We start from the raw sequence: 72089 nt of genomic DNA, 5'->3' as shown, positions 1-72089 counted from the left end.
TGCTATGCGGAAGTGTATGTGGGCACCGGGACAAAATTTGGTGAGAGTTAGGCGAAAAGCAGAGTGGAGGATGGAAGTGATGTTGCCAGGGGCCGGATGTCCGGGCTCGGGATCCGAAGAACACCGCGTGGAGAGGTCAAATCCGGGGCAAAAACTCGGAGGAATTGTGGATGGAAATTGGGGAAAAGCTAGATCTACCTGCAACACACGAAATCCGCGGATCAAATCCAACAAAACTTCATCACACCAACAAATCACAAAAAAAATTGGGGCTATTTTTGTGGGGCAATTTTCGGGTTAGGATGAAAAACAACAAAATCAAGCTAGAAAACAAGGAGAGGGGGCTCCGAAATCGTGATCAACGTGGCTCATGATACCAAGATGATGTAGGGTGGAACCCTAGATGGCCGATCTTTCACGAAAAGGAGCGGATCCCTACGAAGAACGCGATGAACACGAGGGGAAACACGAGGGAAACACGAGAGAAATCACTCAACCAACAAGAATAGATCACACATGCGCTAGATCGATGAACACAAAGGTGAGATACAAGATCCAAAGTCAACAAAGGACGATACAAAGGGTAACCGGTTCTTCTCCGTGAGGAGGTCTTGATGGGGCCACCCAAGAGGGGGTCTTGAATCCAACGTGGATCGTCTCCGAAGAGGGGCCGCAGTCTCTCTCGAGGAGGAGATCCGTATGGATGAGCAATGCTCTATCTCACATATGAGCTAAACCAATGCTAACCCTAGAAAGATGGAGGAGAAGGAGTATATATAGTCTAGGGGGTCGAAGGGTACACGAGCCTCGGCCCTTACTGTGCGCAGACAGGGGTGGCCGGATGTCCGGGCTGGAGGGCAAAACTTCTGGATGTTCTGTAGCGTGGCGCCGGATGTCCGGGCTTTTGGCCGGATTTCCGGGCTGGGGCCGGATGTCCGGGCTGGACGCCGGATGTCCGGGCCCTGTAGGCTTGGGCGTCTGGGCTGCTGCTGCTGTGGTTGCTCCAGGGGCCGGATGTCCGGGGACTTGGCCGGATGTCCGGGGCCTGGAAGGTGAACTTGCCCGTTTCCGTTGGTTCTCTTCATCCGTGAACTTGGCGGCTTGTCCGTCTTCACGTGCATCCTCTGGAGGCTCCTCTTGACACCTAATCATGCATAGCATATCGGACTTAGGTAGTATCCATGTCTCGAGTGGATCATATGTGATATCACTAAGGAAGGAAGTCACCTCGTTCTCGAGAGCTCTAGCTCGTGCTCGTGTCATAGGTCCTCTTGGCTCTTGATGAGACGATGGTAGGTCCATGGGGATGACCGTAGGATGCTCCGCATCAAAAAGGCTTTGGGCAAAAGTGGATTCAGTGGATAAAAATGATTTATAACACTGGATATTCTTCAGCAATCCTTAATGGAGTTCCTGGCAAATAATTTTTGTGCAAAAAAGGAGTGAGGCAAGGAGATCCCCTCTCCCCTCTGATTTTTGTACTTGCTGCAGATATCTTCCAGTCTATGTTGAATGAAGCTATGCAAGCTGGCATGATTGAGGCTCCCATTGTACATCACTCCTGCACTGATTTCCCTGTTATCAATATGCTGATGACACCATCCTGGTCATTCCTGCAGAAGAGAGACAAATTATGCACATTAAGAATCTGCTGCTGCACTTTGCAGGCTTCACTGGGCTCAGAGTGAACTACTCCAAATCTACTATGATTGCTATCAACATATCTGAGGAGAAAATCAACAGGTTGTCAAACTTGATGGGATGCCAGGTTGGCACTTTGCCTCTCACTTATCTTGGTCTGCCTGTAGAAGATTTTACCCCATGCTCTATAGAACTGAAAAGAGGCTTCACGGATGCTCCACACTCCTATCTTTTGGAGATAAACTGGTTTTGGTTAAATCAGTTTTTGCAAGTATGCCCATCTACTTCATGAGTTCTCTGTCTATTCCAAAAACAGTTCTCATCCACATCAACAAACTTCTCAGACACTGTCTATGGAAGAAATATGGCAGTACAGAGCAGGGGCCTGCATTAATTTCTTGGGATAAGGTGTGTCAGCCAAAAGCACATGGAGGTTTAGGAGTTCTGGAGATTCAAACACATAACCAGGCTCTTTTGATGAAATTCATTCATAAATTCCTCAATAAGGAGAATACACCATGGGTCAAGATTGTCTGGGAGGCATACTACAGCAACAGTCAGCCGGGTGAGAGACTGCTAGGCTCTTTCTGGTGGAAGGATATTCTCAAATTGTTTCCAAAGTTCAAGCAATTCTATCAATGCAAGGCTGGCTTGGGGGATACAGTCCAATTCTGGCATGATCGATGGATGCAAACTGGACTTAAGGACAAATTCCCTGAGTTATTTTCTTTCACCATTCAAGTAAACATCTCCCTTCAGCAGGTGACTGTACAACACTCATTGGAAGAACTGTTCTATAGACCATTGTCTAGCCAGGCATACTGTCAGTTTATTCAATTGCAAAATATTCTTGCTGAGCACCAAATGCAAGATCAACCTGATAAGTGGTCATTGAAAGAAAACACACCCAAGTTCTCAGCCATCCAAACATACAAATCCATCATGGGCCCGTCTAGGACTCATCATCTTTTCAAGCTGTTATGGAAGAGTTCAGACAGGCTTACACACAAAATTTTCTTCTGGTTGCTACTTCATGATAGAGTAAATACCAGAAACCTCCTTAAGAGGAAAAAGATGCCTCTCCAATCCTATAATTGTGCTCTTTGTTCTGACAATACGGAGGAAACCCTGTCTCACAGAGGCATCTCGAGCTTTGATGAATGTTGTATTCCGGCTGAACGCCTTGCTGAGGACATGACTACCTTGGATACGACCAAAAATATTGCATACATGCATATTTGTCAGGTGATTTCTAGTGCAAACTATTCAATAATCTATTTATGTTATCGAGAACAAAAATACTTCACATACTTTTGTGTTTTGTCTAATTGCAGGTGTATGGGACATTTGTACAATCCACATATGAAGATAGGGGAAAAGGAGAAGTTTAGGTTCTGTTCAAAAAGTCCTCTCACGTCACTTTTGGGCCAAGAGAAGATAGAGTCCAAGTCTCTCACGTTCTGGATTCAGATTCGGACTGCACAGACATACCTGACTCAAAACGCTAACAACTTTTTCATACGGACTCCGAATTGGGTGATTCTTTTTTTGTTGGAAAGTAGATTTTGTCCTCTTTCCAACCCAATTGGATTCACCTTTAAATACGTCCGGAGCATTGAGATATGGACGAAACAATCTGACGCTGCAGCAGAATCCGAGTCAAACAACAAGTCCAAAGGTGTTGCATCAGCTCCACTTGGGCCCATGAGCCTTGTACGACCTAGGGTGATGCGGAGCATCCTACGATCATCCCCATGTACACTCGAGCCTACGCCACTGGACCTAAGGTGAACCCGCTCCTAAATGCTTCTCCTTTCCATTCATGTGAGACATGGTTGCTACCTAATGCAAGGGCACTACACATGCCTAGGTACCAAGGAGACCCTCTCGGAGATGCTCGGAATGATGGACAAGTCCCCAAGTACAAGGATGAAGGAGCACGATGAGAGGAACCGGAGAAAGGCTACAGGACCCGGACATCCGGCCCCTCCCGCAAGCCCGGACATCCGGCACCAGCCCGGAAATCCGGCGCCCATCACAGAAGACACCCGAACTGAACCAAGTCAGCCCGGACATCCGGCTCATCGCGAGCCGCCGGACATCCGGCCCAGCTCCCGGAAATCCGATGCCCCATCACAGAAGCTGGACCCTGCCAGCCCGGACATCCGGCATCCCGGGAAGGCCCGGACATCCGGCGTCTCGGGAAGGCCCGGACATCCGGCCCGTCGCCCGGACATGCGGCCCCCTCTGCCTGTGTGCAGCGCATCTGGGCCGAGGCCCATGTACCCCTTCGTCCCTTAGACTATATATACTCCCCCACCTCCTCCTAGTTAGGGTTAGCAAAGGATTAGCTCATTTAGAGATAGAGCTTTGCTCATCCATATCAGATCTACTCCACGAGAGAGACCGCGGCCCCTCTACGGAGACGATCCACCTTGGATTCAAGACCTCCTCACGGAGAAGACCCCCATCAAGACCTCCTCACGGAGAAGAACCGGTTACCGTTTGTATCGTCCGTTGTTGACTTGGATCTTGTATCTTACCTTTGTGTTCATCGATCTAGCGCATGTGTGATATATTCTTGTTGGTTGAGTGATTTCTCTCGTGTTCCCCTCATGTTTCCCTCGTGTTTCCCCTCGTGTTCATCACGTTCTTCGTAGGGATCCGCTCCTTTCGTGAAAGATCGGCCATCTAGGGTTCCGCCCTACATCATCTTGGTATCAGAGCTCAGGTTGATCACGATTTCGGAGCCTCCCCGTTGTGTTTTCTAGCCTATTTTTGTTGATTTTGTCCCAAATTCGAAAATCGCCACCAAAAAATAGCCCCCAATTTTTTTTTTGTGATTTGTTGGTTTGATGATGTTTTGTTGAATTTGATCCGTGGATTTGCTTTGTTACTTGTGGATCTAGCTTTCCCCCACTTTTCCCCGCTTTCCATCCACGAAATCTCCGCAATTTTGCCCCCGAAATCATCAATTTCCGCCCCCAAAATCGAGTTCCTCGAGTTCATCCTCGGATTTGGAGCCCGAACATCCGGCCCGACCCCCGGACATCCGGCCACCCCGGACATCCGGCCTTAGCCCGGACATCCGGCTCCTGGAGCGCATTTTCGCGCAAGGTTCTGGACATCAGGTCCCGGAAATCCGGCCAAACCCCCGGATATCCGGCCCCTGTACATTTCAGCTTTTCCGTTTCACCGTTTTGTGCATAACTTCCACATCCGGAGTCCGATCTTCGCGTTCTTTAGCTCGTTGAGTAGCTATTGACATCCTCTATCCATCTAGATAGGTTACATCACCATTTGACTCCATCAAATTTTCTGAAATTTGGCAAGTTTGCCTAGGCCCTCCACCATAACTTCCGCATAGGCTTACCCACCATACACTTCCAACAACCCAACTTAACCCAATTTTATTTGTGTTGCGAGTTGTGTCTCCTAAGGTGTTTCGGCTACTTAGGGACCGTGTTTCGAACTCCGACACCGTGTATAGTCCATCCACCTTACCCTCGACTTCCGCATTGCGTCTCAAAACCCATCATTGCATTTTCGCAACCCCATTGAGCTTCCGCAAAACCACCACCGCTTACACTACCACCGTTTGACTTTTGTCCTTGAGATTTTGAGTTGTGGTTTTTTCCGTTTCCTAAGGTGTTTCGGCTACTTAGGGACGAGTCTCCATCATCTTGGTATCTACATCAAGAACACCGCCACTCATCATCGCCAAGGACGGTAACCTCGACGACACCATTGTATATTCCCCTTGCAATTGCATTGATAACCCCTAGCCCATTTTGCGTCACTTGCCTATCGAGACTAGCCATTTGAGTATTGCCGGCAACGTTACTTGTGCACATTAGTGATCATCACCTCCCATTGCATACATACCATACCATATTGGTATCATATCATCTCTTGTGTCACAAGTTTGTTCCCGCATACACACTATTGCTATCTTGGTTTGTGCATTTTGCAAAGTGGCCATACATACAAAAAAAGAATAAGCTTTTAAGCAAAAGAGAAGAGCAAAGAAGCTTGTAAGCAAGTGCCATAGCATCATACCACATTGCATATAAGATTGTCATATCCGATCATCTTGGATCATCTTGAGAACACCGGGAACCATACATACATAGCATACTTGGGATAGAAAGTTTATCCATTTTGCATATCATAGGTTGTGCACAAGTGTCGTATCCGCCTATTGAGCAATCGTGCTAGCGTCTCTCTTGAGTTGTGCAACACGAGCGTTTTTCCGTGGACTCCACATTTTGTGCTCATTCCTTGGTTGCACGACCCCATTTATCTATCCGTGTGTGTGTTTCCGTGTGCCATTCTTTGCTATTGGTCTACTTGTTTCACTTGCGAATTTGTGAATCTTTTTCAACATTATTGACTCTTGCTAACATTTTGCATCAAATTTTTGTGCCACTATCCTCACCGAGCTCCACTATAAGCCTTATTTGTGTAGGTGTGAGAAACCGACAAGAATTGGTACCAATTGTGCTATTTCCTTGTTACACATTGAGTGATCATTGATCCATCTTCAACATCGGTCAAGGTACATTTGGTATAAGTTCTTCTCTTTCTCCCACTCATATTTGCTCGAGTCTTGTGATGGATAGGCAAGGCATTTCATCTCCGGTCTTCGACAACAACGACGGCGCGAACAACTACATCACCAAAGCGTCCATCTTCGATCTACAACGACAAATGCAAGGCACACAATCTACCTTGCGAGAGCGCCTCGACAACCTCGCCATCGACATACGACACTCCGAAGCAAAGAAAAGGGACTACATCGACACCAAGTTGGGCGAGCTAAAGGATCAACTACGCGACATGGTGGCTGACTACAAGTCTTCTTCCCCTTCATCATCCTCAAGGCCGCGGCGAGCAAGTCGATCATCTTCGAAGCGCCCACGTGACGCAAGTGCAAGTCGTCCACGTCCACATCTACATGGCGACCACCATCACGCTCGTGATCCACATCGTCATGAAGGGCAAGACACCTCCAAGCATCATGTGCACAACGACGACGAACGACATCTACTACGAGCTCAAGTGCGACAACGACACCATCAACATGAAGATGCTCCACAAGCGCAAACGTACAAGTCCAAGCTTCATGAGCATAAGAGAAGACCGCGAGACGAGCACCACCAAGACAGAGCTACGGCTACAACAACCACTTCGGCATCTTCGCCAAGTGCTATGAAGGCATCTTCGCCTTCGGACGTACGGCATCTTCGCCTACTTCTCATGAGTTCGCCTACATCAACATCTTCAACAACAAGGCGACTACCTACGAGCGAGGGCGACACTTCCATCTTCGGAAGCCCCTCAAGGAAGATGGCCGAGCATGGGAAATTCCCTTCGGTCATGGAGACGAGCTATGAGGTGCCACATCATATGGGCCTCCAACAACAAGACGGCGACAAGAAGGTTGAGCATGGGACTATCCCTTCAACCAAGGCGGCGATAGGAGTTGAGCATGGAGACATTTGCACCAACATCTCTCCGACACCCACATATCATGAGATGACCCAATTGCCATGTGAGGAGAGCCACCCCACCATGAGTGATATGAGTGACTCCACCATATGTGACATTGAGCGCATTTCCTATGAGAGGATGAGTGTGACCACCACTAGCCCCACACTTGAGAGCATGCCACACATCCTATGTGAGGTTGAGAGCCATTTGAGTGACTCCACCAACCATACGAGTGAACGCATCCTTGAGGGAGTGAGTGAGCCACAACACTTAGTGAGTGAGGTAGTTGACACGGCACGTGTGGCCACTATGATTTCTAATGACTTAACCTCTACTCCGAGTGTGTTTTCTTATTTGGTGCTAGATCTCCTACATGACGACATGCCTATCCTCGACGAGTCCATACCTCGAATGGAGACGACGATGGCCATGGTGGACGATGATGCACCCCCCCACATGGTTCCATCAAGATGAAGATGACTACGAGTGGATCTTCGACACCTCACCTACAACACATGAGCGATGCTCCAAAGGTAACATAGGTGATGGTGCTTCTCTTGTCCCACTTGTCGACTATCTCACCAATGATTGCTTGCATGATGTTGATCCACCTATTCCCATGCTTCATGCTAGTGCGACTTCTTCATGTCATGACTTACCCATTTATGATGAATATGATGATGAGCATGTTGAGTTGCCTAGTTGTGATGCTATGCTCCATAGGATATCATGTGAAAATTCTATTGGTCACTTCATGTTTGACAATCCTTTGAACTTGTCATATGCTATGAGTGAGATCTCCCATATTGCATCATTTCAATCTCAACATAGTAACTATGCATGCCCCATTAAAATAAATCCCATTTGCACTTATGGCATAGATGACGAGATGATGGTCATTGGCTTTTGTTTTTCATGTGATGATATTGCTATGCTTCCTTTACATGATTTGCGCAATTCATCTACTATACCATGCCATGATCACATTGTACCAAATATGCTTGTTTTGGATGTTGTCAATATTCTCCATGTGATGTTTCTACAAATGCTCATGAGGAGACCCCCATAGTTTCCTCATACATATTAGGAGATCTTGATGCATTCCATACTTTGCATGATTCCCATAATTGTTTGCACCATATGCATTCCATGAATAACAATGCTCTACATATTTCTCATGATGCATTACACAATTTGAGTCTCCATTATGCCATACATAACAACAAACCTCTCATGATGGATGACATGTTTCTATATCACGCATCTCATTTATTTGAGCATTGGCTATTTTGTGCTAACCAACACATGCACGTATGCATCATGATGGATGATGTGTACATCTACCACGCACACACAATTTTCCCTTTGTCTTTGTTTTGTGTAGGTACTTATGAACACTCGTCAACCTCACAATCCCATGAGTTGACGAAACGAGCTCTTGAGAGCAAAGATGACTTGGGATCCCGTGGATTGTCCTTCCCACCATTCCCTTCGCGCAACGACTACGCGCATCTCTTCTACTTGGCTCTCACACGGCTATGGGCTATTTACCATTTGTCACCTTATGCTCATTTTCCCGTGTTCACTTTGCATGCTATGCTTGCTTCTATGCCTTTGCCATGCAATTGTGACCCTTGCTTGCATTTACCCATGATGCACCATTATGCTACTCCTATGTGTATTGCATGTTTGGTGGAGATCCTTGTTGCTATTGCCATGTTTATCATGTGCCTCATGCTATTGTCAATTCTTGTGTTGGGAGAGTCATGATGTTCCATTGCTATTTACATAGGACTTCTTGCCAATACATTGATGATATATTGCTCATATCTTGCTTTCATGCTTGTGATATGTCTTGTGAATTATTTATGCCCACTATTTGCACACATGACATGCTTGCCATGATTCCTTCTAGTATGTTGCATCTTCGCACTACTAGCTTGCTTGACTTGATCACTATGATTGCTTGCTTTGTTGCATCACCCATGTTCCATTCTTACTCGCTTTCTTGGGTTGATGACATATATATTCATGCCTCTCACTTGATTTGTCTTGATCATTGTCTCTTGTCTCCATTAGTTGCATCTCTCATATCACCTTGTATTGAGTGCCAACTTGCTATGCTTATTGATCGTGGAGACTTGGACATGTTACTTGTGCAGCATGCTTGTTTCATTGAGCCTATTGTATTTGGTTGTTCTCGCATCATACGCCTCCATACCATGAACTACACCGTTGTACTTTCTTATGTTGAGCATGATGCATACACTTGTTGGGTATCTTACCACACGAATGCTAGGTTTTGCATTTACGCTAACCTCATTTGTTTTTCCGAGTGTTTGTCATGTTCTTTCGTTTTGAAGGATTCACAAGGCGGTACGATCATGAAACATTTTGGTTATGAGAAGGCATACATGATGCGCAACTCCATCACCCTTGAGAAACTACTAAAGGTGAACTCCTTCCCTTTGAGCCATTCTCAAATACGCATGTTGGATGGGTCATTCTTTCATTGTTGTTTCCTTCTTGTTTTCTACATGATACATCTCGTGAACGGAGGACCGACATTGGAGATGGACCCTATGGACCTTCAAGTTGAGGAGTGCTCGGACTTAGTGGATGCACCACCGGACCAACACTTCTACCACGACATCGAGCTATGGTACAACACCACCCATGACAAATTTGCATCTTATGCATGGATTGACACACATTATGCTTGTCTTGTTGCACCTATTCCCATGTCATCCATGATATATGAGCTTGTGCATTTTCTTGGCAAATTTGTTGTGATCCTTCTTGATGGCATATTCATACATCATGATCATATTGCCTACCATCAATTGCATGATAACATAATCATATTGAGCATCCATTGCCATATTCATGCTATTGATCAACCGTCTCACTATGACATCATTTTGCACCGTGGTTGCATTGATCATATTCACAACACATTTGTGTGCACAATGAATGCTTTTGCTCCCATGAATGCTTTACATCTCATTCCATATCATCTTGCTAAGCTTCATGTGCTTTGTCATGAACAACCTTGCCTCGCGGACTCATTCTTACATGATGGACACCTTGTGTGCGCTAACCATTGTATTTCCGAGTGTCGCTTGTGTTTGCTCTCTTTGCATGTATACCACTCCGGAGACACCTTGGAGTACTTGGATTGCGCCATGACTTCCACTCCGTCCAATTACAAGTCCGTCCACGACAACCGTTTCCATGGTGATGAGGATTTCGATCCGAGGTCGGATCTTTCCCAAGGGAGGGGAGATGATGCGGAGCATCCTACGATCATCCCCATGTACACTCGAGCCTACGCCATTGGACCTAAGGTGAACCCGCTCCTAAATGCTTCTCCTTTCCATTCATGTGAGACATGGTTGCTACCTAATGCAAGGACACTACACATGCCTAGGTACCAAGGAGACCCTCTCGGAGATGCTCGGAATGATGGACAAGTCCCCAAGTACAAGGATGAAGGAGCACGACGAGAGGAACCGGAGAAAGGCTACAGGACCCGGACATCCGGCCCCTCCCGCAAGCCCGGACATCCGGCACCAGCCCGGAAATCCGGCGCCCATCACAGAAGACACCCGAAGCTGAACCAAGTCAGCCCAGACATCCGGCCCCCAGGCCCGGACATCCGGCCCGTCGCGAGCCGCCGGACATCCGGCCCAGCTCCCAGAAATTCGGCGCCCCATCACAAAGCTGGACCCTGCCAGCCCGGACATCCGGCCCCAGCGCCCGGACATCCGGCGTCTCGGGAAGGCCCGGACATGCGGCCCGTCGCCCGGACATGCGGCCCCCTCTGCCTGTGTGCAGTGCATCTGGGCCGAGGCCCATGTACCCCTTCGTCCCTTAGACTATATATACTCCCCCACCTCCTCCTAGTTAGGGTTAGCAAAGGATTAGCTCATTTAGAGATAGAGATTTGCTCATCCATATCGGATCTACTCCACGAGAGAGACCGCGGCCCCTCTACGGAGACGATCCACCTTGGATTCAAGACCTCCTCACGGAGAAGACCCCCATCAAGACCTCCTCACGGAGAAGAACCGATTACCGTTTGTATCGTCCGTTGTTGACTTTGGATCTTGTATCTTACCTTTGTGTTCATCGATCTAGCGCATGTGTGATCTATTCTTGTTGGTTGAGTGATTTCTCTCGTGTTCCCCTCATGTTTCCCTCGTGTTTCCCCTTGTGTTCATCACGTTCTTCGTAGGGATCCGCTCCTTTCGTGAAAGGTCGGCCATCTAGGGTTCCACCCTACATCATAGGGTTTGTTTTAGGCTGCCTTGGGACGTCCTCCCACCTCCTTGGCCGCCACCCCTTGCTCCTATATAAGTAGATCCATCTAGTAGCTTTTTCCTTGTAATTTGTTTAGTTAAAAGTTAGCCATTGCAACTTCGTGTACTTCGTTTGTGTCCAACGACCAGACCAAGACCGCTTTTGGATCCCCACCTTTATCAATACTTCATCTATATTCGCAATATTCATATTGCATTATCATATTCTTGCTTGTTCTTTGATTGCGTGCAGGAATAGACCTTCGTGGTCAGGCTGATCGTGCTTCCAGCATCGTCAGTAACCTCGGGAGATTGGTTTAGCGATTGCTAAGGCGCAACGTTGTGCACGTTTGTAGTCGACTCCACCAAATCGATAGTAATCATCTCATCGAAAGATCGGGACACCCTCGCCTCTATCACGCCTCCCCAATGACATTGCCTTTGACATCATTGTGACAGCCTGCTGGAGCATCTGGCTTGTTCGAAATGATAAGATCTTCCGCCAAGCACCAGCTCATATAGGGGGATGGAAATACTATCTTCAAGAAGGTTTGAAAGCAACAGAGATCAGAGCAAGATCAGATATTGCACAACAGATTAAAGAATGGTCTGAACAGCATTTGTTATAATTTTTGATCATGTTACCCAAACAAGGAATTGGTTGATTTAGTTGCTATTTTTGTTAAGTACTTTTGTAATGTAAATATTTATTAATAATAAAATATTACCGTAGAATATCCTGTTCTACGGTCTTCTCGCCAATTTTTTTTTTTAAATTAGTACATTTGTGTCAAGCTATTTTTTTACCACATGACATATGTGATAAGCAATCCAAACTATTTATGAAAAATAGAGAGTTTTTTCTAAACATCTTTTTTTGTCAGGCTAGTTCGGTCACTGCGCTTATAATCTGCCAGCTTCATTCCCGACCATCCACAGCGACGGCCCGTACGTCCCCATCCGCTCACTTGGCGGCGGCAATAATTTACCGCGAATGATTTACCAAGCGAATTTTCACTGCAAGAATCAAACGGTAGCGCACAGAGGCGGTAAAAAAGGGCGCCTCGGCGTTTTCGAACCCAAAAGGCCGAGGCTCTGTTTGGAGTAGTAGACAACAGAAAATTTCCCCATTCTTCTCCGAACCCTAGCTCCCCGCTCCCCGCTCCTCACGCCTCTCGCCGTCGCCGTCCCGCCGAGCCCATGGCTAAGACGCGTCCGCCCAAGAAGATCCTCGAGTCCTACACCATCAAGGGGTCCGACAAAGTCATCAAGCGTGAGGCTCTCCCCCCAGCTCATCTCCTCCCTCTGATCCTGAGTTTTCCGGATTATTTTTGTGGGATTTTGTTTTTGCGGCAATAATTTGTGGTATTGGTTGGCTGATCTCGGTGCCTTATATCTGTTGTTGTTCCTCGGGGGGGGGGGGGGGGGGGGATTAATGTCGCGAAACGGAGAACTGCTTGGGACATTTTAGTTGACGTGTTGTTTGAACCATGGTGAACAAAGAAATGTTTTTTGCTGTTCACTTCGGGGATAAGCTGGATTGCTAGCCAGCTCAATTAGAAATTAGCACATTGAAACTTGAAAGGACATTTTAACACATCATTTTTGCTGTGTTTTTTGAATTTTACAAAATGATAGATCAATTGGTTACTAGCGATGACAGTGCTCCGCATTAAAACTCAAAGTTTTCTATGTCTATGGCCAAATTTTGTATCTTCAAAATTTTAAGTTGGATAGTGTGTCTTATGTGCTCGTGCACATGCAGTCCGCTCGAATTAAGTTGGGTAGAATAGGTTACACATAGGAAGCTTTGTTGTTCTGTTATGACCTTTATGAACTAGATGATTCCCCGCACGTTGCTGCGGGATATTAGTATGCAATACCCATAATTCATGCGGTGCATTCTTAGAGGACACATAGGAAATGTGGAAATTCCATTCTACTTTAGACATACATATTAAAATAACCAATGTAAGTAAACTTGGTATATTGTAGAAAGAAGATATATATAGTTGCAATCCAAAAGGAATATAGTTTACTTCTCTTGCAATTATCTAGAGTTGATTGTACTACCAACAAATGTACAACAAAACATGATGGCGAGAATTTAATAAACTAAATGGGATAACCAAATTCCATATTACCATATATACAAATCAATTTACAACAAACGACCGAAACAATAAAAATACTTTTACTAGCCTGAAAGACAACCTGCACATACCCAAAAATACACCATGTGTTGGCAAGTTTGTAAGCACGATCTTTGTTTACCAGTTTTAGCATCACCTGTATATGTTATATGCGCTGAAAACAAAGAGAGATGAACTTAGTACACAAATGTAAGACTAACATAACCATAAATTGGAAGAATAAGAACGTGGTCATAGTAAAATTGGTAGTGTGTGTATTAGCGCTGTGAAAAAACTTTTGCAATTGCAAGCTTCTTGAATATATGCATCAGACTAAAAACTCCTAGATGACAATAGTACATACTAAGCAAGATGGCTAACCTGCTTCGATTTTAATCAGACAACTCGTTGATGGACATTAGAAAAGAATACACACCGAGAACAGAATCTGCACAGACAGGAAAAGCAACAGTAGAAGTATAGATCAAAGCTTCTCTTCTCAAAAAAATTAGTAACTGTATGGTCATGAACCGTGGCAGTATTGATCACTCAATCCAAATCTCCAATTGACAATGGTTTAAGATCAAGCACAAATTACATAAATGAACAAAGTGACTTTGAGACTCAATAAAGTTACAGTGATCAAGGATTAAGGAACTGAAATGAATGATGAATTTGGTCCGATGCATATATTATTGCAAAGGATAGAGGACTATAGTGCTGATAACCTTCTGATATATTGAGTTTGGGAAATACTTATATGATAACACACACGTGTGACTCATAATTCCAACTTCAATTCGTCTCTGAAAAAACTCAAGGAAGGCGCAAGAAAACTAATTTACAGTCAAGTGCAGGATACAATAAAGAAGCATCAGAGTAGAGGAAGTCGGGTAGGAGGGATCTGGAAGAAACCGGTATGGAAAGGGGATTGGAACGGGTCGCAACCAACGGCAATGACTGCAGATGTGGCTACGACGTGCGGCGCCAACAGGCGATGCGTTTGAACAACAGAGACTTCAGATTCATCCCATCAATCTCACTGGCTTTCCTGGTATATGGTCAATTGGTGCCTCACCATTGACCCTCTTTGGATTGTTGTCCTCGTCTTCCTTTTGTTCCCCAAGGAAGATCTACATCCAAGTTGCGCCTAAACAAATCCACCTGTTAATCTCCCTCCTCGATCTGCGGAGAGCTCGGGTGACCAATAGTGGAATCCTCACGGCCTACTCCTCCTAGTCGCTTTCTTGAACTCCTGAGACGGAGACCGACCGGGGACCTGTAGTATACACAACAAGGTAGAACCGATGAGCCACCCATAATGAATCGGGATACTCCTCCATGAGGAGGGAGAATGAAACTCATCTGCTTCTTTGCTGCAAAGAGGTAATGGGAGGTAGAAGAATGGCATTCAGTGGAGAAGGTGAAGAGGGAGATGGGAATCAATTGTGGGAGAGTAATTAGCGTCAAGAATATGGAGAGTTTCCGTGGAGAAAGATTGGAGGCGATCCGACCATAGAGCTGTGGGACGCGAGCTGACGGTGGTCGGAGTCGCAGGAGGGCCCTCACGCGGTGGGGAGAAGTTTCTTCTTTTGTTCTGAGAGAAAGGGCTCGGTTACATTTTTTTTCTGTATCAGAGAGAGGGCTCGGTCGCTAATGTATGGTTGGAAAGAGAAAGGGACGGTCCAAACTGGACGAATGACATGCATGTACATGTTCAGTTTTGCTTACCTGGCTAGATTGTTGACGTGGGATGGGTGCATGTCTAGGAAAATGAAGTAATACATGTGTGGGGCTTGTTTGGTGAGGTGGATAGCTTGCATGTTAAGATAAATAGGTTAGGGGGATGAATCTCTTAGGTATATAGGATTACCGCTCTAGATTATGTGTCAATTAAATTCCCTTTTATTGTGCATTTGTGTTATGGCATGCAACTTACAACTATGCAATATTCCGAATAACAATTACCAGACACCCTACTCTTAATATATCATAAATGCACTTTACATGGCCTTGTACATAACTAAAGTCCTTAACTGCCATTTAATTATATACTTATCCATACATTGAGTAATTAGACAAATAATACGTTTTGCCTATATATAGCATGAAACTGCCAACAGTCGACTATGACATCAGTAGTGAAGGTGGAGAATTTACTACAATCCATAGTGGGCTTGATAAATTCTTCATATTAGATATTTAGTGATCTGATTTGTGGTGAGGAAAATAGATTTTGACTGTTAAATGACCATGGTAAACATTTATCGTCCATTGAACTGTATGAGCTCAACTCGTACTGGCCTTCTCTCCATTAGTGTGGTAGAGCACCTTTTTCATGGGCTCTTCTTCCTCTACTACAGCTGCTGGGACAAGCAACGGTGTTGGTGCTAGCGGGTTTAGCTGATTCTCCAACTTCTTAATTTTCTTCTCCATTATTAGTGCTGTGCCATCGATGACCACATGGTCGTACTTTTGCAAGGGTTCAAGGCACTATTTGATAAGCCGTGTAGCATACCATCGGCGCGCATGTGCGACCATCGCATTCGGCTCCTGCCAGGAACATCCCCTATTGCAGTTCACCTATACCGTTACCCTGAGTTCTAGAAGGATGAGACCGAACGCCAATGCGAGGATATGCTCCAACAAGGTATCATCTGAGGAAGTAACCTTGAATTTTCTTCCCCGGCGATTGTTGTTAAGAAACTGGATGGCACATGGCGGTTTTGTGTGGACTACCACCAACTTAATGATGGTATTTGTCGGTGTCAAAACCAGTAGACCTCGGGGTAGGGGGTCCCGAGATGTGGATCTCGGACAGATGGTAACAAGAACAGATAGACGATGTTTTACCCAGGTTCGGGCCCTCTTGATGGAGGTAAAACCCTACGTCCTGCTCTTGTTTATATTAGTGGAGAGGTATCAAGTACAGAGTTGATCTACCTCGAGCTCGTAATATGTGGTCTAACTCTAGAGCTAGGTGAATGATATTGCGTTGATGTCCCCTCTACGGGCTAAACCCCTATGAATTGTATACACGCCAGGGAGGGTATCTAGGTTTACAAGGTCGGTATCTAGGAGCAAGGCGGCAGGAGAGCTCTTGGAGTATACGTCAAGTCTTCGGTGGAGGTAGTCTTGATCACGCCTCCTGCGTACGGCCTCCGGAGTCTGTCTTGATCACGAATGAGGGCCCATCGGCCCAACCCAAGGATCATGGGCCGACTAGGTTAGCATCCCCAATCCAGGACACCGCCAGTATCCCCCGAACTGGTCTTCTATGCTGAGGATGACCTTCCTGACGATAACAACCCCGGATCCGGAGTCCTTGGCTCGACAGACGAGTTCCTTCTTATAATTCTCAGACCACTCCTTTTAAAGGAGCGATGCCAACAGAGGCTCACCCGAGCTTGTACCCTGCCCGAAGAGATCGGATAACTTAGCCTCGAAGGCCAACCATCTTGGTGCGAACAGTTCCACTTAGTCTGACAACTTTATCGAAATGGCTCACCCCATGACAGGTCGAGCAGTTACTGCTTCCCTCAAATCGCGGCCCGAGGCAACCTTTTTACTGGCACGTCCCATTGAGGTGGAGATCGTGCCCGTTTTCTCAGGGATATTATTAAGATTTTGTTTCCCCCATATGCTTAACGGCATCTTTGGTGGGAGTGGAGTTTTTATCGGCGCAGTAAGGGGGACTCTTGGCCTTTCACCGGCTTATAAGAGCAAAAGAGAGGACAACGCAACCACCACGCTCCTATTCTCCCCACCTACTGCTTCATCTAGCTCCAGTGCCCAGATTCGATCCCACACCCTTCTTTAGCTAGTCCAACCTTCCCCACCAGCCATGGCCGACACCCTCAGGGGGCATTGGGGTGGTTCCATCGTGACGGATGGCACCATTCTAGAGCTACGCAGCGCGGGGTACTTATCTGCCAACATCGCTGCCCGTGCTCCAGCCGCTGGCCAGCAGGCGCCCGCCCCCGGTGCAGGGAAGCGGGTGGTCTTCGTCCCCCACCTCGTTCGAGGCCTGGGGTTCTTGCTGCACCCTTTTGTGCGTGGGGTAATGTTCTACTACGGGCTCGACTTCCACCACATGGCCTCAAACTTCATTCTCCATGTCGCCTCCTTCATCACGGTCTGCGAGGCCTTCCTCTGCTGCGAGTCGCACTTTGGCCTATGGCTGAAGATCTTCGGGATCAAGCCGAAGTTCAGCGGCTCCGACCACACGGAGTGCGGAGGGGCCATGATCAGCAAGAACCAGGGGGCCGAATGGTTCAAGGGCACCTTCATCAAAACGGTGAAGGAGTGGCAGCGAGAGTGGTTCTACATCATCGAACCGCTCGCCCCTGGTCAGGCCGAGGTTCCTGCCTTTTCGGCCGGGCCTCCGAAGAAGATCAGGTCCTGGAAGGAGAAGGGCGTTGCCTGTGGGAACCCAGCCGAGGTGGAAGCCATGATCAAGAGGATCAAGTGGTGGTCCACTACAAAGACCCTTCAGCTCGCCGACGTCATCAACGTCATGCTCAACCGCCGTATGCTCCCGCTCCAGCTTCGGGCTACCCTGATGTGGGTGTAAAAGCCCGAGGACATGGGCCCCCTCACCGCTTTTCTTCCGCTCCACCTTGGCAGTCATGTGGACGCGGCTCCTAAAGCTGGCCAAGGACAAGATCCCTGAGGAGGGGAAGGACCTCGGCTTCGAGGATTGCTACGAAGCCCCCCGGTGAGTGTTCTAACACACAAATCTAAATTTTTGTCCTCCGTGATGAGGGGAAGATTCTAACGAATCACTTATGCTTGATGTTTGCAGAAGTGGTTGGCTTGGGTGCAGAAAGTGCAGTGCATGGCCCCACTACCAGAGGAGCAAAGAACCCCTCGGCTCACGACGCTCCTAGTTGAGGAGCCGCATGTGGTGGCCCCTTCGTCCCTGATAGGCAAGGCGAGCGCTCGAGCCCGGGAGACCTCTGTCACCCGGTCTGAGGAGACCCATGCCTCCTTCGCCCATGACGGCGACACATAGGAGGATGATGAAGAAGAGAACCCTCCCCCGAAAGGGAAGAGGGCGGCGTCGTAGGACGTCGAAGCCAGCAAACAGCCCAAGGGCTCGAAGAGGCTGAGGCGGACCTCGGCTAGGGCTGCTGGCAAGTCGTCGGAGAGAACCGAGCTCTCTGATGAATCAGGGGAAGACCCCCTTCCTATGGGGAGGGAGAAACCGGCAGCCCGAGGGTAAGCCATTGTCTTTCACACTCCGTAATTTTGATAAGTCCTTTCAGCAATGGTAAACTCATAAAGCGTCTGTTTTACGCAGTCCGCCAAGGGTGCTTCCCAGTGGTTCCTCAAGTGGGCTGCCGTCTGCCAGCGGGACTCCAGAGCCCGCCGCTCCTCCCCTAGCTCATGACGGGCTAGGGGAGGTGACATCCACTCTGGCCCCCAAGCCAACACGACGGCGGCCGAAGAGGTGGCCTTCATGGCCGAGGTCGACGCCTCGGCCCAACAAAGACCTGGGGGAGAAGCTCCCCGAGGTCGCCGTAGAGGGGCTGGGCCAGTCATCGGCCCAGCCGATATCCGCTTCAGCTTTGCCATCGCAGGTGGAGACCACTCGGGCCGGCACGTCGGTGCCCGGGTCCGAGGTTATCCCGCCACCCCTGCTATCCGAGGACGGGCAAGCACGGTGTGGACTGAAGACACCTTAAGAGCATCGTGCCTTGATAGGCGCGGCACTGCAGGGTTCCCGGTCCGCGGGGGCTGGCTTGCACGAGGTTTTCAAGAACCTCGTCACGAGCTTCGAGGTATGCTTCCACCCTTTTATTTGGTTGGGTTTAGAGATTTATGCACCTGTCCGAAGACATGTAATTATGGCCTTTTAAACGGTTTAGTGAGTGAGTAGCCCCCAAGCCCAAAGCTGGTTTCAAGAAACCGGCATTGGGGTCACATAACTTGGAAGGAGCTTGTCATGCAGCCCCCAGGACGCTGCCTGAGGCCGTCGTCCTGGAATGTCAACATTTTAATTGCGTGCTTTGTAATAAGGATTACTGCTGGCAGGTTTCAACCTCGGTTCCAGACTCCGTCTCCGAGGAGATTGCGGAGATGAACCGGAAGCTCGAGAGGTCCCAGGAGGACCTCAACCTGGTGAACAAGAGGTTCGAGCAGTCTCAAGGTAAGCAATTTGGACTTGTGTTCTATACGTGATATTTTGCAAGAAAAAGTTCTGATAGATTTGTGCTGGCGGAAAACTAAGGCCGAGCTGTTTTAATAACAGCAGTGTTAGCCGAGCTTGAGGCGCTCAAGGCCGAGCTCAAAAAAGCTCGGCAAGAGGTGAAGCAGCATAAGGCTGCGGCCGCGAAGGCGGAGGAGGCCCGAGCCGCCGAGAAGGTAGCCGTGGATAAGGACCGGGCGCGGGTCTAGGAGGTCGAGGAGACCCTGAAGGACGTGTTCGAGGCACGTGACAAGCTTCAGGCGGAGGGGCAGCGAATGAAGGAGGAGCTTGAAGAGCTCCAACTTGCCCATTCCGAGCTCAAGACCACGACTTGGGCTGACCACAAGGTGCTTCAGCAGTTGGAGCAAATCGCCTCGGTAAGCAATACTTATTAAAGTGTCTATTTGGCAGCAAAGGGTGTGTCATGCTCACCCAGCTGTGGCATTCCGTAGAAATCTTCGCGGATCTCCCGCAGAGCGTGGCGGATGCCGTTGCACATTTCGACTAGTTGGCGGGTCATGAGGTGGAGAAGGCTTTCTGGGGCAGTTCCCGGGGTATCCGTCATCACAGCTGCTAAATCATCGAATGAAGCAACCGGCGGAGCTACTCCGCATGGCGAGACCGGTGCTTCAAAACCTTTGCGTCGCGCTATGGCCTACCGAAGCCTTTCCAACCAGCCTCTTCGGTCTCTTGATGCGCTTGCGAGGGGCTGTCTCGCGCGCCAATAGCTGGAGGAGGTCCGCGTGCTTTGAAGGAGCGCGGAGGGCATATGCATGCGTGAAGATGCACTTCTGGAAGGTCAATGCGGTGACGGTCGCCACGGGTCCTCCTGCAGACAAGCTTCGCACCGCGGAGCAATTTTATACTGAGGTGGAGGGAGCTCGGATTACCGAGGCCATGTGTCCAAAGGACACTTTGTATTACTAGGTAGCACTTTGGGTTGCCGAAGTTATGAAATGTACAAAACTTAACGGTTGATGGAATGAGTATGGTTTTAAATTCTTTCGTACATATGTACTTTAAAAAAAGTTACTTTACCTCCTGTGCGACCGTTCTAAATTGAAAGTGGCCAGTCGTCGGCTTCTGCCAGTAGAATATACAAAGGGTGTTCCGAGATGCAGTTTTGACCCTTGATCGACGTCTCGGTACTTGGAGGCGGTCTCTGCTCATAGGAACCAGGCAATCAGACTATAGTGGCTTGATAACTTTCACTTACTCCTAGGAATTTGACTGTGAGGGCTGATTACGAGCCCCCTGTATTGGAAGTGGCCGGCTTGTAAAGCCGAGGTCTAGGCCATGACGCACTAAGCCCTTCGTTTAACACGGGTGATCTCTATCGTCACTTCGCTTAACCCGGTCTGCGGATGGCCGACTAGTTTGCGCCTATCTAGATAGTCAGTTTTCAGCTTTCTCCACTGAGGCGCTCTGCCAATTAACCTGGCGGCGCAATCGCAGTGGTTCTCTCGTTACACCCTTAGCCGAATTCATCGGGAACGTAAGGGGTACACGTAGGAGCCGGGTAACCCAACTATTGACCAAAATCTAGGTTCAAAACTGATGCATATACAATCTAAATCCGAGACGCTGAATACTTCAGACTTGTAAGGCAGGGGAACGAGGCCCCTTAACGGTTGTATCTTGAAAGACATTCTTGTAGTGCAACGGCAGTACTTGAACAGGAATGTAGGCAATACCTTTAGAGGGCATGATTTCTTTATTTTATAGGGCATGTTTTTTTTATTTTATAACCTCAAGCTGTTACATGCCGACTACTACGAGAGAAACTAAAAAGAAAAAAACGTAAGAGAGTGTGTGAGGAAGGAAGAAAAAACAGGGTGGATATTGACATCGGGTTTTAGGAGCCCGGCCGCGTCCTGCCGCACGTCTGCGCTCCAGCTGGCCGTCATGAACGGCGGGGATGGAGTAGGACCGGTGCAATATTGGCCCTTTATACGTTTTAGGCGTTTATTGGCCGAGCCCCCTTAAGGAGGTTGTGCAGGAGTCTGTTGTGTGGTCTAGTCCACATTGACGAGGCCATGTTGGCCGGCTCTTTGACAGATACCTGCCGGTGTGAGGGCTCGAAGCCACATCGGTCCTCGGTCGAGCTGTTCCGGCGCTTCAATGAATTTTGGCTTCTTGGCGGTCCAGGGAATCTTGAGTGCGAAATTATGCACCCTGGGAACGTAGTGTCCCATCCAAAGAGGGCACACAAGGAGCCTGTATCCCTATTTAGGGTGCGGGGGTACGTGGCCGAGGTCGATTTGCGCAAGCCCACGTGCGCTTCGAGGAGCTGGTGGTGCGTTTATCGCTGCAGGCCGCCTCCTCGGACGCTTGTACCTCGGCTGCGAACGCCGCGGTCTGCTCCTTCGTCCGGAGTGAGCGTTCAGTGTTACCATTGACTGTGATAACGCCGTTGGGTCCTGGCATTTTAAGCTTGAGATAAGCATAATGTGGGACTGCATTGAAGCGTGCGAAAGCTGTGCGCCCTAAGAGCGCGTGGTATCTGCTTCGGAAGGGGATGATGTCGAAGATTAACTCCTCGCTTCTGAAGTTCTCGGGCAGCCGAAGACTACCTCTAGAGTGACCGTTCTGGTACAGCAGGCTTCAACGCCTGGAATGACACCTTTGAAGGTGGTGGTGCTTGGCTTTATCCGGGATGAGTCGATGCCCATCTTCCTAACCGTATCCTCGTAAATGAGGTTGAGGCTGCTTCCCCCATCCATCAGGATGCGTGTCAGATGATAACCATTGACGATTGGGTCCAGGACGAGTGTCGCCTTTCCACCATGCCTGATGCTGGTCGGATGATCATGCTTGTCGAATGTGATTGAGTAAGCCGACCATGGGTTAAACTTCGGGGCGAATGGCTCCGACGCGTAGACTTCCCGAAGTACACGCTTCCTCTCCCTTTTGGGGATATGAGTAACATAGATCATATTGACCTCTGTTACCTCATCGGGAAACTTCTTTTGGCCTCCATTATTGGGACGCCGAGGTTCATCCTCGTCTTCGCTGCGATTTTGGGTTTGACTTTGACCCTCCGTCGCTACCTTGCCGACTTGCTTAAAGACCCAGCAATTCCTGTTGGTGTGGGTTGCTGGTTTGTCCTGGGTGACGTGGATTTGGCACGGCCGGTCCAGGATCTTGTCGAGCTGGCTAGGTCCGTCTTTGTTCCCTTTAAAGGGCTTCCTTTTCTGTCCGGATTTAGGTCCGGTGAACCCCGCGTTGACTACAGCGTCTTCTGTATCGCTTCTGCCATTTTTATACACGTTTATTTTTATTGCGCTTGTGCTTTCCATTTGCGTCGCGTGTTTTCGAGGTGCCTGCCTCGCCGTTGTGAGTACTGCGGGCGAGCCAACTATCCTCTCCCGCACAAAAGCGAGTCATCAGCGAAGTGAGGGCTGCCATAGTGATGTAGGGTGGAACCCTATATAGCCGATCTTTCACGAAGGAGCGGATCCCAACTAAGAACACGAAGAACACGAGGGGAAACAAGAGGGGAAGACACGAGAGAATCACTCAAACCAACAAGAACAATCACACATGTGCTAGATCCTCGAAACACAAAGAGATACACGATCCAAATCCAACAAGGGACGATACATAGGTAACCGGTTCTTCTCCGAAAGGAGGTCTTGAGGGGGGCCACCCAAGAGGGGGTCTTGAATCCAACGTGGATCGTCTCCGAAGAGGGGCCGCAGTCTCTCTTGAGGAGGAGATCCGTATGGATGAGCAATGCTCTATCTCACATATGAGCTAAACCAATGCTAACCCTAGAAAGATGGAGGAGAATGAGTATATATAGTCTAGGGGGTCGAAGGGGTACACGGGCCTCGGCCCTTACTGTGCGTAGACAGGGGTGGCCGGATGTCCGGGGCTTCAGGAGGGGCCGGATGTCCGGGCTGGAGGGCAAAACTTCTGGATGTCTTCTGTCGTTGATGCCGGATTTCCGGGAGAAGGGCCGGATGTCCGGGCTTTGGCGAGGCGCCGGATGTCCGGCCGCTGATGCTGTTGGCCGTCTGTCGGTGCAGCTCCTTGGCAGCTGCACAGGCGCCGGATGTCCGGCCTTTGGCCCGGATGTCCGGCCGCTGTAGCTTCAGCAGCTCCGTCTTCTTCCGTCGTCGCTTCCAGGCCTCCCTCGCGGATGGTGTAGTTGTACCTTGGCGCTTGCACTCCTCCTTGTCGTCCGTAGTGTTCCGACAATACCTATGCATGCACACGAGTGGAGTGTCAAGTAGTATGCCATCCTCGAAGGGGTCAAGTGAGCACGTGTAAAGGAGATAATTCACCTTTGCGTATGTGAAGTAGATGTCGCACGTGTCACTCGCCGAATGGACTCTTGACATGGTGTTGTCCATAGGATGCTCCGCATCATCTCCCCTCCCTTGGGAAAGATCCGACCTCGGATCGAAAACCAAATCACCATGGAAAAGAGATGGCTTCGCCGTGTAGAAGTGGACGTTCACCAAGTACGTGTCATCTTGAAGCTCGAAATGGGCACTCTCCAATGTCGCACCGTCTTGTGATTCCTTCAAAAGGAGTAAGGACAACAAACACTTGGAAAAACAAATGTGGTTAGCGTTAGTGCAAAACCAAGCATTCAAGAGGTGATTCACCAAACAAGTGTCGTCATCATGCAAAGCATATGGTGTGACAAAGGATTGAGACATGGCATGTAAGTATATCAATCGAGCACAGGCAAAGATATCATGGGGGCAAGCATGTAAATTGGAGGTAGAGATGTAAATATGTGTGTCAAGAGAATAAGCATCTACCTCATGTTCATAGCAAGCATGGGCAAAGCGCTCAATGAAAGGTCTATGGTAGGCATAGGAATCATTCACGACACCTAAGAAGATGAGATGTCTAAACACATGGGTTAAGTGCAAGACAATCCAAGCATAATGTGCATAGGGTGTAGTGAACATAGTGTGGCACTCAACACAATAGAAAGAGCAATTGTTCATCATGTGTGAGGCAATCAAGTCAATCATGTGACAAGCAATGGGACATGGCATATGTGAAGGGATGCCATTATTGCAACCAAACATATGAGAGGAGCAAGTAATCCAAGAATTGGATGCAACACACAAGGCATATATATCATGATGCATGGGACGGTGAAAATGACAAGTCGAAGCAAGATCTCTATCAAGTGTGCAATCAAGTGGTCCAAGATGAACAATAAGTCTCATGGTGCAAGCAACACATAGTATGATCCGCAATATCCATGCTCAAGAAAGATATCACCTTGATGGCGTGTCCTTGTGCATTCTTCACAATGCCGAAGTGGTAGGAAAGGTGGCGTAGAAACGAGTCGTGGTCGAATGTATGAGGCTCGCTCTCAAGAGCTCGAATGGTCAACTCACGTGAAGCGGAAGTCGACACAAAGTCCAAGTATCCTACACATGCACACAACAAAACAAAGAACGTATGCGCATGGTAGATAAACACATCATCCATCATGATGGTTCTCTTCTCTTGCACATAACCATTAGAAGCACAAGTGCACGAATAATATGATGCAACAATGGCAATATTCATGGCACTAGGTATATGGTGCAAAGAGGTAAGACAAGCAGGCTTCACAAGAAATATGTCGAAATCTCCAAATATGTGTGAGAATGCTATGGGGGCAAACTCATAAACAAGACTAATAGCATTGTTGCACTCAATACATGTCAAATCATCTATCATGATAGAGGCAACATATGAAGAGATATGACAAGAAGCAATACCAATCATGTGCAAAGCATGTAGATAGTTGTCATCAACCGCATGAAGTGAGCAAGTATAAATCATTGGTGATGCAACAAGGCAAGCAATAATAATCAAGTCGTGCAAACTAGTGGAGCGAAGATGCAACACACTAGAGGAAATCATGGCAATCATGTCATGTGAGCAAAGAATAGGCATAGGCAATGTACATGACATATCGCAAGCACGAACACAAATCAAGATCATAGTATCATCATAGGCATGGGGCACAAAGCAATCATGGCAATAACAAACAATATCTTCACCACGCTTTCAAATACACATACAAGTACTAGAATCAATCATCATGTGTAATGCAAAGCATGGGTCATAAATGCATGGCAAAGGCATAGTAATGGGCATATCATGCAAAGTGAACATGGCAAGATGGGCAAATGATATATAATGGACAACAACCCATAACCATGTGAGGGCCATGTAAAAGAAATGCGCGAAGTGTTTGCGCGAAGTGAGCGGTGGGAAAGGCAATCCATGGAATCCCAAGTCATCATTGCTCTCTAGAGCTTGTTTTGTCAACTCGTGGGATTGCGAGGTTGACAAGTATTCATGGGTACCTACACAAAAGAGACACAAACCAAAGAAATTGTGCGCGTGGTAAATGTACACATCATCCATCATGATGTGTATGTGCAAGTGAGTGTTAGCACAAGATAAGCATCGCTCAAAGAAATTTGATGCATGGTATAAGAACATGTCATCCATCATGAAAGAATAGTTGTTATGTATGACACGATGGGGATGCAAATTGAGCATACTAGTATATGGCACAACAATATCATTATGATTCATGGGGAGCATATTGTGCACATAATTATTGGGATCATGCAATGGATAGGATGGATCAAAATCTCCTAAAATGTATGAGGAAACTATGGGGGTCTCCTCATGAGCAATATTGTAATCATATGGAGAAAATGGACAACATCCACAACAATGCATATCCGAAGCTAGGTGGTCATGGCATGGCATATGAGATAAATGATGCAAAAGGAGCATGTCAATATCATCACAAGAAAAACAAATGCCAATAACCATGGGCTTGCCATCTATGCCATTTGTGCAAATTGGGTTAATTTTAATGTCATATGCATAGTCACTACGAAGAGATTGCAAATATGACATATGATTGATCTCATGCATAGCATATGACAAGTCAAGCGGATTGTCAAACATAAGGTGACCTAAAGAATTGTCACAAGAAATCCTATGTAACATGGCATCACAACTAATAGACTTCACATGGCAATCATCATACTCATCATAAATGGGTAAATCATCCCATGGGGAAATCTCACTAGCATGAAGCAAGGTAATAGGTGGATCAACATCATGCAAGCAATCAATGTCAAGAATGTCCACTAGTGGGACTAGAGCATCACCGTCACCTATGTTACCTTTATCATTCCAATCAAGTGGTGTAAGTGAGGTGGGAAAGACTAAATGGTGGTCATCTTCATCTTGATGGAACCATGTGGGGGGTGCATCATATTCCACCATGGCCATCGTCGTGTCCATAGGAAGGACGAAGTCGTCGTGAATCGGCGCGTCATCATAAATGAGACCTAGCACCAAATGAGAAGACACAATAGAGGTAGAGGTTAAGTCGTTAGAGTTCAAAATCTCCTCACTCTCTCTATGTGGTGGTTCACTCACTTCCTCAAAGTAAGTGCACTCAATCGCACGTATGATGGAGTCACTCATCTCACTCAAGTGGTGGGGGTTGTGGCTCTCCTCACATGGGAATTGGGGCAACACATCAGATATGGGGCTAGTGGTGAAGTCACTCTCACTCTCAATATGGTGGCACAAGTCACTCAAGTCATCATACGTCGCTGTGGTCGAAGTGAAATACTCAACCATCTCATCGCCGTCGCCGTGGATGAAGGCCGAAGTTGGCACATCATCACTCTCGCCTCCTAAGATGGAAGCATCATCCTTGCTCGTCACCATGTCGCTTGCCTCAAAAGCTTGGTCCTTGAAGGTCTCCGTAGTCGTACTCGTCGCCGCACCATCTTGAAAAAGAGTCGTGGAGGACTCGGCATCATCAATGCCACAAAGCGCGTCTCGGAGCTCGTCGTCTTTGAGTTTGGACTTCGAGAAGTGTGCTTGGGGTGGAGAAGCCTTGGCCTTCATGAGTTCTTGTTCCGCCTTGAGAGCACCAATGTAGTTGTCGAGGGACCTGTAGTTCTCGAGGAAGATGGTCTTGGAGATGGCATTGTTCAATCCCATCATGAAGTGGAACTTCATTGACATGGAGTCGTCCACGCCGGCTCGTCGCAAGGCAATCTTCATCTCCTTGAAGTACGCGTCGATGGACTTGGATCCTTGGTTGGTGTTCTCCAATTGGCGTAGAAGTTGTTCCGTGTAGGTTGGAGGCACAAACTCTCGCCGCAAAGCTTTCTTCGTCTTGGGCCAATTCATGTCGGAGGTTTCCGAAGGTGTGTGAAGCCACCATATCGAGGCGTAGTCATGGAAGTTTCTTGTGGCGCACTTCACTTGATCTTCGGGAGGAACTTGATGTAGCTTGAGGTAGTCGTCCATTAGGTGCTCCCACTCGAGATACTCCTCGGGTTCTTGAGTCCCATAGAAAGGAATCTCATGGTCGGTGTCGAGGTCGTAGTAGCTCGTGGAAGTCGCGGACTTGAGCTTGGGGAGCTTCTCTTGAGCGTAGTCTTGAGGTGCTTGTTGGCGAAGATGCCGTATATCCGTAGGCGAAGATGCCAAGGGAGATGGTGAAGTCGTTGAGCGGTTGTTGGTGTAGAGCTCTTGACCTTCACGTTCTTGGTGGTGATGGTGTCGATGCCGATGTGACCTTGCCGGAGATGGTATCTCGGAGGCATGTGCTCTTGAGCGTCTTCTCGAAAATGAGGAAGATCGCTTGTATGACTTGATGAGGGATTTGATCTCCTCCATTTGAGCTTGCATCTTGGCGTCGTTGGAGTTGTTCGTGGCATCGAACTCGTCGTTGTTGTAGACCGAAGGTGAAATGCCTTGCCTATCCATCACAAGACTCGAGCAAATGTGAGTGGGAGAAAGAAAAGAACGATACCAAATGTACCTTGACCGATGTTGAAGATGGATCAATGATCACTCAATGTGTAACAAGGAAATAGCACAATTGGTACCAATTCTTGTCGGTTTCTCACACCTACACAAGTAAGGCTTATAGTGGAGCTCGGTGAGGATAGTGGCACAAAATTTTTGATATAAAATGTTAGCAAGAGTCAATAATGTTGAAAGAGATTCACAAATTCGCAAGTGAAATAAGTAGACCAATAGCAAAAAATGGCACACGGAAACACACACACGGATAGATAAATGGGGTCGTGTAACCAAGGAATGAGCACAAAATGTGGAGTCCACGGAAAACGCTCGTGTTGCACAACTCAAGAGAGACGCTAGCACGATTGCTCTATAGGCGGATACGACACTTGTGCACAACCTATGATATGCAAAATGGATAAACTTTCTATCCCAAGTATGCTATGTATGTATGGTTCCCGATGTTTCTATCAAGATGATCCAAGATGATCGGATATGACAATGTTATATGCAATGTGGTATGATGCTATGGCACTCGCTTACAAGCTTCTTTGCTCTTCTCTTTTGCTTAAAAGCTTATTGTTTTTTTTTTGTGTGGCCACTTTGCAAAATGCACAAACCAAGATAGCAATTGTGTATATGCGGGAACAAACTTGAGGCAGACGAGATGATATGATACCAATATGATATGGTATGTATGCAATGGAAGTTGTAGACCACTAATGTGCACAAGTAACGTTGCCGGCAATACTCCAATGGCTAGTCTCGATAGGCAAGTGACGCAAAATGGGCTAGGGGTTATCAATGCAATTGCAAGGGGAATATACAATGGTGTCGTTGAGGTTACCGTCCTTGGCGATGATGAGTGGCGGTGTTCTTGATGTAGATACCAAGATGATGGAGACTCGTCCCTAAGTAGCCGAAACACCTTAGGAAACGGAAAAACCACAACTCAAAATCTCAAGGCCAAAAGTCAAACGGTGGTAGTGTAAGCGGTGGTGGTTTTGCGGAAGCTCAATGGGATTGCGGAAATGCAATGATGGGTTTTGAGACGCAATGCGGAAGTCGAGGGTGAGGTGGATGGACTATACACGGTGTCGGAGTTCGAAACACGGTCCCTAAGTAGCCGAAACACCTTAGGAGACACAACTCACAACACAAACAAAATTGGGTTAAGTCGGGTTGGTGGAAGTGTATGGTGGGTAAGCCTATGCGGAAGGTATGGTGGCGGTTGATGAAGAAGCAATCATCCCTAAGTAGCCGAAACACCTTAGGAGACTCGAATCACAACTCAAACAACCACAAATGCAAAGGGGAACAAAATTGGTTAGGTTGCGGAAGTTGGTGGTGGCAATTCGGAAGTTGTGGTGGAAGCCCTAGGCAAAGATGCCAAAGTTGTCAAAATTTGATGGAGTCAAATGGTGATGGGACCTATCTAGAGGGGTAGAGGATGTCAATAGCTACTCAACGAGCTAAAGAACGCGAAAATCGGACTCCGGATGTGGAAGTTATGCACAAAACGGTGAAACGGAAAAGCTGAAATGTACAGAGGTCGGACATCCGGGGCTTTGGCCGGATTTCCGGGACCTGATGTCCAGAACCGCGCGCGAAAATGCGGTCCAGGAGCCGAATGTCCGGGCCACGGGCCGGATGTCCGGGGGGCCAGATGTCCGGGGCTACGGGCCGGATGTCCGGGCTCCAAATCCGAGGATGAACTCGAGGAACTCGATTTTGGGGGCGGAAATTGATGATTTCGGGGGCAAAATTGGAGAGATTCGTGGATGGAAAGTGGGGAAAATTGGGGGAAAGCTAGATCCACAAGTAACAAAGCAAATCCACGGATCAAATTCAACAAAACATCATCAAACCAACAAATCGCAAAAAAAATTGGGGGCTATTTTTGGTGGGGAATTTTCGAATTTGGGACAAAATCAACAAAACTAGGCTAGAAAACACAACGGGGAGGCTTCGAAATCGTGATCAACCTGGCTCATGATACCAAGATGATGTAGGGTGGAACCCTATATAGCCGATCTTTCACGAAAGGAGCGGATCCCAACTAAGAACACGAGGGAAAACACGAGGGGAAGACACGAGAGAATCACTCAAACCAACAAGAACAATCACACATGTGCTAGATCCTCGAAACACAATGAGATACACAATCCAAATCCAACAAGGGACGATACATAGGTAACCGGTTCTTCTCCGAAAGGAGGTCTTGAGGGGGGCCACCCAAGAGGGGGTCTTGAATCCAACGTGGATCGTCTCCGAAGAGGGGCCGCAGTCTCTCTCGAGGAGGAGATCCGTATGGATGAGCAATGCTCTATCTCACATATGAGCTAAACCAATGCTAACCCTAGAAAGATGGAGGAGAAAGAGTATATATAGTCTAGGGGGTCGAAGGGGTACACGGGCCTCGGCCCTTACTGTGCGCAGACAGGGGTGGCCGGATGTCCGGGCGACGGGCCGGATGTCCGGGGCTTCAGGAGGGGCCGGATGTCCGGGCTGGGGGCCGGATGTCCGGGCTGGAGGGTAAAACTTTTGGATGTCTTCTGTCGTTGATGCCGGATTTCCGGGGGAAGGGCCGGATGTCCGGGCTTTGGCGAGGCGCCGGATGTCCGGGGCTGGCGTCGGATGTCCGGCCGCTGATGCTGTTGGCCGTCTGTCGGTGCAGCTCCTTGGCAGCTGCACAGGCGCCGGATGTCCGGCCGCTGTAGCTTCAGCAGCTCCGTCTTCTTCCGTCGTCGCTTCCAGGCCTCCCTCGCGGATGGTGTAGTTGTACCTTGGCGCTTGCACTCCTCGTCGTCCGTAGTGTTCCGACAATACCTATGCATGCACACGAGTGGAGTGTCAAGTAGTATACCATCCTCGAAGGGGTCAAGTGAGCACGTGTAAAGGAGATGATTCACCTTTGCGTATGTGAAGTAGATGTCGCACGTGTCACTCGCCGAATGGACTCTTGACATGGTGATGTCCATAGGATGCTCCGCATCACATAGTCCTCGTCTTATCTTGGCCGAGTTGGCGGGCCAACCATTCATCTTGGATATTGTTCTTAAATGCGGCGATGGCCTCTGCTTCGGAGCAGTTTATGATCTGGTTCTTCTTGGTGAGGAACCTGTTCCAGAACTTCCAGGCTGATTCGCCTGGCTGCTGGGTGACAAGGCTGAGGTCATCAGTGTCCGAAGGTCGGACGTACGTGCCCTGGAAGTTTGCCCGAAAAGCGTCCTCAAGGGACTCCCAGCTGCCAATAGAATGAGGAGGCAGGCTGTTAAGCCAACGCCTTGCCGCCCCTTTAGCTTGAGCGGCAAATATTTAATGGCATGGAGATCATCTCCGTTGGCCATGTGTATATGGAGAAGGAAGTCCTCGATTCATACTGCTGGGTTGATGGTGCTGTCGTATGATTCTATATTTATGGGCTTAAATCCTTCAGGGAGTTGATGTTCCATTACCCTGTCTGTGAAGCAGATCGGGTGGGCCGGACCTCGGAACCGAGGAGCATCTTGTCGGAGGTCGGGGGAGAGCCGTGAGTAGGCCTGGTCTCGGGCACGGCCGTTCCTGTCTATCCAGCCATCGTAGCCATCAAGCCCGGCGGGCATGCGTCCGCTTGATCCGTAGATGGATCAAGGAGGTGCCCTGTTTGACTCAATACGACGTCGAACGTGATGAGGGTCTAAGTAGTCCACGGGGTCCTTGCCATAACGGCGTGGAGGTGGCCGGGCGTCGAGGTTTTCCCGCCTGGACCTGTCCCGACCTCTAGGGGGTCGGTCAGGCTCATCGGCGGCTAACTCCTCATCAAACTGCGGCAGCAGACGCCTGCGTGGGTATGATTTCGGCGTGCTACGGCGCCGGTCTTCCACGACAGAGAGCACTTCGACCCACTTTTCATTTAGTGCGTCAGTGTTGGCTTGCAGCTGTTGCTGCTTGCGCTTCATGCTCCGAGCCGTGGCAATGAGGCGCCACCGGAAGCGCTCTTGTTCGAAAGGGTCCTCGGGGACTATGTAGTCCTCGGTGTCGAGGCTCTCGTCTTCCTCGGATTCCGGCATATAGTTGTCATCGGCCCCTTCAAAGAGGTCGCCGGGATCTAAGTCCTCGAGATGTCCTTCGGGTGTGCCGTTCCGTGCAGGGGAAGCTTGAGGGTCCTCCTTAGGGTTGTCGGCATCGCCGGCTGCCGCGTCAACGGCGGTTGCCTTATTGCCGCTAGGTTCCCCATTGTTGCCTCTTCTGCGTCTACGCCGATGTCTTGGAGGGGAATTGGGGGTGTCCACCATGTAGACATCGTAACTAGATGTAGCAGTCCACCTGCCGGTGTTTACCAGAGGCGAGGTGTCTTTGGTGGGGCCATTGGCATCTCCATCCATGTCCGTGGCCTCGCCGTAGTCTAGCACGTCGGTTAAATCATTGACCGTGGCCACTAGGTGGGTGGTGGGTGGGATGTAAATTTCCGGATCGTCGACTTTAAGTCCGACCTGATCATAAGCCGAAGTCTTGCTGTCCGAGACGGACATGCTCTGGATACGGTCAAGCATCTCATTGAGGTGAGACGACTCTTCGGGATTTATTGCTGGGTTGTAAGCGGGGCTGACTCGAAGTATGCCCAGTGTATATCTTGACGCGTCGAAGGGGATCTAGGAGTGATTCCGGATTCTGCGCCGAGGTCAGTTCTAACCCTGATGTAATTTCAGAGGTGGGAGCCGGATCTACGTCCGGATTGGAGATCGGAAGGGGACAGGCCGAAGTAGTTACGTCGGGGGTTTCTGGTGACGCCGCGACGGAGATCGGTTCCGGAGTCGAGCCTCCGGAGCCGGGCGAGTTCTCAATTCGCCCGGGGGCCCATCCCGACAGGACAAGTTCGCCGCGGGAATCCGCGGTGTACTCGAGGCCTTCGAAGGTCACAATTCGACCTGGGGCGTAGTTTTCGACAGAGGCCAGATGACCCGTCGAGTCGGCGCAAAAGATCATGCCGTCGGACACAAAAAACTGGTCGGGGGCGTAAACGCTCCCATGGCCGTTGGCGCAGTTGATCTGCAGATGAGCCATCGATCCTTCTGGTGATCGCACAACGGAACTCTCAATGAAAGCACCAGTGTCGGTGTCAAAACCGGCAGACCTTGGGGTAGGGGGTCCCGAGTTGTGGATCTCGGACAGATGGTAACAAGAACGGAGAGGCGATGTTTTATCCAAGTTCGGGTCCTCTTGATGGAGGTAAAAACCTAAGTCCTGCTCTGCTCTTGTTTATATTAGTGGAGAGGTACCAAGTACAGAGTTGATCTACCTCGAGATCTTAATATGTGGTCTAACTCTAGGGCTAGGTGAATGATATTGCGTTGATGTCCCCTCTATAGGCTAAACCCTATGGCTTATATACACGCCAGGGAGGGTATTTAGGGTTACAGGGTTGGTATCTAGGAGCAAGGCGGCAAGAGAAATCTTGGAGTATACGTCAAGTCTTTGGTGGAGGTAGTCTTGATCACGCCTCCTGCGTACGGCCTCCGAAGTCCGTCTTGACCATGAATGAGGGCCCATCGGCCCAACCCAAGGATCATGGGCCGGCTAGGTTAGCACCCCAATCCAGGACACCGTCAGTATTGTCAAGGATAAATACCAGATTCCGATTGTCGACGAGCTCGTGGATGAGCTCAACGGTGCTTTTTTGTTCACCAAGCTTGGTCTTCGTAGCAAGTATCATCAAGTGCATGCACGAGCCAGAGCCAAGATGTCTGCCTTTCGCTCGCATCACAGCCGTTACAAGTTCTTGGTGATGCCTTTTGGCCTCTCACCAACACACAAGTCACGCTCCAAGCTTTGATGAATGTTTTTCTTTGTCCTTCTCTTCAGAAATTTGTACTCGTTTCCTTTGATGATATTTTGATCTGCAGCAAGTCTTGGACAGAATACCTTCGTCATCTGTGTGCTGTCTTGCTTTTCCTCCAGCAATGTCAGTTATTCCTGAAGCGTTCCAAGTGCTTCTTTGGTGAGCGCAAGGTGGCCTATTTGGACCATATCATCTCAGCAAACGGCGTCACTATGGACCTTACTGAGGTGGAAGCGGTGGAGGCATGGTCAAAACCACGAAGTGTCCGTGCCCTTCGCGGGTTCCTTGGGCTTAATGGGTATTCTCACAAGTTCATCTAGGAGCACGGCGTGCTCTCAGCTCCATCGACCAAGCTCGTCAAGAAAGAAGGCTTTATGTGGTCCTCAGGGGCCAATGCGGCCTTTTGCACGCTCAAGCAGGGCCTCGCAGCAGCACCTGTGTTGCAGCTACCACACTTTGACTCTCCGTTCTTGGTGGATTGTGATGCATCTGGCATGGACTTTGAAGCCCTGGTACACCAAGGGGCATACCTCTTGCTTTCTTCAGCAGGGCGGTGGCACATGCCATGCCGAGCTAGTAGCTTGTGAGAGTAAGCTGATTGGATTGGTGAATGTTTAGTGGCGTTGGAGTCCGTACTTGTGGGGCCGGAGCATCAAAATAAGAACGAACCACTGTAACCCGAAGTCTTGATTGACCAACACCTTCCCACCATTTCACGACATTAATGGGTAAGCAAGCTGCTGGGATATGACTTCACTATGGAGTATCTACCAAGCCGTCAAAATACAGTGGCTGATGCTCTCTCCAGGTGTGAGCTTGGGCTGTCTTTGCTCTCATGTCCTCAGTTTCAACTTTTTGATGATCCGCGCCAGGAAATTGACACTACTGCAGACCTTACAACACGAAGTGACACCATTGAAGCAGGGATGGCTGCAGGGCTCGGAGCGTCACCAATGACCTCATTCTCCATAAAGGACGAGTCTACATCACACTGACCTCACTTTGCCTTCTTGCATTCTTGGCAGATGCCCATGACTTAGGTCATGAGGGTGTTCGAAAGACACTTCACGATTGAGTGACAATTTTTACATCCCTCCCATGCGAGCGGTGGTGGAGGAGATTGTGCGGTGTTTTGTCGTGTGCCAACGCAACAAGACTGGGCATTTGCATCTTGGTGGCCTTCTCCAACCCCTTCTGGCCCCTCAACATGTTTGGATAGACATTTCCATGGACTTTGTGGAGGGCCCTCGGAAGGTTGGTGGCAAGTCAGTCATCTTGATTGTTGTCGACGGTTTCTCGAAATATAGCCACTTCATTGCTTTGGGACATTCATACTTTGCTAGCTCTGTTGCCAAGGCCTTCTTTGCTAACATAGTCCGTCTTCATGGATTTCTGTCGTCCATTGTCAGTGATCGCGACCCAGTATTTACCAGCAATTTTTGGACCAAGATTGTACGTCTTGCTGGTGTCAAACTATAACTCAGTTATGCATTTCACCCCCAAACTGATGGACAAACAAAAGTATGTCTGTAACCACAATACCAACAGTTTATCCCTAGGAAATATATCTCTATTAGGAAGTTGTCTTTACTTCCCAAACAGGTAAGATTTGGTTTGCTTTCGAAGTTATGTGATCTCTCATCTCTATGATCTATATAAAGGGAGGATGGTTTGTATTAAGGTTATGAGTCAAGGGCAACCTGGTTCCCGTAGCTCCCACTTGTGTAGGGTCCGGGGAAGGGTCGACCACTTTGTGTTTTTTGTACGCAACCTTTCACTACATTTCTGCAAGAGGCTGTTTTCAGGACTTGAACCCGTAACCTCATGGTCACAAGGCAACAGCTTTACTGCTGCGCCAAGGCTTCCCTTTTGTGTTATGAATCAACAAACAGAGAAAATTGCCCCAGCCTGAGAGTTCTGAGCCTGTAGCGTCATGATAGGGAACATGTCGCTACGCGCGCCTCAGGGCGAACCTCGCTATCACCTTCGATCAGATTCCAATTCCCACCTCCAACTCCACGCACATAACACGTGTACAAAGCAAAAATTTAAACACTACCAGCAGAGTTGGGAGAATAGGGCCAACTTATGAAACCAAAGCTTTCTCTAGCTGCTATTTGTTTCTCTTTTAGTTTGGCTTATGGTTGTTGCATATACCCCTCGAGGAAAAAATGACGAAATAATATTAATACTTGAGTAAAATTTTATGTATCAATAGTGTCTGGGGAACCTGTTTAGGCTTGTTAATGTTCCCAAAAAAATATGAAACAAATACTGGAACATCACACCTATAATATAAGATGATCGAACAAATGGATTGGGAAAATATGAGTTTATGCGCCCTCGATAAAAATAACAATTATTTTAACTCACTTTGATATATATATATATATATATATATATATAATTTGATATATATATATATATATATATATATATATATATATATATATATACACACACTTTTTTGTCCAGGGCACATATAGTCAAATTTCCTCAATTGTTCTGCTGGATCATCATATATTATAGGTGTGATGCTGCAGTATGTTTTTCATGATTTTGGAAAACTTCTACACCATCAAGACCTTAAACGAGTTTTGTGGTAAGTATTGAGTGTAGAATAACTTATTCTACACCCCTAGTAAAAGGTACACAAAATATAGTAACATAGTATACCAAATATTGTAATTTTTCAAAGAATGCAGCAACTTACCAACTTGGATAGTAATTTTTATTATTTTGGAATTACTATATTTTGTACATTGTTTTACTAGATTTTGTGTATTGTGTTACTGGTGGTGTAAAATAAGCATTTTACACTCATGCTTAGAATAGCGCAATCATATACATATATATGGTTATTATGTCTTTGCCATCCGAGGTCTATACCACCCCTCTAGCTGCCGTCTGATTTGGCTTTGAGATTCGTGTCACATATTTTAGGTTTGTCATTGGTTAGTTGTTCATTTGTCTAATTGCATTGAGACGAGTTCATTAGCACCCAGTAGTAACAAAATTAAGTGTTTATACTATGTATACACATGGATCCATTAATTTCGAGTCCTTTTTGAATTCATGTTGAACTTTTTTAGGGAATCCAAGTCTTACCAATCAACTTTTTTGTACTATTATAAGAAGATTATAGGAAGTTATAGCATTTTTGTACATCTGAGTAAGATTAGAAGGTTAAGTATTCATGATCTGATATATTGATACCCCTAGTCTAACACATGCTCTTCTGAAATCATATTAGTGTGATCATTGGCATGCTTCATTAATTGAATCCCGATAGAGGAAATACGATAGCACAGTGTTTGCACAGGCCGCGAGGCACGCATCCAACAGAGAGAACACGGGGTGGCATAGCCACCATGTGTTAAAATCCACCACATTCTATTTGCAATGGATATGAGAGCATTGATCTTCACTTGATTTCTATCGAACGGTTTGCTTGCATGATGAGTCTGTTCCTCCCGTCCTGATTTTTTTTCTAGTGTACACATCACCCCGCTTCAGGTTTTTCTTGCGAGTACGATCCTTCTCCACCACTTCTTGAGGCGAGAAAAAAGAAACGATGGATGCGTCTCCTAGGGTTCGAACCCATGTTCTCTCTAGCTAGTGAATTAGGCACAGCTTCAACCAATGACGCTTGTTGTACAAGGGATGGAAATTATCCTTTTTGACACACTTTTACTACGACACAAGTATAAAAAGTTATTGTTATTTATTTTTCCTTTCGAGATGTCTAACTGCCATACCACAATTTTTTTGGGGTCATTATCAAACTCATCCTTTGCCGTTCGATCATAGTTGGGCGGCTGTCAATTTCCCTCGTCTCGCTCGATACTCTCCACCTCTCTCACCCCGTGTGTTTGTATAAGATGGAGCGAACTTCATCTCCGCCGTCGTCGCACGCTGTCGGATTCAGGGTTCCGCAGACCCTTGAGAGGTTTGAACTCTGGGGTGCGTGCGAAGAACTCGTCCTCCCCGGTCTGCCTACTCGCTAATCTCAATGCCTAGCTCGACGAACTGGATGTAGAAGGGACACAGCAGTTTATCCTGGTTCGGGCCAGCTTGCGGTGTAATACCCTACTCCAGCTTGGTGGTGGATTGCCTCGAGGGGCTGAGGATGAACTAGTACAATGGTAGAACAGCCTTAGGAGGTGAGGTGTTCTTGTGCTCGATGAGCTAGTGGGTGTGAGGATGATCTGAATGATCCGTCCCCGTCTATGGTGGTGGCTAAGTCCTATTTATAGTGGCCTTGGTCCTCTTCCCAAATGTAGGCAGGAAGGGATCCCACAACGGCCAAATTTGAAGGGGGACAACTAGTACATGCTATCCTGACAAAAGTAGTCTTCGCCTGCAAAAGCCTCTGGTCGTGACGCCGCGGTGGGCTCGGCGATGACCTCCGTCCTACCGTCCTGGCGGTCTTGGTCTTGTTGCATCGAAATGGAAACCTTTGGCTGATTCCTTGGGACTCCACGCCTGCGCTTGCCTCCTTAGCGCAAAAGAGTAAACTGGTACACTGCGCCCGCTGGCGCCCGCCTGGCCTTGATCGTCATGGCTCACGTCACCTGAACCTCGGGGGTATTGGTGCTCAGGGCTTGTCCATCCACCAAGGCCCCGAGCCGTGCCAACCGGCACTTGTCTTCGGTACGTGATCGTGACCCGCCTTATCCATCTTGAGAGAGGTGCCTGCCCCTGTATTGCTGACATATATATATATATATAACAATACTTTAGGACAAATTAGGACATATTGGGGATGTGACGTATTTGGACAAATATTTCCTACCACCCGGTGGTAGTTACCCTCACATGAGTTTTGTATGTTGTATGTAGTATATGTTAAAACCGAGAGTATGCACGCGTAGTATGTAGTATGTATAACAATATTTTGGTCGTATGTACAATTTATTAGTATTATCTTTTATACATACAAATATGAAAGTATTTTCAAAGTAAACTAAAAAGTATGGATTGACATGCAAGTTTTTCATAGATCTCGCTTTGAAAAATCTTAGATATACTAGTTTATAAACATACTGAGAATGATAAAGTAGTATATATACTATCACACGGTAGTATTTAAGACGCGAGGGTAACTACCACCGGGTGGTAGGATGTATACTTTTGACATTCTATTTTTTGAGTCTTAGAAATGTTGCACAGAAGGTAAAAAACAGGGACAGTGAACCGTTACTTTTTGCACCTATCCAGATTTGTAATGATATGAGAATATGGATGCTTTGATGTCCATTTTATTGCTGAATGTATGTCTTGCTGTATTGACCTCACTTTTCCATGCTCCATAATATCACTATCTCATTGTGATCCGGCATTACCTTGATATTTTGATGATGACCTTTTCAAAATGAACCAATTAAGACTAATCTGGCTTTTGTCTGATTTTCCCACGTGTTTCTTCCAGCTGGGGACTGTGTGCTAATGAGATCAGCTGATACATCAAAGCCACCTTATGTGGCAAAAGTTGAGTCCATTGAGGCAGCAGGGTCTCGAGGCACAAATGTGAGAGTACGGGTTCGATGGTACTATCGTCCAGAAGAATCCATTGGTGGGAGGCGACCATTTCATGGTTCCAAAGAGGTATTCCTCTCTGACCACTATGATGTACAGAGTGCTGACACAATAGAGGGAAAATGCAATGTCCACAGCTTCCGTAGCTACACAAAGCTTGATTCTGTGAATGCCGAGGACTTCTTCTGTCGCTTTGACTACAAATCAGCATCTGGCAGTTTCGTGCCCGACCGTATAGCTGTGTAAGAATCCAATGCAACCTCTAATGTTTTATTGTTGGTAGATGGATACTCAATGCACTGTGTAATTTACTCCCTCCGTCCCATAATATAAGAGCGTTTTTTACACTAGTGCAGTGTCAAAAACGCTCTTATATTATGGGACGGAGGGAGTAGTTTTTTGGCATGGCAGTTCATTATATAAGTGATGCATTCCTAACTTTACGATGATATTGACTATAAATAGTTTTCCTAGTTTTGTTCATGAATGATGTCTATATTTATCCCAAAGCTTATCAAATTTGTACCCTTGATGATATGATGATAATTTTTTGCATATTCACAACCCATCTATTGGCCTGTTTTAGTTATTTTCCTAAAGAGGCAACACAACTATTTTCTTGCATGTAAGGCAATAGGAAGGGACATAAAAAAATGCAAGGTTTATGCCAACAGTTGTTGGCATTTCATGTGTTGGGCTCGTGGTACACAATGCATGCTTTAGCATGTGTATCAGGCTTATATTGTCCACAATCGAAGAGTAATCCCTTGTTTGCTATAGCAGCTATATTTGGGAAAAAGTTGTTGCAGTTTGTTGTCCCATTAAATCGTGCTTCTTGTTTTATAATATTTGATCAAAGTCTATTTTCTTCCACTCTTGTATGTAATCTCAATCAAATCCCTCTTTCTTGCTAGGCTTTGCGTGCCTCCCTTATTTGCATGTTTGATTTCTGTACAGTTTTTGAATCAGAATCTCTTGTTTACTGTTATTATCATGTCTTTCTGTACAATGTGACAGGTTTTGCAAGTGTGAGATGCCGTACAATCCTGATGACCTTATGATCCAATGTGAGGAATGCTCTGACTGGTGAGTAAATCATATATTTGAAAAATACTCCCTCTGTAAAGAAATATAAGAGTGTTTGGATCACTACTTTAGTGATCTAACGCTCTTATATTTCTTTACGGAGGTAGTACAAATTAACTTTTCAAAGTCATGGGTGTCGGTTCCTCTGGTTCATTTTGTATCATTCTGTTGTGGTTCATTTTGAAAAGGTCATCATCACCTTGATACTTTGATGACCTCCATTCCATGTGCATTTTGTACTAATTGGTTCATGATGACATAGTTATACCTTTTCCGCTCTGGTGCATTTTGTATCATTCTGTTTTGTGTACAAATGGAGGTGTGTGTCTTGTCTTTTTGATATTAGACATGAGGTATAAAAGGTAGGCGATAAATCATTGTTTCAAGTAGAGCTGAACTGCTGCTAATCGTACAAAAAGAACTTAGTATTTTGGTACCTATTTTCGGCTTTGATGTGGTGTAACTAGGGGTGGGTGTTTGGTTCCCCCGAACAGAACGGTTCGGTGCTTTGTAATTTTTGGTTCTCAGAAAATATGGACCAATTGGTCTCTACTATTTAACGTAACCGAGAGTTTGGTCCCTGGATCGTTCGGTTAGGTCGTCGGTTCTGGACCGAACAGATCGTCGTGCATGGGGCTGGCTGACTGGCATAGCTGGCCTGCTAGCAAGATGGGGCGCTGGGCTGGTCTGGTCGGCTAGAATAGCGGCTAATACTAGCTGGGCTGGTAGCTATCTGTTGTCTGGCATAGACGCACAATTTCCTCTCACCAAAAGTAAACTTAAGACAGTCGCAAGCTGCACCAACAGACAACATGTAGGCTTACAGGCGATCAGGTTGGGTTGGTACAGGTGGTCAACTGCAAATTATGTATAGAAAAATGGCTGGGTTGGTACAGGCGATCAGCTGCAAATTATGTACAGAAATTTTTGCCAGCATATACCCTGTACCACACCGTTCCTTGACAAACAAGAATGACAGTAAACAAGTGACAGAGACTAACTTCGAGATAATTAACATAAACTGGGCATAAACATAGCAAATTCGACTCAACAGATAGCACCAGCAAACCAGCTGTAGTTTAGCACACACGACAGCATTGACAAGTCTTGACTTCACACTTCAGTTGATAAAACGAAATAGAAGAAGACAAGCAGCAGGAAGCGCACTGGATCAGTAGTGTTGCGCCACTGCCATCTGCCAATCTCCCATCTTCTAAACTTCAAGCTTTATTGCTTATTCTTCAACCTTCATGGATGATTTACTTGCAGCACAGCTTGCTTATCTCACCTATATTCTTATGAGGATTACACTTGCAAACACGAAAGTGCTTGTGCAAAGCAGATGTACCATTGATGATCGGATGAGTGGCGATGTCGGTCTCGCAGTAGTTGCATTTTGCCTTCTGCAAACACCATCAACCTTGATCTTCTCGAAATGGTTACATATCTCTGATCTTGCAGCCATATGCTTTCAAGCCTCCTTATTTCACCCTCCTTGTCCATGGGAACAATAGCATGAGACTCCTATCTCTGAAGACATCTACAACACAAAGCAAACCTTGATTCAGACAAGGACGGTACACATCACAACTAGGATCAAATCATGAACTTGGATCTGGATGGAATCAAGAATATGACCGAATATAATTCAACTACTTATGTTGCAGGCAAGCAGCAGCGTTCGATACAGAATCTGTCCAGCCGCTTGCCATGGCTTGCAGCAGCCAACTTTCTTCTTACCTGATGTTGTCGCGGCCCGGGGCCAGGGATTTGGGCGGGCAGGCAGCGCAGTGATGCATCGGGCTGCAGTGATTCACAACTCATATACAGTGCTTGGGAGACAAGAAATCAAGCAGCCATGGAAGGTACAGATCACGCACGCGAGACTTGCGGTCTTGGGGAGGGCAAGGATTGATCTGTGCTGTGATTTTGGGAGGAGGCGATTTGGGACGAGCAGCGTTTTGGAAGGAGGCGGTGCCAGTTCTGCGGGGTGCGGCAGCTGGGAAGAGAGGAATTAGGGGTAGGGCGTCGGTGCTTCGGTCAGTTTGGTGGACCGAGGGTACAGACCGAAATCACCGAACTTAATTTGGTTTTTTAAAATTGCTAACCGAGCTCAGTACCAAAGGTTTCGGTTTCGGTCACTTCGGCTTTGGTCCAGGTTAAATTTGTTTTGGGTTATATGCCCACCCCTAGGTGCAACTCTATTTTTGCCACACTTTCTCTCCCCTTGATGGGCAATAGCCCCAAATACCAAAAACAACATTCTGATTTTTCTTTATATTAGGACCCTGAACTGTGCTTTGGCTCAAATTCTGGAGCTGCATGTGATTTAATGATTTTATAGTTTCTGGCTCATATATAGGGAATTTCGGAGAGTGATTACAAACTATTAGCTGAAATATCTGACCCCATTGCGCCTAACTGAATTATTAAACGAGCTTGTGTGATTCTATTTTCCATGCCCATGTTTCCATAACTCAGGGTATGTTTCCATAACAAGCATGAGTCAGCAGCATGTGCATTCATTTTCCTGTGAGGGACTATCGTTTTTGTATTTAGATCCAGAATTTAATTTATTTAATTGGTGACATTGCATAAATTAATGCCTTGACTCTATAACCTTCCGTCAACAAGTCCTTACACTGCTTGCGAGAGCATGTTAAGCTAATTGTTAGTGTTTGTCTATTCTAAATGATGGCAAAAAGCTAGTCAATCGGGACATATAGAATGATATATATTTTGTAATTTTAATGTGCAGAGTATGCCTGGTTAGTTCTTGAATAGTGTGTGTACATAAATAGGGTGCACCATAATTTTTTGTTTGTTCAAACAAATATGTTTTCTTTTCCATCTATTCCGGTCTCTGTAGGTGCATCTGTGCGTGCTAAGTAATCATCTGCCTCCAGGAATTCGAGTCCCTTTGAACTTGAGGTTATAACTGCTGCTTTTGTTTTTCAGGTTTCACCCTTCTTGTATTGGAATGACCATTAAAGAAGCAAAGAAACGAGAACACTTTTTCTGCCAGAGCTGTACTGCTGAAAATGGGAAGACAACTGAGAATTTTCATGAAGCCACGGGACAGTCAGAAGAAAAGGTAACTATGACACGATTGCTTTATTATCGCTGGTGTGTTGCCTGGTTTGTTATCTGAAATGACGATAAACAAATATGAATTATGCAAATTTAGTTCGTATTAGTGAAAAACTGAGAATGCACATAATCTGTGATAATGTTATAGCATGGTTAGCTTAATTATGAAAGGAGAGGTCTGTTCTGCAGTCAAACTGGTACAATCATCGCACCAATTGGTACATAGTGAAATCCACTAGCAGTGCTTAAACTTTCGCGTTATGTTCGCACAGACACGGACATGGATTAGGAGCTCTCTGATGCCATGCACCCTGTATAAATAGTAAAATAAAAAAAATTACTAGGAAAAATAAAAAAAATCCTAAAATTTGAGGATATCAAACCTGGCCGACCATTCTACTCCTGTGTGAAGTTTCATGAAGAAAAGACATCCATGGTATTCTCAGCAAAAAAGACAGAAATTACGATTATATGAATAGAACTGTTTGAATGAATCATAGGTCGGATTGTATTTTCTTACTAAGAATACCACGGATACCATTTCTTGACGAAACTTCGGACGTGAGTAGAATGAACGACCAGGCTTGATACCCTGAAATTTCAGTTTTATTTACTAGTATTTTTTTCGATTTTACTGTTCATATAGGGTGCATGGCACCCGAGAGCTCCTATCCATTTTCGCACACAGACTCAATTACTTTAACACCGCAGTTTATTCTCCTTAAACTTTTAAAAAAAGAGGTTCACAGGATCCTTGCCAAGAAAATAGAGGTTCACAGGGGATCTACGAAGCATGCATTGCTGGCTCTGGCTGAATACATCATTCTTCTGATCTGATGAGCTCACACAATCAACACATTTGTTCTAATAGCCTCATTCATCCAACTAACTGGCACGGGGTGACCCTTGCGACAATCGTTGCTACCTCTTCTGCCCTAGCCACCTGCAGCTCCACTCTGCTCCTAGCAATGCTGCTGTTATCCCCCTCGATGAAATGTTGCACCAAAGCGCTGTTGGCATGGACGGCTTTGGCCACATACATCATTCTTCAAACGCCTCAGCCTGCAGGAAATTGTCGTTTTTTGACGCGTAAAGGACCAACAGGTGCTTCTTGGGATGGCCATGACCTACACCGTTGATGGGTGTGCATGAATATGAATCTTGCTCCTTGATTGCATTTCCATTGTCATAGTTGGCCGTGGATATTTTTCTTTTTTCATGCCTAGGTACTCCAACTACCACCAGCACGCTTTATTGATCCCATCCCCTAGCTCCAAGATTGTGCTCCTGGCTACGAGAAGATGGGGCTGATAAGTGGGCCCATGTGACTGGGATGCCAGGCTTGCAGAGTTAATACTTAATACTCAATGTACGCTGCCAGGAACGCTGCTATGGCAGCGATGCTTGTTTTGGACCTGTGGTGGACCCCTTCAAAAGGGAACGCAGCATGCATGTCCCGACCTGTATACTGAAAGCTTGGTGATCAGTTCAAAATAAATCGGGGATTACATATTGTTTGTTCATTTCTCAGGGTAAGGTTAAATCTAGTCTACCAAAATTCTTTATATAATTCTAAACTAGAAGGGTTGGGCGCGCTTTGCTGCACCGTTGGTGTTGTTGGGTTTTCATAATTTTTGTTCTCCTTCTGTTTCAAAATATAAGGAGTATTAGTTTTTTGATAAGTCAAACCTTTTTAATTTTGACCAACTTTGTAGATAAATATATCAATATACATAATATCATATCGGTATCATTAGATTTATCATGAAATGAATTCTCATATTTTATTTATTTATTATGGATGTTGATATTTTTGGCTTTGAACTTGGTTGAAGTTAAAGGACTTTCACTTTTCAAAAAACTAATACACCTTATATTTTGGAACTGAGGGAGTATTTGGTTTGGTGAGTCGGGGAGACGATGGAGTGTTTTTTTATATTTATAGTGGTGTTTTGGTGGCCTTCCGTGGTGTGACTCGGTGTATCCATACTTTATGTGTCGAAATTTTCTGCATGGGTGGCAGCCTGTACTAAATTGATGCTGCAATATCAGGTGGTGAGAGGATGCATGGGGTTGATATGTTTTTATAGGCCGGTTGGTGCTGATTGGTTTGAAAAATTGTTGGCCCGCTCAAAGCCGTGAACCAAATCCAAAATTGAATACTTCAATTAAATGAGAGAGCTTCAAAATTAGGGAGCATAGTGAATTCAAATAAAATTTTATCCCAAATGATAAGTTTCACACGTAGGGCACGAAACAACATGGTCCAAACGCTGCCGTAGCCATCCATTTTACCACATCAAATCATTTTACCACATCAAATAGATGACATCAGTGAAAACTTTTTGGTTTTTCGGACATAAAATCTCTTAAATAAAAAATCTGATTAAAAATTCATTCATCATGAAATCTGTCTCGAAGAGATCTTCAAAACTACTCCCTCCGTTCCTAAATACTTGTCTTTCTAGGCATTTCAACAAGTGACTACATACGGAGTAAAATGAGTGAATCTACACTCTAAAATATGTCTACATACATCCGTATGTGATATTCATTTGAAAAGCCTAGAAAGACAAGTATTTAGGAACGGAGGGAGTAGATCCCATATTGATGTTTTGATGATTTTTTCTAGCTAGAAGTTACCATGATGTTACACTGAAGTTGCCATACTGTTTACACTAAAGTTGCGATAATATGTTTCATCTAGTTTTTTTTTCTAGATTTAAAGCTACCATTGTATTTTAACACTTTTCATGACAAATTTTTATTAATTGACCATGACAATTTTAGTAATTAACCACGGCAAATTTAATTGGTGGATCATGACAATTTTTAGTAATTCATCATGGCAAATTTAGTTTATGATCATGAAAATTTTAGTATTTTGACCATGGCAATTCTAGTATTTTGACCATGAATTTTTTTATATGAACCATGATAAATTTTAGTGCATGTATCATGGCAAATTTAAATAATTCACCACGGCAATTTTAGTTTTTGATCCATGGCAAATTTGAGTCATTGAGTATGCATTTTAAGGTAATTGACGACGGATTTCTTTTTAATTATGAACCATGTCAAAATTATTTCTTGGATCATGGCAAATTTTAATAATTCTCCATGGCAAGTTTAGTTTCTTAATCCCTTCTTTGTAACTTGTCAAAATTTACTTTAAACATAGAAGAAAAAGTAGTTGAAACATATCATGGCAACTTCACACCATGACAATTTATGTGCAATAAACATGGCAACTTTTGACCGCAAAAAATATCGTCAAACATATCGATATGGGATCTAGTTTCGAAGTCCTCGTCGTGACGGATTTAATGGTGAAAATGGATTTTCAATTAATTTTTCATTTAAGAGATAAAACATTTTAAAGTTTGAAAAACCCAAAAGATTCTCGCTGGCATCATCTGTTTTTGTTCCTGTTTGCATGCATATGTGAAAGAAATAAAAATGCTGACGTGTCACAATGGGTGGCTTGAAGGGCGTTTGGCTCCTCCTTCAGCCCACACGTATGGACGGAATTGCTTCGTGTCACACGTGTGGCACTTATTAGGGTCCAATTTAATAGGAGAGGTCGTCGAGAAATTGTTGACCTGGTCAAAATTGGGTAATCCATTTTTCAAATTGAAGATCTCATGGTTGCGAGGCCTTAAAAATCAGGAAGAATAATATATTTATAGATTTGCAATCCCGTGGTGGTTCACAACATAATGAAATCCAACATGAAATCAACCCCATCCAAAGTTGAATGTGTTATCTGGTCTAGCATATGCATGAAATTCTTAAGTAAACAAGCTGGGATTATCATTCTTGGATAGCTGATCGATGCGCTCATAATTCATTTACACTAACATGTGCAGCCGGTGGAGTCGAAAAGGCGGAGAAGGTGATGGGCTGGATTAATTTGATGGAATTTCCACACGGATATACAATAGCCTTCTAGTCTGAGGTCTGTGGTGTTGTTTGTGGCAGTCTGTGACCCCTTCTAATGTCAGGCATGCAGTGTACATAACGTGCAACCTGAGATTGTTGTATTAGGAGAAAATAGAATTTGGACGCTAGTGTCCGAGTTTGAGCAGTATGGCACCATCAAGATCCCTTGTGATCTTCCCTCAAAAAAAAAAATCCCTTGTGATCCATTATGCAGTGGGGCCTGACCAGCCTTTTACGTTTGTGAGAGTCGAATCTTGTGTTGCCATGTGGAATGTTTGTGTCTTTGTTTCAGAGCAACTCGTGGTGCAGTATCTGTGTAGAAGGGGATCTGATTTTTAGCATTTGATTTAGCTGCGTAATTTTTATAGAACTATTGTCGCTTAAGATCGTTAATAAAGCTGGAAAATTTGGTCTCATAATGTTGACAAAAATTCATAATAAAGCACAGAACACTACATATCAGAATGTTTGCGATTTTGTAACACTGGGTTTGTGAAACCTTATGGCATTGTAAGGTCTCTTTGTCAAATTTGTTTATATCAATAGCAATTCAACTATACATTTAAATAGTTGCAAAGTTTTGTTACAAATATGCAATAATAAACTTGTTATTATTATTTTGTTATTTTTATGATTAAATTTATATTTTTATGCTAAAATTGTGTTAGTTTCTGAAAACCTTAATGCATGTGTGGAATAATAAACATCAAATAGATCCTTAGTCAAGCCTATATACTAGCTTATATGTTGCTAATGATCTTATTTTCTTGATCATGTGCATTGTTAATGTAACAAGGACATCAACAATAATGAGTACATATTATTAGGGTAACAATGGTGTTGAATAGACCCATTTATGAAATACCGTGAGATCACAATGCAATATGTTGTCGGTATTTTCTCATAATTTGTTAATGTTTTACTTGTGTGCTTAGACCATGAGAATATCACGGACCTAGATGATTTATTCAGGGACAACATCAAACTTTACTTAGTAATTAGGTAATTATAAAGATAGCTTCTAGGTATGATTCAGCGATTCTGCTCCTGTCGTGGAAGAATACTCGTCTGAAACCGGAGGATGGGTTTGGAGCGCCACAAGCCGCTGGATCAACTACCTACCCTGCGCTGGGCGGCCACCTTCTCCACCGCCTTCATCGTCGGATCGCCGGCCTGGCAAGCTGGCGCTCAATTCCTAGATCGGCCGGGGCTATGCTTCCTACGGAATGGCGATGGCAAAATCGTGGAAGGGAGGCATCTGTGCGAGGGGGAGAAGATTGTCACCGGGGAGATGGTGCTTCTTGAGTGCGTGGTACGTGTTGGCGCGTGAGTCTTCCCGGGCAGGCGGCGGCTGACTTTGGCTCCGGGCGCCCTCTCGCCGACGTCGAGTTCGCCTTCGCCGCATTTCTCCCCGCCGGCCTCTGGATCGAGGTTTTGAGGTCTTGGCCGAGGAGGAGGAGGAGGCTGAGGATCCATGATGCGGAGCATCCCAAGGTCATCCCCATGGACCTACCATCGTCTCATCAAGTGCCTAGTGGACCCATGACTCGATCACGTGCAAGAGCTCTCGAGACCGAGGTGACATCTCTCCTCTCACAATTCCACTTCGATGACCATGAGACATGGCTACTACCTCAAACGGAGACATTGTGCATACTCAGGTATCAAGGAGTTAGCCATGGAGACACCAAGGAGCAAGGAGAATCCGAAGAGGAAGATGGACGTGAAGACGGAGAAGAAAAAGGGCTAAGTCAGTAGAAGCCCGGGCGATCTGGACCGCCGTCCGGACGATCCGGACCCCGGTCCGGACGATCCGGCTAAGATGCCCAACGACACCCGAAGCTTCAACATGAAGCCGGATCATTCGGACCCAGGCCCGGATCATCCGGCCACACCCGGACGTCCGGACCCGAACCCGGACATCCGGCCCTTCCGCAGCTGCTCCAACACAACCGGATCATCCGGACGCCGACCCGGATCATCCGGACCCCCGAAGCCCGGATCATCCGGACCAACTCCCGGATCATCCGGCCATCGCCTGCGTGCGTGACCTAGGCCGAGGCCCGTGTACCCGTTTCGTCCCCTCACTTACCCCTTCGCCCCTTGGGCTATAAATATACCTTCTCCTCCCCATTTTTAGGGTTAGCAAAGTAGTAGCTCATTAGAGATAGAGCTTTGCTCATCCATATCGGATCTACTCCACGAGAGAGACCGCGGCCCCTCTACGGAGAAGATTCCCCTTGGATTCAAGACCTCCTCACGGAGAAGACCCCCATCAAGACCTCCTTACGGAGAAGAACCGGTTACCGTTTGTATCGTCCGTTGTTGACTTTGGATCTTGTATCTTACCTTTGTGTTCATCGATCTAGCGCATGTGTGATCTATTCTTGTTGGTTGAGTGATTTCTCTCGTGTTTCCCTCGTGTTTCCCCTCGTGTTCATCGCGTTCTTCGTAGGGATCCGCTCCTTTCGTGAAAGATCGGCCATCTAGGGTTCCACCCTACATCATCTTGGTATCAGAGCCAGGTTAAGCAAATCTACGGTAGAAACCGGCTAAACCAAGAAAACTACGCACTTGTTGTATATTGGTTGGTTGGGGCCAAGTTTTAATAGCATTGATCTTAGATTTATCAACATGAACACCCTTAGAAGATACTACGAAACCCAAGAAAATAAGCTTATCAACACCAAAGAGGCATTTTTCCATATTAGCATAAAGTTGCTCTTTTCGAAGAGTTTGTAGCACGGTACGAAGGTGGGTGACATGCTCTTTGAGAGATTTGCTAAAAACGAGGATGTCATCAAAGTAGACAACAACAAATTCACCAATGTAAGGGTGAAACACATAATGCATAAGACGCATGAAGGTACCGGGTGCTTGCGATAAACCCATAGGCATGACTAACCACTCATATAGACCAAACTTTGTTTTGAAAGCGGTTTTCCATTCATCACCCTCCTGTATGCGGATTTGATAGTAATCACTTTTAAGATCAATTTTGGAAAAGATAGTGGCACCGAAAAGTTCATCAAGCATATCATCAAGGCGTGGAATGGGGTACCTATAACGAACGGTGATAGCATTGATAGGTCTACAATCGAAACACATGCGAAAGCTACCGTCTCGTTTTGGCACAAGAATGACCGGCAAGTCCCCCTTCGAGGTCGTCTATGGTTTCAACCCGTTGTCCCCATTGGACATCCTACCCCTACCACTCCAAGAGCGCACAAACATGGACGCGAGTGCCCGAGTCAACCACCTCAAGAAGATGCATGAAGATACACGGCACACCATTGAGCGTCAAGTACAACGACTCGCGACCAAGATCAACGTCAACAAGCAACCCATGATATTCAACATTGGAGATCTTGTGTGGCTACACCTTTGCAAGGAACGCTTCCCCAAGGAACGCAAGCCCAAGCTTCTACCACGAGCCGATGGACCATTCAAGGTGCTTGCACGCTACAACAACAACGCATACAAGATCGACATCCCACGTGAAAAGTACTCCATGAGCGAGATCTTCAACGTCAAAGATCTCTCCCTGTACCATGGTGATGAGGATTTCGATCCGAGGTCGGGGAGTGGAGATGATGCGGAGCATCCCAAGGTCATCCCCATGGACCTACCATCGTCTCATCAAGTGCCTAGTAGACCCATGACTCGATCACGTGCAAGAGCTCTCGAGACCGAGGTGACATCTCTCCTCTCACAATTCCACTTCGATGACCATGAGACATGGCTACCACCTCAAACGGAGACATTGTGCATACTTAGGTATCAAGGAGTTAGCCATGGAGACGCCAAGGAGCAAGGAGAATCCGAAGAGGAAGATGGACGTGAAGACGGAGAAGAAAAAGGGCTAAGTCAGCAGAAGCCCGGACGATCCGGACCGCCGTCCGGACGATCCGGCCTCAGCCCGGACGATCCGGCCTCAGCCCGGACGATCCGGCCTCCGCCCGGATGATCCGGACCCCGGCCCGGACGATCCGGCTAAGATGCCCAACGACACCCGAAGCTTCAACATGAAGCCGGATCATCCGGACCCAGGCCCGGATCATCCGGCCACACCCGGACGTCCGGACCCGGACCCGGACATCCGGCCCTTCCGCAGCTGCTCCAACACAACCGGATCATCCGGACGTCGACCCGGATCATCCGGACCCACGAAGCCCGGATCATCCGGACCAACTCCCGGATCATCCGGCCACCGCCTGCGTGCGTGACCTGGGCCGAGGCCCGTGTACCCGTTTCGTCCCCTCACTTACCCCTTCGCCCCTTGGGCTATAAATAGACCTTCTCCTCCCCATTTTTAGGGTTAGCAAAGTAGTAGCTCATTAGAGATAGAGCTTTGCTCATCCATATCGGATCTACTCCACGAGAGAGACCGCGGCCCCTCTACGGAGAAGATTCCCCTTGGATTCAAGACCTCCTCACGGAGAGGACCCCCATCAAGACCTCCTTACGGAGAAGAACCGGTTACCGTTTGTATCGTCCGTTGTTGACTTTGGATCTTGTATCTTACCTTTGTGTTCATCGATCTAGCGCATGTGTGATTTATTCTTGTTGGTTGAGTGATTTCTCTCGTGTTTCCCTCGTGTTTCCCCTCGTGTTCATCGCGTTCTTCATAGGGATCCGCTCCTTTCATGAAAGATCGGCCATCTAGGGTGGAACCCTACATCAATCCAGATCCTGCGCGCTTGGTCTCTCAGGTGGTGGACGCGTGGTCCTCTCCGGTGCTGATGAACTTGCACCACCGACGACAGCGACGGATGCCCACGGCCGTGACCTAGTCCTGGAGGAACCATGGTTGACCGTCAGGTCTAGGAGGAGGAAGATAGATGCGGAACTACTGCAGGAGTTTTGGAATGATATGGGCTACCCAACGCTGGAGTCCAGGGTGTGGGAGAATGGGAGCGGCAGTGCTTCCGACAAGTCTCCGTCCACCGATACTTCGCCGCCGCCGGCGCACGTTCGGCAGCGGCGGGGAGTCTGCATTAGGCCGTGGAAGGGGCCACTTTCGCGCCCTCGGGTGACCCCGCCGGTGGCGCTGGCGGCGTTCTTGCCGAAACCGGCGTCTACCTCCAGTGCAGCGGCGTCAACGTCCGTTCCGAGTCAACTGGCGACTGCGTCTCTTTTGCAGGCGACGTGCATGGATCGTAATTCAATTCAGAATATGGATTGTTCGCCCTTGATGCATGCTGGTGGGCCCGGGGCAATGGACGTGCCAAAAAAGGCCTTGCGCCTGGGCCGCACACTGTTGGATGAATCTAATGCGGAGACCAAGAGCAGTGCACAACCCTAACGCGTTCGTTCGATCAATCTCGCACATCCCCGCTAGTGCTTCGTCGGCGCCGTTCGATCAATCTCGCACATCCCCGCTAGTGCTTCGTCGGCGCCCTCCTACCTAAACGCGCTACTGAGGGGAACTACGCCGGCCATGCCTGGCAGTATATGACAATAGTGAACCTCGGTGCAAGATCGCTTTTAGTGAGTGGAAAGTCGAGGAGGCTCGATCATCGCTTCTGTTGCAGCTAGTTTGGGTTCATGTCACCTGTGTCCCACCCCCTCTCCACCATTTCCTTGGTCTGTGGGCGGTTGGATTGGTAATTGGTTCAACTCAGGATGTTGACTTGTTATGCTTGCGCCGTCACGGTATTGTGCGAATCCAAGTTGGTGTGATTTCTTCAGATATGCTCGTCAAGAAGGATGGAAGTAATGAAGCCTCAGTCTACACTGATGTTTACGTCAAGCTTTTTTTTCTCGAATACGCACGAGTGTGCATATCATACATTAAGGAAGGAGGGGGAAAGCTCCCCAATGTCACAAATTTACATCATATGTACAAGCGGTCAAGCCGCATCCACCTCACATTCGTAAGCTAACTACTCCCTCGTTGCCCACTCCACGTTCCCCACCTCGAAACCTCTAATTGTGCCCTTGAGCAGCCCTACCTTTGCCCACAAGGTTCCTTCCTCAGTCATGTGCTGTGTGAGCATTGCCAACGATGGTGTCGCGCCGTTGAAGACGATGTCATTCCGATGTTTCTAGATGAGCCACATGCCAAGGATGCTCAATGCCCGAATGTTCTTCGTGTCCTGCCTGCCCCGATCCTGCCTGGTGCACCAAGCCTGTAGGCTCTCGTCATGCCTTGGTTCGAAGGCATCCCTACCTGTTCTGACACTCAGCCATCTCCATACCTGTCTTGCGAAAACGCAACCTACCAGTAGGTGCTGGATTGTTTCGTCATGTTGGTCGCAGAGCGGGCAGGTATCCTGGTGCAGTAGGCCACGTCGTGCCAGTCTGTCCGAGGTCCACACCCGTCCCCTTAGGGCAAGCCAGGCGAAGAAACGACACTTGAGCGGGGCTCCCGACTTCCACGTGAATGAAGCCGTGGGAGAAACTTCTCCACCCATGAATCTCGCCTCGTACGCAGACTTGGCTGAGAACTGCCCGTCCAATGACCAGGACCAAGTAAAGGTGTCTTTTGTGTTTTCCTCCAGCCGCGTGTCCGACACCCTCTGCCATAGTGAGAGAAACTGCCCAATGGCCTCCACTGATAGATCCGGCCCAATGTCTCGTGCCCAAGATGCGGTGAGCAGCGCCTCCTCCACCGTCCGCCTCTTCCTGATCCGACATGTGCTGGAGGAGGATGACTTTGTCCCGGAGGCTGACTTCGTACCACGTATTTGGGGAGCCATAAGGATGAACATGATGACGGTGCTAACCGAGATGAGAATATGCCGGACATGGATGCTAGCAAGAGAGCCAAAACCACTCAATGATAGTGGAAGTACATCGTCACGGGCTAGAAATGTCAGTGTCGGCACTGTGGAGCACCTTGATGTGGTCGTCCCGAGCTCGGCCCATGCTGCACCACACACAGATGGTCAAAATAGTGCTTTAGCATGCATACAGAAGTCTGTGGAGCTATCGGGTGCTGCACCCATGCATATGCAGCCAGCCACGGCTGAGACTGCTGCGGGATGGCCCGTGACTGCATGTGCTCTCATGCAGGGGCATGCGGCTGTGGGTGTGTGCGCACAACATGCAGTGCATGCTGCCGCCCCAGCACCGATGCTCGGGCAGCCGATCATGGGCGCGGCTGCACCGCCAGCCGAGCAGGCAGATGCTGCTGCCTCGGATCGCATGCGAGTGATGTAGGGTGGAACCCTAGATGGCCGATCTTTCACGAAAGGAGCGGATCCCAACTAAGAACACGAAGAACGCGAGGGGAAACACGAGGGGAAGACACGAGAGAATCACTCAAACCAACAAGAACAATCACACATGTGCTAGATCCTCGAAACACAAAGAGATACACGATCCAAATCCAACAAGGGACGATACATAGGTAACCGGTTCTTCTCCGAAAGGAGGTCTTGAGGGGGGCCACCCAAGAGGGGGTCTTGAATCCAACGTGGATCGTCTCCGAAGAGGGGCCGCAGTCTCTCTCGAGGAGGAGATCCGTATGGATGAGCAATGCTCTATCTCACATATGAGCTAAACCAATGCTAACCCTAACTAGGAGGAGGTGGGGGAGTATATATAGTCTAAGGGACGAAGGGGTACATGGGCCTCGTCCCCGATGCGCTGCACGCAGGCAGAGGGGCCCGGATGTCCGGGCGACGGGCCGGATGTCCGGGCCTTCCCGAGACGCCGGATGTCCGGGCGTTGGGGCCGGATGTCCGGGCTGGCAGGGTCCAGCTTCTGTGATGGGGCGCCGGATGTCCGGCGGCTCGCGACGGCCCGGAGGTCCGGGCTTGGGGGCCGGATGTCCGGGCTAACTTGGTTCAGCTTCGGGTGTCTTCTGTGATGGGCGCCGGATTTCCGGGGGTCGGGCCGGATGCCCGGGCTGGGGCCGGATGTCCGGGGCCTGTAGCAGCTGTCTCTTCTTCCTTCTCCTTCCTTTGCTTCCGCGCACGCTTGGCCTTGGTCCTTGGGTTCTCCATGGTCTCCTCGGGTGTACCTGAGTATGAACAAGGTCCGCGCTTGAAGTAGCATCCATGTCTTGCATGCGGAAAGGGAAGATTCGGAAAGGAGCGAGTTCACCTTAGGTCCAATGGCGTAGGCTCGAGTGTACATGGGGATGATCGTCGGATGCTCCGCATCATCTCCCCTCCCTTGGGAAAGATCCGACCTCGGATCGAAATCCTCATCACCATGGAAACGGTTGTCGTGGACGGACTTGTAATTGGACGGAGTGGAAGTCATGGCGCAATCCAAGTACTCCAAGGTGTTTCCGGAGTGGTATACATGCAAAGAGAGCAAACACAAACGACACTCGGAAATACAATGGTTAGCGCACACAAAGTGTCCATCATGTAAGAATGAGTCCCTGCGGCAAGATTGTTCGTGACAAAACATATGAAGCTTATCAAGATGATAGAGAATGATATGCAAAGCGTTCATGAGAGAAAAATCATACATTATGCACACAAATGTGTTGTTAATATGATGAATGCAACCACGGTGCAAAATGATGTCATAGTGAGACGGTTTATCAATAGCATGAATATGGCAATGGATGCTCAATATGAATAAGTTATCATGCAATTGATGGTAGGCAATATGATCATGATGTATGAATATGCCATCAAGAAAGATCACAACAAATTTGCTAAGGAAGTGTACAAGCTCATATATCATGGATGACATCGAAATACAAGATGCAACAAGGCAATCATAATGTGAGTCAATCCATGCATAAGATGCAAATTTGCTATGGGTATGATATGTCCATCGAGCATGACATGTATGAGCACAATCAACAAATATGAAGGTGGGGGTGCAATGTGTCAAAGGAGTGTTGATGTACCAATGCTCGATGTCGTGGAATGAGTGGAGGTTGGAAGGTGCATCCAATAAGTGCGAGCGCTCCTCAATGTGAAGGTCCATAGAGCCAATCTCCAATGTCGCTCCTTCGTTCGCGAGATGTAACATGTAGACAACAAGAAGGAAACAACAATGAAAGAATGACCCATGCAATATGCATATTTGAGAATGGCTCAAAGGGAATGAGTTCACCTTTATGAGGATGTAAAAAATGTTGGTGTTGCACATCATGTACGCCTTCACATAACCAACATGTCTCGTGATGCGCCTTGTGAATCCTTCAAAATGAAAGAACATGACAAACACTCGGAAAAACAAATGAGGTTAGTGCAAATGTAGCACCTATCATTCGAGTGGTAAGATACCCAACAAGTGTTCTCATCATTCTTATCATAAGAAAGGGCAAGGTGTGGTATGGTAGGGAAGCATAAGATGCAACTACAACCAAAGACAATAGGCTTAAACAAACAAGCATGCATCACAAGTAATATGTCCAAGTCTCCAAGATCATTAAGGATAGAGGCAATTATTGGAGGCAAGCGACAATAAACAAGATATATCATGTGAGAGGCATGAGCATATATGTCATCAACCCAAGAAAGCGAGTAATGGAACATGGGTGATGCAACAAAGCAAGCAATCATAGAGATCAAGTCAACAAGCTAGTAGTGCGAAGATGCAACGTACTAGAAGGAATCATGGCAAGCATGTCATGTGTGCAAATAGTGGGCATATATAATGCACATGACATTTCACAAGCATAAAGGCAAGATATGAGCAAAATAGCATCAATAGCATGGGGCACATGATAAACATGGCAATAGCAACAACTATCTCCACCAAGCATGCAAATACACATAGGAGTATCATAATGGTGAATCATGGGTAGATGCAAGCAAGGGTCACAATTGCATGGCAAAATCATAGAAAGAGGCATAGCATGCAAAGTGAACACGGGAAAATGGACATAACGTAACAAGTGATATATAGCCCAAAGCCGTGTGAGAGCCAAGTAAAAGGAATGCGCGAAGTCGTTGCGCGAAGGGAATGGTGGGAAGGACAATCCATGGGATCCCAAGTCATCTTTGCTCTCAAGAGCTCGTTTCGTCAACTCATGGGATTGTGAGGTTGACGAGTGTTCATAAGTCCCTACACAAAACAAAGACAAAGGGAAAATTGTGTGTGCGTGGTAGATGTACACATCATCCATCATGATGCATACGTGCTTGTGTCGGTTAGCACAAAATATCCAATGCTCAAATAAATGAGATGCGTGATATAAAAACATGTCATCCATCATGAGAGGTTTGTTATTATGTATAGCGTAATGGAGACTCAAATTGTGTAATGCATCATGAGAAATATGTAGAGCATTGTTATTCATGGAATGCATATGGTGGAAGCAATTATGGGAATCATGCAAAGTATGGAATGCATCAAGATCTCCTAATATGTATGAGGAAACTATGGGGGTCTCCTCATGAGCATTTGTAGAAACATCACATGGAGAATATTGACAACATCCAAAACAAAGCATATTTGGAACAATGTGATCATGACATGGCATAGTAGATGAATTGCGCAAATCATGTAAAGGAAGCATAGCAATATCATCGCATGAAAAACAAAAGCCAATGACCATCATCTCGTCATCTATGCCATAAGTGCAAATGGGATGTATTTTAATGGGGCATGCATAGTCACTATGTTGAGATTGAAATGAAACAATATGGGAGATCTCACTCATAGCATATGACAAGTTCAAAGGATTGTCAAACATGAAGTGACCAATAGAATTTTCACATGATATCCTATGGAGCATAGCATCACAACTAGGCATCTCAACATGCTCATCATCATATTCATCATAAATGGGTAAGTCATGACATGAAGAAGTCGCACTAGCATGAAGCATGGTAATAGGTGTGTCATCATCATGCAAACAATCATTGGTGAGATAGTCCACTAGTGGGACAAGAGAAGCACCATCACCTACGTTACCTTTGGAGCGTAGCTCATGTGTTGTAGGTGAGGTTGCAACTTGATGGTACCATGTGGGGGGTTCATCATTGTCCACCATGGCCATCGTCGTCTCCATTGGAGGTATGGACTCGTCGAGGATAGGCATGTCGTCATGTCAGAGACCTAGCACCAAAGAAAACACACTCGGAGTAGAGGTTAAGTCGTTAGAAATCGTAGTGGTCTCACGTGCCGTGTCAACTACCTCACTCACTAAGTGTTGTGGCTCACTCACTCCCGATAAGATGCTCTCACTCATATGGTTGGTGGAGTCATTCAAATGCACTCAACCTCACATAGGATGTGTGGCATGCTCTCAAGTGTGGGGCTAGTGGTGGTCACACTCATCCTCTCATAGGAAATGCTCTCCTCACATGGCAATTGGGTCATCTCATGATATGTGGGTGTCGGAGAGATGTTGGTGCAAATGTCTCCATGCTCAACCTTCGTGTCGCCGTCTTGTTGTTGGAGGCCCATATGATGTGGCACCTCGTAGCTCGTCTCCATGACCGAAGGGAATTTCCCATGCTCGGCCATCTTCCTTGAGGGACTTCCAAAGATGGAAGTGTCGCCCTCGCTCGTAGGTGGTCGCCTTGTTGTTGAAGATGTCGATGTAGGCGAACTCATGGGAAGTAGGCGAAGATGCCGTACGTCCAAAGGCGAAGATGCCTTCATAGCACTTGGCGAAGATGCCGAAGTGGTTGTTATAGCCGTAGCTCCGTCTTGGTGGTGCTCGTCTCGTGGTCTTCTCTTATGCTCATGAAGCTTGGACTTGTACGTTGGCGCTTGTGGAGCATCTTCATGTTGATGGTGTCGTTGTCGCACTTGAGCTCGTAGTAGATGTCGTTCGTCGTCGTTGTGCACAAGATGCTTGGAGGTGACTTGCCCTTCATGACGATGTGGATCACGAATGTGATGGTGGTCGCCATGGAGATGTGGACGTGGACGAATTGCGCTTGCATCGCGTGGGCGCTCCGAAGATGATCGACTTGCTTGCCGCCACCTTGAGGATGATGAAGGGGAAGAAGACTTGTAGTCGGCCACCATGTCGCGTAGTTGATCCTTTAGCTCGCCCAACTTGGTGTCGATGTAGTCCTTTTTCCTTGCTTCGGAGTGTCGTATGTCGATGGCGAGGTTGTCGAGGCGCTCTCGCAAGGTAAATTGTGTGCCTTGCATTTGTCGTTGTAGATCAAAGATGGACGCTTTGGTGATGTGGTTGTTCGCGCCGTCGTTGTTGTCGAAGACCGGAGATGAAATGCCTTGCCTATCCATCACAAGACTCGAGCAAATATGAGTGGGAGAAAGAGAAGAACTATACCAAATGTACCTTGACCGATGTTGAAAATGGATCAATGATCACTCAATGTGTAACAAGGAAATAGCACAATTGGTACCAATTCTTGTCAGTTTCTCACACCTACACAAGTAAGGCTTATAGTGGAGCTCGGTGAGGATAGTGGCACAAAAATTTGATGCAAAATGTTAGCAAGAGTCAATAATGTTGAAAGAGATTCACAAATTTGCAAGTGAAACAAGTAGACCAATAGCAAAGAATGGCACACGGAAACACACACACGGATAGATAAATGGGGTCGTGCAACCAAGGAATGAGCACAAAATGTGGAGTCCACGGAAAACGCTCGTGTTGCACAACTCAAGAGAGACGCTAGCACGATTGCTCTATAGGCGGATACGACACTTGTGCACAACCTATGATATGCAAAATGGATAAACTTCTATCCCAAGTATGCTATGTATGTATGGTTCCCGGTGTTTCTCACAAGATGATCCAAGATGATCAGATATGACAATCTTATATGCAATGTGGTATGATGCTATGGCACTTGCTTACAAGTTATTTGCTCTTTCTCTTTTGCTTAAAAGCTTATTGTTTTTTTGTATGTATGGCCACTTTGCGAAATGCACAAACCAAGATAGCAAATGTGTATATGCGGGAACAAACTTGTGACACAAGGGATGATATGATACCAATATGATATGGTATGTATGCAATGTATATGGTGTGGATCACTAATGTGCACAAGTACCGTTGCCGCAATACTCAAATGGCTAGTCTCGATAGGCAAGTGACGCAAAATGGGCTAGGGGTTAACAAGGCAATGTGCAAGGGAATATACAATGGAGGGATACCACGATACCAAGATGATATGGAGGTTACCGTCCGAGGCGATGATGAGTGGCGGTGTTCTTGATGTAGATACCAAGATGATGGAGACTCGTCCCTAAGGGCATATACAATGGGGCGCTAATGACGGGCGCTAAGGCTAAAAATCCCGACCGTTTTGCTAGCACGGAGAGAAATTCCTGGCGCCTACTAGCCCGCGACGCCAGTCTTGGCACCGAGCGCTTCAATTCACGGATAAGCTAATTTGATGAGAGAGAACAAGCGTCTCACAGCTCGCCAGCGTTGGATGCCGAGGCGCTTACCCGGACGCTCTTTTATGTTTATTCCTTAAGCATCTACGCAAGCGCCTGCACATTGGAGATGCCCTAAGTAGCCGAAACACCTTAGGAAACGGAAAAACCGCGAACTCAAAATCTCAAATGTCAAAAGTCAAAACGGTGGTAGCGGGAACTGAAAGGGATTGCGGAAATGCAATGATGGGGTTTTTGCGAGTAGGCAATGCGGAAGTGGAGGGTAAGGTGGTGAACTATACACGGTGTCGGGGTTGGAAGCACGGTCCCTAAGTAGCCGAAACACCTTAGGAGACGCAACTCACAACACAAACAAAATTGGGTTAAGTTAGGGTGGCGGAAGTGTATGGTGGGTAAGCCTATGCGGAAGTTATGGTGGTGGTTGATGAAGAAGCAACCGTCCCTAAGTAGCCGAAACACCTTAGGAGACTCGAATCACAACTCAAACAACCACAAATGCTATGGGGAACAAAATTGGTTAGGTTGCGGAAGTCGGTGGTGGTTATGCGGATGTTGTGGTGGAAGCCCTAGGCAAAGATGCCAAAGTTGTCAAAATTTTATGGAGTCAAATGGGCATGGGACCTATCTAGATGGATAGAGGATGTCAATAGCTACTCAACAAGCTAAAGAACGCGAAAATCGGACTCCGGATGTGGAAGTTATGCACAAAACGGTGAAACGGGGAAGCTGAAATCCCAGGGGTCGGACATCCGAGGTCGGGGCCGGATATCCGGGACCTGATGTCCAGAAACTTGCGCGAAATTGCGCTCCAGGAGCCGGATGTCCGGGCTACGGGCCGGATGTCCGGGGGGCCAGATGTCCGGGCTACGGGCCGGATGTCCGGGCACCAAATCCGAGGATGAACTTGAGGAACTCGATTTTGGGGGCGGAAATTGATGATTTCGGGGGCAAAATTGCGGAGATTTCGTGGATGGAAAGTGGGGAAAATTGGGGGAAAGCTAGATCCACAAGTAACAAAGCAAATCCACGGATCAAATTCAACAAAACATCATCAAACCAACAAATCACAAAAAAATTTGGGGCTATTTTTTTGGTGGGGATTTTCGAATTTGGGACAAAATCAACAAAAATAGGCTAGAAAACACAACGAGGAGGCTCCAAATTCGTGATAAACCTAAGCTCTGATCCAAGATGATGTAGGGTGGAACCCTAGATGGCCGATCTTTCACGAAAGGAGCGGATCCCAACTAAGAACACGAAGAACGCGACGGGAAACACGAGGGGAAGACACGAGAGAATCACTCAAACCAACAAGAACAATCACACATGTGCTAGATCCTCGAAACACAAAGAGATACACGATCCAAATCCAACAAGGGACGATACATAGGTAACCGGTTCTTCTCCGAAAGGAGGTCTTGAGGGGGGCCACCCAAGAGGGGGTCTTGAATCCAACGTGGATCGTCTCCGAAGAGGGGCCGCAGTCTCTCTCGAGGAGGAGATCCGTATGGATGAGCAATGCTCTATCTCACATATGAGCTAAACCAATGCTAACCCTAACTAGGAGGAGGTGGGGGAGTATATATAGTCTAAGGGACGAAGGGGTACATGGGCCTCGTCCCCGATGCGCTGCACGCAGGCAGAGGGGGCCAGATGTCCGGGCGACGGGCCGGATGTCCGGGCTTCCCGAGACGCCGGATGTCCGGGCGTTGGGGTCGGATGTCCAGGCTGGCAGGGTCCAGCTTCTGTGATGGGGCGCCGGATTTCCGGGAGCTGGGCCGGATGTCCGGCGGCTCGCGACGGGCCGGATGTCCGGGCTGACTTGGTTCAGCTTCGGGTGTCTTCTGTGATGGGCGCCGGATTTCCGGGGGTCGGGCCGGATGTCCGGGCTGGGGCCGGATGTCCGGGGCCTGTAGCAGCTGTCTCTTCTTCCTTCTCCTTCCTTTGCTGCCGCGCACGCTTGGCCTTGGTCCTTGGGTTCTCCATGGTCTCCTCGGGTGTACCTGAGTATGAACAAGGTCCGCGCTTGAAGTAGCATCCATGTCTTGCATGCGGAAAGGGAAGATTCGGAAAGGAGCGTGTTCACCTTAGGTCCAATGGCGTAGGCTCGAGTGTACATGGGGATGATCGTCGGATGCTCCGCATCAGCGAGGCTCCTCAACGCCGTCCGCGCCAGCTTCTCTAACACGTTCTCCGGTCACCGTGATTCCGCTCGGTCCAGCAACGGCTCGTGTGCATGTCTTGGCCACGGCACCCGTTGCGGTTGTTCCAGTTGGACCCGCGACGCATCCCTCTACACCGACATCTGGGACAGTTCGGACCCCCACAACTCAGCTGAAGACACCGACGAGGACCATGTCTAGAGGAATGGCTTCTCCTCTTCGACGTATTAACCGTCATGACACATCCGCCGATGGTTCCTCTACGACTGACGAGCACTCTAGCGAAGGCGATGCGCCGCCAGGCCTTGAGGAATTTGGACCCAACAACAGGTACCTCGTCCACTCAATCTTTTCTTTCTTTTCCAGATACTCGTATTACCGGTAGCTTAAAGAATATTTGTGTATCTATGGGAAAAACGATAATGAAATTAACCTGTCGGTTGGGGCACTTAAGCACATGGAGATTGACCGTTTAAAGGTTTCTCCAAAGTGTAATAACACCCTACCTAACCCCGAAACCGATGATGAAGCGGATGCCAAATATGATGGTCCGCTGATCTCCCACTTGGTTGGTGAGGTTACCGAGATTGGTTTGGATGATGGAAGACCTGGGTCCATGTTTTGTGACTTCACAGCGTCTTCACGGAATTCTAAATCGCAGTCCTCTAAAAAGAAACAAAAAGCGCCCAAGAAGGCGAAAAGCTCCACACCAATCTGAGTTTCCACATGAGAGGCATGTTTTGGAATAGCCGAGGTCTCTCAGACTTGGCTAAACATAAACACGTCGGTGATTGTGTGCGAGAACACGAGTTGGATTTTGTGGCAATTTCCGAGGCCGGTAAATGTGACTTCCGCCCGCACGTCCTCGGTCACCTATCAGGTGGCTTCAACTTCACATGGCATGGTCTACCAGCTCGTGGAAGGTCTGGAGGAATCCTTCTTGGGATACAGACCACGTCTATGGACTTGTTGGCCTTTTCGACTGGTGAATTTCATATGAAACTTCATTTACGAAACAGGGCTGATAATTTTACATGGAGTCTGGTCTGCCCAAAATGAGCATAAATCTGCTTTTCTCCGTGAACTGGTGAACCTGGCTAAGGATAACCCGTATCCAATGCTTATTGGAGGGGATTTTAACATCCTTAGGTACCAAGAAGAAAAAAATAATACGCTTCGACACTCATTGGCCTTTCCTATTCAATGTTGTGATTGATAGTTTGGATCTTCGGGAGGCCTGTATGTCCGGGCGGCAGTTCACTTGGGCTAATAAGCGTTCTGTGTCGACGTACGAGAAGCTTGATAAGGTACTTATGGATACCGAATGGGAGCTAAAATTTCCTATGGTAACTGTGCGAGCCCTAGAGCGAATCGAGGCATTATCGGATCATGCGCCAACCATTCTTGATTCTAATTGTACAAGCCGTTCTGTCCGTCGCCCTTTCAAATTTGAATTGGCATGGTTGCATCAGGAAGGTTTTGTAAACATAATCAAGAACATTTGGGAGAGGCCCGCCGTTGGTCGTACACCGATTCAGAGATGGAATTATAAAATAAGAGCCATGAGGCAACACCTCTCTGGATGGGCGAAACACGCCAATGGGTTACACAAAAAAGAAAAGCATCGATCTGTATCATCATTGATGACCTTGACAAGATTGCAGAGACCCGCACCTTATCTCAAGAAGAGATTGAATTGAAAAATCAATCTAATGAGAAGGTTGCTCGTCTTTTGCGAGAAGAGGAGATCTAATAGTACCAGAGGCTGACTTCATCCTAATGGGAGACAGTAATACAAGATACTTCCAATTGGTCGCCAACGGTCGACATAGGAAGAAATGTATTCATAGTCTCCAACAGGATGAGGGGCGGATCGAAGGTCAGGAGGAGCTCAAAAAATATATCAGCAGCTACTACAAATCTCTGTTCGGGGCACCATATGAAGGGAATGTCACCCTTGACGAGACCCAAACAGATGATATTCCACAAGTCACAGCAGAAGAGAATGATATCCTCACGCCACCTTTCTCAGAAGAGGAAGTGAGAGCGGAGGTGTTCCAAATGGAACACAACAAAGCTCCAGGCCCTGATGGTTTCCCTGTAGAATTCAAAATAGAATTTTTGGGATATCATAAGGCTGACCTTTTGGAGTTGTTCAATTGTCTTCATGCCGATCGACTTGACCTCTTCAGGCTAAATTTTGGTGAGATTGTTTTGTTGCCGAAGATTAAGGAGGCCGAACGGATACAACAGTTTAGACCTATATGCCTCCTTAATGTCAGCTTCAAGATTTTCACCAAAGTAGCTACGAATAGGTTAAACTTGATAGCTGACCGTGTTGTCCGACCATCTCAAACGGCCTTCATGCAAGGAAGGAATATACTAGATGGTGTAGTAATACTGCATGAGGCCGTCCACGAGATGCACCGTAAAAACATGAGTGGACTGGTATTCAAAATTGACTTTGAAAAAGCCTATGACAAGGTCAAGTGGTCATTCCTCCAACAGGCCCTAAGGATGAAAGGTTTCTCCAACAAATGGCGCCAGTGGATCCAAAATTTTGTAACTGGAGTGGCCATCAAAGTCAATGATGATGTAGGCCATTACTTTCAGACAAAAAAGGACTACGCTAGGGTGACTCCATGTCCCCAATGTTATTTAACATTGTTGCTGACATGTTGGCTATTCTGATTGAGCGCGCCAAGCAGGACGCCAGATTGCAGGAGTAGTGCCTCACCTTGTGGATGGTGGCCTCTCTATTTTGCAATATGCCGATGACACAATTCTTTTTATGGAACATGACCTGGACAAGGCTCGAAATCTGAAACTATTGCTTTCAGCATTTGAGCAAATGTGAGGCCTCAAAATCAATTTCCATAAAAGCGAATTGTTCTGCTTTGGAGAAGCCGTTGAGGCGGCGGCTGACTATGCTGACCTATTTGGTTGCGCACATGGCCAATTCCCAATTAAATATCTGGGAATATCGGTTCATTATCGACGGCTCACTATTGCGGAGTGGAGGCATGTGGAGGAGCGTCTAGAGAAACGGTTGAGCAGTTGGAAAGGAAAGCTGCTCTCAGTTGGAGGACGACTGGTTTTGATTAACTCCGTCCTCACAAATATGGTTCTCTATATGCTTTCTTTCTTCCAACTCCCAAAAAGGGTCTTGCAAAGACTGGACTATTTTAGATCCAGATTTTTTTGGCAAGGAGATGGTGAAAAGAAAAAATACAGGCTGACCAAATGGAGCGTGGTTCGTAGGCCGGTATGTGCTGGAGGAGGATGACTTTGTCCCAGAGGCTGACTTCGTACCACGTATTTGGGGAGCCATAAGGATGAACATGATGACGGTGCTAACCGAGATGAGAATATGCCGGACATGGATGCTAGCAAGAGAGCCAAAACCACTCAATGATAGTGGAAGTACATCGTCACGGACTAGAAATGTCAGTGTCGGCACTGTGGAGCACCTTGATGTGGTCGTCCCGAGCTCGGCCCATGCTGCACCACACACAGATGGTCAAAATAGTGCTTTAGCATGCATACCCAACCGTGCACCATACCGTACCAATCCAAAGGAGACGAAGGAGATTATGCGTCAAGTACAGGAGCTACTCGAAAAAGGTTATATACACGAATCCCTTAGTCCTTGTGCTATTCCTATCATTTTAGTGCCGAAAAAGGATGGTACTTCGCGTATTGCGTAGATTGTATAGGCATTAATAAGATTACTATTCGTTATCGTCATCCTATTCCTAGGCTAGATGATATGCTTGATGAATTGAGTGGCTCTACAATATTCTCCAAAGTTGATTTGCGTAGTGGATACCATCAAATTCGTATGAAATTGGGAGATGAATGGAAAACAGCATTTAAAACTAAGTTTGGATTATATGAGTGGTTAGTCATGCCTTTTGGGTTAACTAATGCACCTAGTACTTTCATGAGATTAATGAACGAAGTTTTACGTGCTTTCATTGGACGATTTGTGGTAGTTTACTTTGATGACATATTGATTTATAGCAAATCTTTGGAGGAACATTTGGAACATTTACGTGCTGTTTTTATTGCTCTACGTGATGCACGTTTGTTTGGTAACCTTGGGAAGTGCACTTTTTGCACCGACCGAGTGTCTTTTCTTGGCTATGTTGTTACTCCACAGGGAATTGAAGTTGATAAAGCCAAGATTGAAGCTATTGAGAGTTGGCCGCAGCCCAAAACGGTCACACAAGTGAGGAGTTTTCTAGGCCTCGCAGGATTCTATAGGCGTTTTGTGAGAGATTTCAGCACCATTGCTGCACCTCTCAATGAGCTTACAAAGAAGGATGTGCCTTTTGTTTGGGGTACCGCACAGGAAGATGCCTTCACGGTATTGAAAGATAAGTTGACACATGCTCCTTTACTCCAACTTCCTGATTTTAATAAGACTTTTGAACTTGAATGCGATGCTAGTGGAATTGGATTAGGAGGTGTGTTATTACAAGATGGCAAAGCTGTTGCATACTTTTCTGAAAAATTGAGTGGGCCTAGTCTGAATTATTCTACTTATGATAAAGAATTATATGCTCTTGTTCGGACTTTAGAAACATGGCAACATTATTTATGGCCCAAAGAATTTGTTATACATTCTGATCATGAATCTTTGAAACATATTAAAAGTCAAGCTAAACTGAATCGTAGACATGCTAAATGGGTTGAATTCATTGAGACTTTCCCTTATGTCATTAAACACAAGAAGGGTAAAGAAAATGTTATTGCTGATGCATTGTCTCGTCGCTATACTATGCTTTCACAACTTGACTTCAAAATATTTGGTTTGCAGACCATCAAAGATCAATATGTGCATGATGCTGATTTTAAAGATGTATTGCAGAATTGTAAAGAAGGACAAACATGGAACAAGTTTGTCGTTAATGATGGATTTGTGTTCCGTGCTAACAAGCTATGCATTCCAGCTAGCTCTCTTCGTCTTTTGTTGTTGCAGGAGGCGCATGGAGGAGGATTAATGGGACACTTTGGCGTGAAGAAGACGGAGGACGTACTTGCTACACATTTCTTGTGGCCAAAGATGAGACGGGATGTTGAGCGTTTTGTTGCTCGCTGCACTACATGTCAAAAAGCTAAGTCACGACTCAATCCTCATGGTTTATATATGCCTTTGCCTGTACCTAGTGTTCCTTGGGAGGATATATCTATGGACTTTGTTTTAGGTTTACCTCGAACAAAGAAGGGGAGGGATAGCATATTTGTTGTCGTGGATAGATTCTCAAAAATGGCACACTTTATACCATGTCATAAAAGCGATGATGCTGTTAATGTTGCTGATTTGTTCTTCCGTGAAATTATTCGCTTGCATGGTGTGCCAAATACTATTGTTTCAGATCGTGATACTAAATTTCTTAGCCACTTTTGGAGATGTTTATGGGCTAAGTTGGGGACTAAACTGCTTTTTAGTACTACTTGTCACCCCCAAACTGATGGACAAACTGAAGTAGTCAATAGAACATTGTGTACTATGCTTAGGGCTGTTTTGAAGAATAATAAGAAAATGTGGGAAGAATGCTTGCCTCATATTGAGTTTGCTTATAATCGTTCATTGCATTCTACTACTAAGATGTGCCCTTTTGAAATTGTGTATGGTTTCCTACCTCGTGCACCTATTGTTTTGTTGCCTCTTCCATTTTCGGAGAAGGTTAATTTTGATGCTAAACAACGTGCTGAATTGATCTTAAAAGTGCATGAGTTAACTAAGGAAAACATTGAGCGTATGAATGCTAAATATAAACTTGCTGGAGATAAGGGTAGAAAACATGTTGTGTTTGCACCTGGAGATCTTGTTTGGTTACATTTGCGTAAGGATAGATTTCCTGATTTGCGCAAATCAAAGCTAATGCCACGTGCTGATGGTCCTTTTAAGGTGTTAGAGAAAATAAATGATAATGCATATAAACTTGAGCTGCCTGCAGATTTTGGGGTTAGTCCCACTTTTAACATTGCAGATTTGAAGCCTTATTTGGGTGAGGGAGATGAGCTTCCGTCGAGGACGACTTCATTTCAAGAAGGGGAGGATGATGAGGACATCAATACCATTGTTACACCCACAGCCCCTGCTGCTATACATACTGGACCAATTACTAGAGCTCGCGCACGCCAATTAAATTACCAGGTACTTTCGTTTCTTGGTAATGATTCTAATGTTCATGAGAATATGATGCTACCTCAATTGGATACATTTGTTTTGCTTACAAATGAAGGGCCTAGCTTGGAGAAGGATGAACATTGGAGCAAGAACAAGCATGGAGATGATGGCATGCGCAAGGGGAACAAGAACGGAGTTCCAAGTGATGATTTCAGGACGTTGAAGCCACCATAATGCGTGCATGAAGCCTCGGACGAAATATACAAGATGCTACTTCATAACTTTCGTCCAGAGGCTATTCTAGGTGATGCGTCACCTTATTATTGGGCCAGGCCCATGTAATTTCGAAATACTTGAGTATAGGCTGTTTTTAGAGTCCGTATGTGTGGGGAAACAAGAGATAGGGTTGGTTTCGGACCCCTTCCCCAAGGGCCACGAAATTCCCCCCCTCTCCTCCATATATACAGCCCTTAGGGCGTCATTTAGACTTTGGGTTTTGTTTAGATTAAAGTTCGCCATAGCTGCAACTTCGCGTACTTCGTTTGTGTTCAACGACCAGACAAAGGCGTCACAGAACCCCACCTTGATCAATAAAGCTTTCATCTTATATTCGCAATATCTAGATTGCAATCTCAGTTTCTTGCTTGTTCTTCGTTTGCTCGCAGGAAATAGACCCTCGTGGTCAGGTTGATCGTGCTCCGGTGTGGTCAATAACCTCTCGGAGTTGGTTTAGGGATTGCTAAGGCGCGACGTCCTCGCACGTTCGTAGTCGGATCGTCAAAGTCGACTTCCACCAAAGCGATATCCATCATCTCATCGAAAGACGGGACATCTTTGCCTCTATCAGATATAATAAAAACTTTCATATAAAGTGCATTGAATACTATGAGAAGTTTGATTCCTTATGATTGTTTTGAGATATAAAGATGGTGATATTAGAGTCAAGATAGTGAGTAATTGTGAATTTGAGAAATACTTGTGTTAAGGTTTGTGAGTCCCGTAGCATGCAGGTATGCTGAACCTTATGTAACGAAGTCGGAGCATGAGATATTTTTTGATTGTCTTCCTTATGAGTGGCCGTTGGGGACGAGCGATGGTCTTTTCCTACCAATTTATCCCCTAGGAGCATGTGCGTAGTACTTCGTTTTGATAACTAATAGATTTTTGCAATAAGTATGTGAATTCTTTATGACTAATGTTGAGTCCATGGATTATACACATGCTCGATACCTTCTCACAGGCGGCCACCAGTCCATGGACGCCGCTGGCACTGGCATGGGCAGGCGCGGTGACCGGCGGTGGCCGGCGGTTCCGCCTTCGTCAGCTCTGTATCCGCCACGGCGGTGGGTGCCCTAGAGGTCGGGGAGCAGTCCGCCGAAGGCCCCCCCGGGGGGAATTTCCGCCGCTCCCACGCGCGCAGGGCTTCTGGCTGTGATTGAGGAATGCGTGGCCATTCCGCACCCCGTGCCTCCATCGGATGGCAGAGAAGCTGCCCTTTGCCCGGGCGGGGTTGCGGTGGCTTGGTGGATCACACCCCCCTAATTACCCGCTGGCGCGATAAGCGGCGAGGAGGCGGCAGCTTGGCTCAAGGGCCCCTTCACCTTCTTGCTTGAAAAAGATCTACGAGAAGAAAGAGCTTAGGTACGCCAGCCAAGCTGGAGCCAAGGATGGCAAAGTGCTTACTCATCCCTGGTGATCCACTTCCTCATCTTCAGCACTCCTGACAGTGCACCAGTGTTGCTCTCTGGCTGGGATTCCCACTCGCACCCGGCCCGGGGAGGGTGCCGTACTCCCATAGCATCATCCCTCGTTTCCCTCATGAGGGGAACATGGGGCTCGCCCGCGGCACTCTTCTCGGGGGCATGCGGCCCAGGATTCTTCGTCATCGGACTCCTCATGCTACACGTCACGCCAGGAGTGGTGACCACGCCCTCGGTCGGGCGGTGCTTCCAACGCCTGAGGGTGCAGGGGTGTGTTGGCGGGCCACCTGTGGGGGTGGCGGCCACCGCCTTCCGTCGCCTCGGCTAGGGGGATCACGCCCCCGAAACCCTCTGGTGCTGGGGTCACTAGGAAGGGGTTGTCGCGAGGCCCATCGTGGCCCTCCGGAAGCAACCCCATTGGTCGAAGCGGGGCATTCCCCTAGCGAAAGCCTATTTTCTTGTGTAATTGTACAAGGGGAGCCCATTCCTAGGAAGCCCGCCTGCCTCTGCGCCGGTCAGGATTTGGAGCACCCCATCCAGCACGTCGAGCGGAAAGCGCCCCGCTCGGAGCCGAATTGCATCCTCCTGACCAGTGAAGGTCCACATCAGGCGGGAGTGGCGCTGAAGGGGGTCGATTCACAAACGCAGAAACTCCCTCACGACCATGGTCGCTGTTTATCCAGCCGCCCCCAGGTCGGCCAGCCTCTTCTTCACGGGCGACATCCTCGGGTCGTTGACTCTCTCGTGCCCCCACCCAGAGCTCAGCACGGCTGGTGAAGTCAA

General features: G+C 47.1%; 1 protein-coding gene across 3 annotated transcripts; it reads left to right on the top strand.

Moving 5' to 3' along the window:
• Nucleotides 1-12489: 12489 nt before the first annotated feature.
• Nucleotides 12490-48362, top strand: LOC123052726 (chromatin remodeling protein SHL). 3 transcript variants are annotated; one of them, XM_044476049.1, is made up of 6 exons: nt 12541-12708; nt 19604-19718; nt 39830-40178; nt 40954-41022; nt 43981-44116; nt 47982-48362. In XM_044476049.1, exons 2-6 carry the CDS (start codon nt 19649-19651, stop codon nt 48009-48011), a joined length of 654 nt encoding a protein of 217 aa, XP_044331984.1. In that variant the 5' UTR covers nt 12541-12708; nt 19604-19648; the 3' UTR covers nt 48012-48362. The 3 variants fall into 3 exon arrangements, with proteins under 3 accessions (XP_044331983.1, XP_044331984.1, XP_044331985.1); XM_044476048.1 differs by lacking the exon at nt 19604-19718 and having other exon boundaries at nt 12490-12708; XM_044476050.1 differs by lacking the exons at nt 12541-12708; nt 19604-19718 and adding an exon at nt 19859-20134.
• The last annotated feature ends 23727 nt before the right edge of the window (nt 48363-72089 follow it).

Source organism: Triticum aestivum, chromosome 2D (genome assembly GCF_018294505.1).
Source record: "Triticum aestivum cultivar Chinese Spring chromosome 2D, IWGSC CS RefSeq v2.1, whole genome shotgun sequence".
In the NCBI taxonomy this organism is placed as follows: domain Eukaryota; kingdom Viridiplantae; phylum Streptophyta; class Magnoliopsida; order Poales; family Poaceae; genus Triticum; species Triticum aestivum.
The sequence above is the reverse complement of the archived record's forward strand: the minus strand, read 5'-3'. Positions and strand labels throughout refer to the sequence as shown.

Excerpts from the sequence above, each read along its gene's own strand:
- LOC123052726 (XM_044476048.1), top strand. The coding sequence starts at position 12,636 with ATGGCTAAGACGCGTCCGCCCAAGAAGATCCTCGAGTCCTACACCATC. Across the intron at positions 40,179-40,953 it reads GTGCCCGACCGTATAGCTGT|GTTTTGCAAGTGTGAGATGC; the intron begins GTAAGAATCCAA and ends ACAATGTGACAG. Across the intron at positions 41,023-43,980 it reads TGTGAGGAATGCTCTGACTG|GTTTCACCCTTCTTGTATTG; the intron begins GTGAGTAAATCA and ends TTTGTTTTTCAG.